Here is a 72089-nt window from a genome sequence, read left to right on the forward strand (position 1 = left end):
TATGTGAAAACCCCTAATTAGGTTTGTGTTATGGTTGAGCCATTTCTTGGACTAACTTGTTGTGGGCCTTCGTGGGCCAATTGGGAACAGGTTTATGGACTAAGGAAATTAAGGGCTTTAGGATAAGGCCCTTTGGAAAATTGGGCCATAGGTGGGCCATAATTGGGCCTTAATGATTATGAGATATTGGACCATCGAAATGCCAAGTGTTTGGACTATAATAAATGGTTGGGCCCTAAGGTAAGACCATGTAGAAGTTTAGGCCGAATTTGGAAAATAGGGTCATATGTTGGGCCTCGTTTGATTATCTGGCTTTTAGGCCTTCAGAGTGTGAGTTTGGGCCTTGGTTCTGAACCAAATTAGGTTAGGGGTAAAATGGTCCTTTTACCCCAAGTGTAGATTTATGGTTATGCATTGAAACCCAAATGGTTAATTGTCTGTTGTTTTGATATGGACAGTTCGGGAGTCTATCATCCAGTAGCTAGAGTTTTATCCATGGAACTTCGACAGTGTGAGGTGAGTCTACTCACCATACCAACGGGTCGAAGGCACCAAGGCCGACCCATTTATCTAGTTGTGATGATTGTTACGAATGTGCTATCGATACATTATTTATTTATGTGAAGACCATGCAAGGGTTCCCTTGTCAATTAGTTATATGTGGTATGCTAGTTGATTTTGTGTTATGTGGTATGTTAGTTGTCTTTGTGATACTTGCATGGAAGACCTCGGGGGGTTCCCGAGGCAAATAGATATAAGACCATGTTGGGGTTCCCATGACATTCCAGTGGGCTAAGACCACGTGGCGGTTCCCATGGCACCCAGTGTAATAACTTTGAGGGTTTCCATGGCATCTGTAGTTCAGACCATGTGGGGGTTCCCATGGCAGTGGGCTAAGACCATGTGGGGGTTCCCATGGCATCCGAAGTAAGACCTGGAGGGTTTCCAGGGTCTCCTTATATGTTTTTATGTATAGTTTATATGGTTTTTATGACATTTCTTCTTATTAGTTAAGACCATGTGGGGTTTCCCATGACAGTGGGCTAAGACCATGTGGGGGTTCCCATGGCACCCGATGTAAGATCTTGGAGCATTTCCATGACATCCCTATATGTTTATATGCATGGCTTATGTGATTGATATGGTTTATTTGGCTATGTGGATTATGTGGGGTATTCTCTGGGGAACTTACTAAGTTTCGTGCTTACAACTTTATTCATGGTTTCAGGTATCATTGGTTTGGAAATGAAGGGCATAGCTTGATCGCAACACACACACCCATGTTTTTCGCATTATGTGAATTTGGGATGTAACTCTGATAAATGTTTTAATTAAGCAATGTTTTTGAATGGTTGGATTAAGTAACATTTGTGTTTGACTATAATGAAAAATGAAAATTTTACCTGGATTTTTGGGTCGTTACAACAAGATATCGTATGGACATGAGACATGAATTATAATAAATCTCTTTGTCCAAGATTTGTTTCCCGATTTCCGATTTATGATGACTGATATCAGACTACTAATTGAACACATTAATTTAGTCCAGGCTTGGCCAAACGCTTTATATGTCATCATCAAATCATCGAGAGCCAACAAATATTGCTTTTTCCTGTTTAGGGTAAAAGGAACAGATAAACTTCGACTTGTATGCTTGTACTATTTACTCGTCTAATCATGCACAACAATACATTTTATAACATCAAGTTACTGATGTGTTTACGTATTATCTGATGGGTTTGAGCAACAAGAACTTTTCTATGTGCACATGCAAACCCTAATTGCTTGGATCTAGGTTTCTCTAATTGAACATGCACTGAATCCAAGACTTACAATACTATATCTAATGTAAACAAGTGATTCTCATCATATGAAATTGGATCTAGAACAATACCTTGGATTACTTGCTTGATACTTCTTCTTCTTGGAGCTTAGAGTCACAATTGTCACACCTCTAATGGCTTACAAACACCAACTAGCAAGAAGATGATTTGAGAGAGAGAGGAGGGTGAGAAATCGGCCCTAGGGTTTCTTGCCTTGCATGAGTTCCGATTTCCCTCACCCTAAGGGTCTATTTATACTATGGGATACTAGGGTTTCACCTTTAACCCTAATTGAATAACTTAGGCCCTAAGCAATCCAAGATCCTCCTAGATACTAGGCTTGGACGATTTTAAGGTTCCCAAACCCTAAATTTTGTCCACCCTCTTATCCATAAGGATACATAGCCCAAAACACAACTATCACACATTTGACAGTTTATGCCCCTTTATTCAATTAACCTCTTTAAGTCACCAAATTAATTCTCAATTAATATATGACTTATTTTAATCAAATAACAATATTATTCCTTTAATATATTATTCTCATAATATATAAACAATAATATCTCTTCTCTCTTAACAAATCATCATGTCAAGTTGCTATGGTGAAGGCAACCCAAAAGGACCATGCACAACCGGGTCAAGTAATTACCAAATATAGTTACAGCCTTAGACACTAATCCAACAGTCTCCCACTTGGATATGTCTAGTAACTATATATGCAAATACAAACCGATTAGCAATCGTAGCTCTCAAAGACGCTGTCAACTATGATCTTATCAATCTTTTGTCCTTTAGATAAGGGATCGTACAGTCCTCTGTTTAGATATTATGCGGACAATCTTATGGAACTTATTGTCCAGCATTTTGGTTTCTCGATCTCATATTCATTTGACATAGAACTTAATTGAACACATCAATTCAGTCCTGACCAGGCCCGGAACATAAGTCAAATCAAATCATCGAGCGGTCATGATATCGCTTTTATTCTCTTAGGATAAAAGTAACAGATAAACTTCGACTTATATGCATTTACTATTTACTAATTAACTATACACAATAATGCGTTTTATGACATCAATTTACTGATGCGGTTTCGCACTATCAATGCACAATCAATTAACAAACAATAAACCATATATCTTGGTTTTAAGACCATATGATATTATCGTCTTGCGATCACTTGTGTCATATTCCAAAAAGTGATTCCAGCAAGCGCGGGTTTATTCCAATGCTCAAAACTTGTTCATAAGCACTCATGAACGTCGTTGCAAACCTTTTCTATGTCATACCCTTTTAGACAATCTACACACCAATTCACAACAATCTTCATTCATACCTACTTCCAACATATGAACGATTGTGGACCATTCGAATAACTCAATTATTCTTAATAACTTAATTATTCAGGAAGTCAAAACATGCAAAGTGAAACAATAGTTAAACAATTAAAATAAGACAATATCTTTACTTATAAATAACACTCCTTTATTTAATCATCAAATGTCAATTACATTTATCTATTAACTGTTTCAAAACTATCTAATCTAAACTAATATCGTCTTTCAGCCCAATGCTCTTAGCGTGCTGCAAATGCTTAACCCTACTCAGTCCCTTCGTAAGCGGATTTGCTGGGTTATCCTCTGACGATACCCTCTGCACTACGAGGTGTCCTTCTTCTACTCGATGTCTAATAACGTGATATTTTCTGTCGATATGTCGAGATCTACCATGATCCCTCGGTTCCTTGGTCAAGGCAACCGCTCCCTCATTATCACATAAAATTTCGATAGGCTCTTTTATAGCAGGCACAACTCTGAGGTCACCAATGAAGTTCTTCAACCACATCACCTCCTTTGACTCTGAGGTTCTTCAACCACAACTCCGAATTTCTTCAACCACAACTCCGAGGTCACCAATGAAGATCTACCATGATCCCTCACTGCAATGTACTCTGATTCGCATGTTGAATCAGCTACTGTTTCTTGTTTGGAACTTTTCCAAGTCACTGCTCCTCTATTCAGGGTAAAGACCCAACCCGACTGCGAACGATAGTTGTCCCTGTCGGTCTGGAAGCTGGCATCACTATACCCTCGCACCTTTAAGTCATCACTCCCTCCGAGGACTAAGAACCATTCTTTGGTCCTCCGAAGGTACTTAAGTATATTCTTGACCGCAATCCAATGAGCTTTGCTCGGGTTCCCTTGATATCTATTGACCATGCTCAAACCAAAGGCTACATCAGGGTGAGTACAAGTCATAGCGTACATGATTGAGCCAACTGCGGAAGCGTAGGGTACTCGGCTCATCTCAGCTATCTCGGCTTCGGTACTCGGACTTTGAGTCTTACTCAATTTGGCATTACTTTGTATCGGTAGTTCTCCCTTCTTCGAGTTTTCCATACTAAAATGTTTTAGTACCTTATCCAAATAAGGATTCTGACTAAGTCCTATTAGTCTCTTACTTCGTTCTCTCACTATCCTTATTCCCAAAATATAGGAAGCCTCTCCGAGGTCCTTCATAGCGAAGCACTTCCCGAGCCAGGACTTAACCTCCTGCAAATTCGGGACGTCGTTTCCTATGAGCAGTATGCCATCGACATACAAAACGAGGAAGCTAACTATACTCCCACTGGCCTTGACATATACACATGATTCATCTTCACTTCATACAAATCCAAACTCTTTGACTTTCTCATCGAAGCAAAGATTCCATCTGCGAGACGCTTGCTTAAGTCCATAAATGGACTTCTCAAGCTTGCACACTCTATTAGGATGCTTCGGATCGACGAAACCTTCTGGCTGAGCCATGTAAACATCCTCAACCAACTTCCCATTAAGGAAAGCGGTCTTGATATCCATCTGCCATATCTCATAATCATGAAATGCAGCAATGGCTAGCATTACTCTGATAGATTTTATCTTAGCAACTGGTGAGAAGGTCTCATCATAGTCAACTCCGGGAGTTTGAGTAAAGCGCTTCACCACTAGTCGTGCTTTATATGTGTGCACATTCCCATCCACATTGGTCTTCTTCTTGAAGATCCATTTGTACCCAACCGTCTTACGTCTGGGCACATTGTCAACCAGATTCCAAACTTGGTTATCATACATGGACTGAATCTCGCTGTCCATCGCCTCTTTCCATTTCACAGACTTTGGGCCTGCCATGACTTCCTTATAGCTATTAGGTTCATCTAGATTTATTAGTGGTACCATCACTAATATACGTATCCCCTTCGGTAGTAATAAGAAAACCATAAAACTGGGGTTGAACTCTAATTCTTTCGGAACGTCTAAGAGGTAAGGACTCGTCAATTGGTTCAACCGGAGTTTCCTCCTCGGGTTGAATGCCAGCGTTAGAGGTTCCTTCATCGCTCGATTCTTGAATCTCTTTAAGATCGATTTGCCTCCCACTGTCTCCTTGGCTTATGAGTTATCGCTCTCGGAAAACCCCTCTCCTCGCAACGAAGACAACATTGTCACTCGGTCTATAAAAGAGATATCCAAAGGATTTCTGCGGGTAGCCAATGAAAATACATCGCTCACTACGAGGTTCGAGCTTGTCGTGAGTTTCTCGTCTTACGAAAACCTCACACCCCCAAACCTTTATATGTGCTAACGAGGGAGCTTTCCCTGTCCACATCTCGTGAGGTGTTTTGGCAACCTTCTTTGTAGGGACTCAATTAAGGATATGGGCGGCAGTCTCTAAGGCATACCCCCAGAACGAGATAGGTAGCGAAGGAAGAATCATCATAGAACGAACCATGTCTAACAGGGTTGGATTACGCCTTTCTGCCACACCATTCAACTGCGGTGTCCTAGGTGGCGTCAATTGCGAAACTATTCCGTATTCCTTGAGATAGTCGTGGAATTCAAGACTTAGGTACTCTCCTCCTCGATCGGATCGAAGCATCTTGATTTTCCATCCCAATTGATTATCCACTTCATGTTTGAATTCTTTGAACTTTTCAAACGTTTCTGACTTGTGTTTGATTAAGTAGATATACCCATATCTACTATAATCATTGGTGAAAGTTACATAGAAGCGGTTCCCATCCTTCATGGTGGATCTAAAGGGCCCGCATACATCGGTATGTATGAGATCCAATAAACCCTCACCCCTCTCACAAGTGTCGGTGAAGGGTGACTTGGTCATCTTTCCAAGTAAACAAGATTCGCACGTGTCATCTTCCCTAAGGTCGAATGACTCCAATACTCCATCCTTTTGGAGTTTGGCTATGCGCTTATTGTTGACATGTCCAAGATGACAATGCCACAAGGATGCCTTATCCATACTATTGGAAGAATCCATACACAACACATCATTTCCTAGGTTATCTACAACCATAACAGTTTCATAAATTCCATTACAAGGCATTGCTTCAAAATATAAAACACTATTTAGATAAGCATAAATCAAACCATTCTCATTATTAAACGAATATCTAAATCCTTGTTTAAACAAACCATGAAAAGAAATGATGTTTCTTGCCATATCTGGTAAGTAGCAACAATTATTTAAATCTAAATTCAATCCATTACCAAGCACTAAAGAATACACTCCAATCTTGGTAACAGGCGACGATCTTCTGTTCCCCATGATTAGATTTATTCTTCCAAGCTCCACATCCCTATTTCTTCCTAGTCCCTGCAAATCAGAACAAATGTGGTAACCACACCCTGTATCAAGAACCCAAGAAATAACATGGGATGAATCATTAGATTTAATTGTGTATATACCTGCAAAAGATGGCTTGATCTTTCCATCCTTGATGGCTTGCAGATATTCCGGGCAACTTCTCTTCTAATGCCCTGTTTTATGGCAATGATGACACTCTGCCTCTTTTGGGTTAGGGTTGGGCTTAGCAGGATCAACCTTAGTCCCACTAGAAGAGGAACCATCTTGGGACTTTCCCTTGCGGTGTTTCTTTGAAGAAGCCTTCCTCTTCTTCCCCCTTCCCTGCCCAATAGCCAAAACAGGAGCAACAGACGGATTGGGAGATGGTGCAACAGACTTGTCCTTAAGGTTGCTCTCAGCAGTCCTTAGGAGACCTTGGAGTTTGCTTAGGGTGACCTCTTCCTTGTTCATGTGATAGGTCATCCTAAATTGATTGTAGCATGAGGGCAAGGAGTGAAGAACAATGTCGATAGCCAAATCTTCCCCAAAGTTGACATTCAACTTGCGAAGACGATCGACATACCTTTGCATCTTTTGCAAGCGCATGGTAAGAGATTCTCCACTTCCCATTTTAACAGTGATCATATTCGTTATGATCTCATAGCGCACTTGCCTCGCACTTTGGTGGTATCGCTCCATCAAGTCTAGATGCATCTCATAAGGATACATGTCCTCATAGGACTTTTGGAATTCAGAGTTCATAGTGGCTATCATGATGCAATGGACTTTCGTTGCATCACGCTCATGTGTTTCAAACACAACCATTTCTTCGGGAGTAGCCGTTTCTGGATTGATCTTTTCGAGCTTATCATCGAGAACATACTCCTTGTCCTCGTAACGAGCGATCGTGCGAATGTATCTTATCCATTCGCTAAAGTTCGATCTATCGAAAGTTACTTTTTGACAAAGGCTCATTAGCGTGAATAAGCTCGCAGCGGCGTTGTTTGCGTTAGACATCTACAAATAGAGAGGAACAAAGTTGATTAGAGTTAAGTCCCTAATTAACACCCAAAATGGAAATTTAGGGCTAGGACCCAACAACATTATTTACACATTAGAAAAGGTATACCGTAATCCAACATGCAAATAATTTGGAGGTAAGTGAATGACGATTCACTAATTCTTCACCACGAAAAACATAATCTTTAAGTTTTAAATGTATTGAGAATTCCTAGATTTTGAGATTCATTGAACTTTTCAACGGCATGTTTAAATCTCAATATGCCCCTCTAGTTTGTGACTGGGATACCGAGGATCACAAAGCGGGTGTGAATAACCATGCAAATCTACATGGTGCCTTCATTGTTACAATCACCTATTCGATGTGCCGGTAAACCACACACGCTCCATCGAACTATGACAAACAATGAATCACCCTTCGCCACCTTTGCTTAGAACCAATTAGTGTGCCGGTTAACCACACACGCTCCACTAATATCCAAACATGGGTGCAAAGTGTAATTTCATGGGATTGCATCAATTCACTTTTCCTAAAGTAACTAAGATTGGGAATTTCTTATAAAATAGTTTAGTTACTTTATATTTTCATTATACTTATTAATGAGAAGAGGTTTGCCCTATCCTACCCGTTCGGCTAACGACCCTCCACCAATCAAGCAAGTAGTGGGTGTGAGTGTACACCCATTAAACGCCATTTTATAGGCAACATCCTTATACCCACCTTATAGACCGGCTTCGTGAATGAGGCCTACTAACGGTAAGACTAGCATCTTTAATCATATATATATATATATATATATATATTAATCTTGTAATAATATATTAGTATAGGTTGAATTTTAAACTTGTAAAATTCTAGGGTTTGAAATTTAAAGGGATAATGTCATAAAAAACCTCAAGTTTTTCAGGAATTTGCGGTTTTACCCTTTGTCAGAATTTAGGTTCGTTTATATCGCAAACTTACAAGTTTTTTTTTCGATTTTACCCTTTTTACAGGTTAAGTCGGTCACCTGCTTATGTGGCAAGCCACGTGTGCGCTGAGTGTGCTGAAACTGCTGATGTGTCAGCCACATATGCGCTGACTGGCTTTATTCATTTAATACAAAAATTCTAATTCATGTGGGTCAATAACGTGGGTGGGATTCGACCACACAACCTCTAAATCAAGAACAAGGACCTTACCACTAAGCTTAACATAATTTCTTGTTTTATAACCTGAAAACGTAATATATAATTATAATGTAAACTAATGAAAAAAATTAAAAACAATTATTATTATTATTATTTTCTTTTTTATAAGTTTATACATATATTTTTAATTACCGTTTAAAGGTATAATTATATATTTATAAAGGTATAAAATACGTTTTAAAGATTAAAAACATATTTAATGGTATATATATATATTTTAAAGCGTATTTGGTTTATTTATACATTTAAAAACGTTTTTTTAAATATATAATTGTATCTTTCACGATTTTAAAAGTATAACATATATAGATACATATCTTTTAAGCTTCCAAAAACATAAGAAAATACATGTTTGGTTTGAACATGGATTTTTTTTTGTATTTTCAATATAAATACAAATTGTTTTGTAATTATTAATACAAATGCATATTTTCGTATTTTTAAAACATAAATACATTTCGAAAGGTATCTATATATTAAAAATTATGTTATAACACTTTAAATTAACTCATAATAATAATAATAATAATAATAATAATAATAATAATAATAATAATAATAATAATAATAATCGTCAAAATCATATTTAAATGTTTCAGTATTCGTAATATATATTATATGTTGAGGTTATGAAAGCAAGAAATAGTTTAGCTTAGTGGTAAGTTTCCTACATTTCGAATGGGAGGTCGCTTGTTCAAAACCTGTGCGCCTCATTTATATTTTTAATATAATAAAGGCAGTAAAATATCCATCAGCGCACAGTGGCTGATACGTCAGCAGAAAAACTGGTAAGTTTGCGGTATAACCGAACTTAAATTCTGACAAAGGTTAAAACCGCAAATTCCTGAAAAACTTAAGGTTTTTTATGACATTATCCCAAATTTAAATTATTTAAACTTTTAATCACAAATCTAAATTTCAAAACTTGAGGAAAAGTTTTAAACTTTTCAAAACATAAGGATCAAATAGCAAATAATGTAAATTAACAATTAGATTGTCTCAATTTGATCTTATTCTATATTACTTGCAAAACAATTCACCAATTCAATTCAAATAATCAATTATTATCACATAAGGAAATTATTATTCAACTAATTGGTAATTATCTTTTTTTTGGTCATGAATATACTCATATATATGGTTAAAATCGGATTTTAATGACCTAAAATAGTTAAGGCAAGTTTCCTCAAGTAAAACAACAAGAAATCCCCAAACTCCCTCTTTCTGACGCTCGAACTCGCCGAGTTCCCACTATGGACTCGCCGAGTTGGAGCTACTCGCCGAGTTCATCAGGCAGAGGACCAAAAATCGAATTTTTCAAGTAACAAGCAATCAATCAATGCATCAATTCAATAGAAATAAATCAAAGATTTGATACCACTGATGGGTTTGAGCAACAAGAACTTTCCTATGTGCACATGCAAACCCTAATTGCTTGGATCTAGGTTTCTCTAATTGAACATGCATTGAATCCAAGACTTACAATACTAGATCTAATGTAAACAAGTGATTCTAATCATATGAAATTGGATCTAGAACAGTACCTTGAATTACTTGCTTGATACTTCTTCTTCTTGGAGCTTAGAGTCACAATTGTCACTCCTGTAATGGCTTACAAACACCAACTAGCAAGAAGATGATTTGAGAGAGAGAGAGGAGGGTGAGAAATCGGCCCTAGGGTTTCCTGCCTTGCATGAGTGCCGATTTCCCTCACCCTAAGGGTCTATTTATACTATGGGATACTAGGGTTTCACCTTTAACCCTAATTGAATAACTTAGGCCCTAAGTAATCCAAGATCCTCCTAGATACTAGGCTTGGACGATTTTAAGGTTCCCAAACCCTAAATTTTGTCCACCCTCTTATCCATAAGGATACATATCCCAAAACACAATTATCACACATTTGACAGTTTATGCCCCTTTATTCAATTAACCTCTTTAAGTCACCAAATTAATTCTCAATTAATATATGACTTATATTAATCAAATAACAATATTATTCCTTTAATATATTATTCTCATAATATATAAACAATAATATCTCTTATCTCTTAACAAATCATTCTGTCAAGTTGCTATGGTGAAGGCAACCCAAAAGGACCATGCACAACCAGGTCAAGTAATTACCAAATATAGTTACAACCTTAGACACTAATCCAACATTAGCAATGCACAACTAACTCATAAACAACAACTCATATATATTTGTTTCATGAATATATGATATTATCGTCTCAAAATTGTTGGATAAGGTGTCTAAGTCCATAACTATTTATGTTATGTACTTGACCCGACCCGGCATGGTCCATTTGGGTTGCATGACATCATGCATTTGGATAGACTAAATGAGAGAACTAACACTTGTGGTTTATTATCATATATTATAAGTTCTAATATATTATTAGTATTGATCAAGAATTAATTTGGAATTAATTAAGTGATCAAAAGATAACTAATTAAATATATGGGTTGATTATGTAAATCATCCATAACTTGTATAGTGGACTAAAATGCTCCATGGATTATCAAGTTGGGTTAAACCCATAAGATGCTCCATGGGAGTAACAAACCCTTGGGTCATGGAAATGAAGAGTCATGACACATTAGGATTTACATGATGTAACCCTAGATGTGACACACTATATAAGCAACATGTTACTCACCAAAATCGGCTACACTAAGTTGCAAGAGGGCTAGGCCGATTTTTAGAGTGTTACATATTCTCTCAAAGTTATTCCAAAGCATTTGGTGTTGTGTGAAGCATTTGAGGCATCACACTTGGGGTGTTAGCATCTCAAGGTTTTCAAGGAATCAAATCAACTACAAGGTATGTAATTGTAGCCATCTTTTAGAACAAAAGTTCCCCATGTATGCTAGATAGGTTTATGAACCTTGGAAATCATATTTTTCATGTATTTTATACAAACATAGATCCAAGGTTTTCTAGGGTTGCATGTATACTTAGGGGTGTTAGAATGCTCAAAACCCATCAGTGGTATTAGAGCCTAGGCTTGTTTGTCAATACTTGATGCAAAATAGTGTTGAAAATCGAATTTTTTGCTGTCTGCACAGGGGACTCGACGAGTCCATGGGGAGGGCTCGACGAGTCCAAGTGAAAATGCAACCAACTCGGAGAGTCAGTTCGTGCACTCGACGAGTTGGCCATGCAGAATGCAAAAATTCGATTTGTGCTGCTGGAAATGGACTAGAAACATTACCCTAAACTGTTTTTGGTGTTATAAAACTTATTTAAGGTGGTGTAATGGTTGTTCGAATCCATTTACAATGGCTAATATCAAAATTACATGATTATATGTGTTCATATGTTCTTGGAATTTTGATATGAATGTTCATGTTCTTATGAGTTCTTAATAGACCATAGGAATTACTTGTTTATATGATTAATTCATGATCTTTATGTGTTTTAATGGAGTCCATAACTGGTCCTCAAGTTATGGATAACCAAAAGTCTCTTTGTGTTAAAAGCCATTAAAAGAACACATAAGTTATAAAATGAAGAGTCTTCATTTTAATAACTCATAAGTTATGAATGTGAAAGGTTTTGTAACGTTACAAAACTTGCCCTCAAGTTTTGGAACGTGTAAAGTCACTTAATAAACTTTAGTTCCAACCCCTAGATTTTTAAAAGTTAAAAATCAACCCTTATACTTTATAATATTATAAGTTTAATAATATTTATATGTATAAGATCAAGTCGTTTTACCGCAAGTAGGCCTCATTCACGAAGCCGGTCCATAAGGGGGTATAAGGTTGTTGCCTATAAAATGGCAGCTTAATGGGTGTCCACTCCCACCCACCGCTTCCTTGATCGGTGGAGGGTCGTTAGCTGAACGGGTAGGACAAGGACTTATAAATTCTCATTTAAAAGTATGATGAATATTATAAAGTAACTAAATGTTTTATTAAATTCCCAATATTAGTTACTTTAGGAAAATGTGAATAAGGTGCTAACCCATGAAATTACACTTTACACTTTGATTAAGTTGTTAGTAGAGCGTGTGTGGTTAACCGGAACACACTAACCTGGACTTAACAAGGTAGGTAAAGGGTGACTTAAAGTTTATCATAGTATCGGTGGAGCGCGTGTGGTTAACCGGCACATCGATTGAGTGATAAACATTAAAGGTATCAAGTGATTTGCATGGTTACTTCACACCTTGTTTTGTGATCCTCGGTATCCCAGTCACAAAACTTGGAGGGCACACTCAAGATTGAAACATGCCTTTGAAAAAGTTCATTGAATCTCAAAAGAATCTAGGAATTTCTAAGAACCAATTGGTGGAAATTGCTGAATCGTCATTCACCTACCTTTCAAATATGTTATAGCTTAGATTACAGCATACCTCTTCTAAGTTATAATATATTGTGATTGGATCCTAGCCTTAATATTACATTTGGGTGTTTTATTAAGGACTATATTTATCTCTAAACTAAACTCGTTCTCTTCTTTTCAGATGTCTTCCAACAACACTGCTTCTGGCTCAAACCCTACCGACTCCTTTTCCCTCATGAACCTATGTGGCAGGGTCATCTTCGATGGTTCCAAATTTATGGATTGGATCTGGAACATCGGGATGGTGACTCGCTACGAGGACAAAGAATATGTCCTCGATAAGGAGCTGAAGGAGATTGATGAGTTCACTGCTACTCCTCAGGAGATCGCTGACTTCCGGACTCATGAAAGAGATGCCACCAAAGTGGCATGCATCATGATGGCCACCATGACAGCTGAACTCCAGAAGTCCTATGAGGACTACTATCCTTTTGAGATGCACCAAGATATGATGGAAAGATACCATCAGAGTGCTCGTCAAGAGCGGTATGAAATAATCTCCTTCATGATAACAACCAGGATGAAGGATGGAGAATCCGTCATGGCCCACATGCAGAAAATGCAATGGTATGTGGTCGTTTGCTGAAGCTTAATGTGAACTTCCCCGATGAGCTTGCAATAGATATCACTTTGCACTCCTTACCCCCGTGCTATGATCAATTCTGCATGACATATCACATGAATAAGGAAGAAGTCACACTCAACAAACTTCAAGGGCTCCTAAAGACTGCAGAAACCGGTCTTAAAGGTAAGTCGGTTGTTAACACTCCTACTCCTACTCTAAACTTTGCCCTTGTCTTGGCAATCAGGAAAGGTAGATGGAAGAAGAGAAAGAGCACTTCAAAGGTTACCAAGGCTAGGACCCTTGATGGCTCTTCTTCAAGTGGAACCAAGAAAGGTTAAATCACTCCTTCTTCTGACCCAAAAGAGGTTGAATGCTTCTATTGTCATGAAAAGTCACACTGGAAGTGGAACTGACCAAAGTACCAGGAAGATGTGAAGGATGGGAAAACCAAACCCAACCATGCAGGTATTTACACTATTCTATCTAATAACTCACCCCATTCTATCTCTTGGGTCCTTGATACCGGTTGCGGTATTCATATCTGTTCTGATTTGCAGGGACTAAGAAGAAGTGAGACTGTGGAGCATGGAAAGATAAATTTGATCACGGGGAATAGGAAAGCTTAACCTGTCACCAAGATTGGAGTTTATTCTTTGTTGCTAAGTAGTGAGTTTATTTTAGATTTGAATAAATGTTGTTATTCGCCTGAAATGGCAAGAAATATTAATTCCTTTCATGCTTTGTACAAACAAGGGTTTACCTTTTCTTTTGATAATGAAAATGGTGAAATAAATGCTTTCTTTAATAATATTCTTTATTTTAAAGCATCACCTTGTGATGGTGTGTATGAAGATGTATCTGTTGTAGATAATCTAGGAAATAATGTGATGTATATTGATTCTTCGAGTAATAATAACTTGGATAAAGCATCATTATGGCATTGTCGTCTTCGACATGTGAGCAAGAAACACATAGGCCAACTCCAAAAAGATGGAGTCTTGGAGTCATTTGACCTAAAGTTAGGTGATAGTTATGAATCATGCTTACTTGGAAAAATGACAAAGTCACCCTTCACTGGTTCTTGTGAAAGGGGTGAAGGTTTGTTGGATCTCGTACATACGGATGTGTGTGGACCCTTCAAAACAGCCACAAGGGATGCTAATCATTATTATTTGACTTTTACTGATGATTATAGTAGATATGGATATGTCTATTTAATCAAGCATAAGTCAGAGACTTTCGAGAGGTTTAAAGAGTTTAAACAGGAAGTCGAGAATCGATTGGGCAGGAACATTAAGATGCTTTGATCTGATCGTGGTGGTGAGTATCTTAGTACGGAGTTCCTCAACTATCTTAAGGGATGTGGGATTATCTCACAATTGACACCTCCCAGGACACCACAGTTGAATGGTGTGGCTGAGAGGCGTAATCGAACCTTGTTGGATATGGTTCGTTCCATGATGAGTCGAGCTTCTCTACCAATATCATTTTGGGGGTATGCCTTAGAGACTGCCGCCCATATCCTTAATCTGGTCCCTACAAAGAAAGTTACCATAACTCCTCATGAGATGTGTACTGGTAAAGTTCCCAAACTAGACCACATCAAGATTTAGGGTTGCAAGGCTTTCGTGAGACACGAGACTCACGATAAGCTCGAACCTCGAAGCGAGAGGTGTATTTTCATCGGCTACCCACATAAATCCTTTGGTTACCTCTTCTACAGACCTAGTGACAATGTGGTCTTTGTAGCAAGGAGGGGTGTCGAGAGAGAGAGAGAGAGAGAGAGAGAGAGAGAGTTCATAAGCCAAGGAAACAGTGGGAGACAAATTGACCTTGAAGAAATTCAAGAGTCAAGTGGTGAAGGAACTTCAAACCCTAGCACTCAACTTGAGGAGGAAACTCTTGTTGAGCCAATTGACAAGTCTGAACCTCTGAGGCGTTCCAAAAGGGTTAGGAATGCACCTGAGCGTCATTATGGTTTCCATATTACTGTGGAAGGTGAGACATTTATCAGTGATGAGACATTGGTAAGTCTGGATAAACCTAACAGTTACGCGGAAGCCATGGCAGGCCCCGAGTCTGCTAAACGGAAAGAGGCAATGGACAGCGAGATACAATCCATGTATGACAATCAAGTTTGGAACTTGGTTGCCAATGTACCAGGTCGTAAGACAGTTGGGTGCAAGTGATCTTCAAGAAGAAGACCGACATGGATGGTAATGTACACACTTATAAGGCACGACTGGTTGCAAAGGGTTATTCTCAAACTCCGGGAGTTGGTTATGATGAGACCTTTTCACCAGTGGCCAAGATTAAGTCTATTAGGGTTCTGTTAGCCGTTGCTGCATTTCATAACTATGAAATATGGCAAATGGATGTCAAAATCGCTTTCCTTAATGGAAAGTTGGCTGAAGATGTTTACATGGTTCAACCAGAGGGTTTTGTCAGTACAGAGTACCCCAATAGAGTGTGTAAGCTCGAGAAATCCATTTATGGATTGAAACAGGCACCTCGCAGATGGAATCTTTGCTTTGATGAGAAAGTCAAAGAATTTGGCTTTTCAAGGAGTGAAGATGAATCGTGTGTCTTTATCAAGGCTAGTGGGAGCATAGTCTGCTTTTTGGTACTGTATGTGGATGACATACTACTCATAGGAAATGACATCCCAACCCTGCAGGAAGTGAAGTCCTGTCTTGGGAAGTGTTTCTCTATGAAAGACCTAGGAGAAGCTGCCTATATTCTAGTGATACGGATTATGAGAGACCGGAGTAAAAGACTAATTGGACTTAGTCATAGTAATTACTTGGAGAAGGTGCTGAAAAGATTCAACATGCAAGACTCCAAGAAAGGAGAGTTACCCATCCAGAGTAACGCCAGACTGAGTAAAACTCATAGCCCGAGTACTGAGGCCGAGATAGCAGAAATGAGTCGAGTACCTTATGCTTCTGTAGTAGGTTCAATCATGTATGCTATGACCTGCACTCGACCTGATGTAGCTCTTGCTTTGAGCATGGTTAGCAGATATCAGGGGAACCCTGGCAAGGCACATTGGATTGCGGTAAAGAATATCCTCAAGTACCTGCGGAGGACTAAGGATTGGGTCCTTACCCTCGGTGGGAGTGATGAATTGAGAGTTGTAGGGTATAGTGATGCTAGCTTTCAGACTGATAGGGATAATTTCCGCTCTCAGTCAGGCTGGGTCTTTACCTTAAACAGAGGAGCAATTTCTTGGAAGAGTTCCAAGCAAGAGACAGTGGCTGATTCAACTTGTGAATCAAAGTATATAGCAGCAAGCGAGGCAGCAAAGGAGGCGATATGGCTGAAGAACTTCATTGGAGACCTTGGAGTTGTACCATCTATAAAGGAGCCAATGGAAATTTTCCGTGATAGTGAAAGTGCAGTTGCCTTAGCCAAGGAACCAAGGGATCATGTGAGATCCAGACACATCGACAGAAAATACCATTTCATTAGACATCGAATATAAGAAGGACTACTCGTGGCAAATAGGGTATCATCAGATGAGAACCCAACAGATCCCCTCACGAAGGGACTGAGTAGGGTTAAGCATCTCCAGCATGCAATCAAGTTTGGATCAATTGTTGGTGATCTTCTTATGGATCGAGATCGGCATCATTTCAAGGTCATCACCATTAGAGTTGAATTAAATGTATCATCTTTAGTAACATAAATCATCATTAAAATTTCATATTTTATTTTTACATTTTTTCTACTTTTCAAGAAATGTTGAATGAAGATGAGAAGATAGCAAGGCTGAAGGCTGAATTTGTATAACTCTAAAAGAGATGAATTAGTACAATCCAAGTGGCATATATCCATTTTCAGATCTTTGGAGCAAAAATGTGAACAAAATGGCAGCATGAAAGATGGTGTTGAATTTATCTTGAAGCAATGGAAATTATACAAGTTGAATAAACAAGGTTCAAGAAAATTACGGCTGGAAAAAGTTGATTACAGGTTAGTTTGGACAATTAACAATCCTAAAATAATGGGTTTATTGATATTTTGTAGCATTATTATGACATCTATTTTACTGTTACTATGAAAATTTTCTAATATCCAAGGTGGTGATCAATTTTCAATGATTTTTAATCATTTAACATGAGATATTCATATTTGACCAAAAACATGTTCATACATACATGTTACTCTCCTAACTATATTGGGTACATAATTTTTGTCCAATTTTAATCAAATAGCTTAACAGATCCCTATTTCAAGTAATAATTAGGCCACCATTGAAAAAACCAGTTATAGTTGGGGAATAAAGTAGCCATTTTACTTAGAAGTTACAATTCTGGCCCTGAATATAGTTGGTTTTTTCAATTTTTGTTCATAGCAAGTCCTCTCAAGATCGCATAAGTTGACAGGGCAACAAATGGTCCTTAAAGACAAGTTATTTTTATATCCCATGACATATAACATTCTAATGACCTTTTGATGCCCTTGTACTTTTTATAGTAAATGATTTTAATACAATTAATTGTATTTTATAGTAATTAATCTTCACATGTTTTATATTTGTAGGTGCTAATCGAGTACTTTCTTTTTTGTATATAAGTGCAATAATAGTTACTATTGGTGGAGTTGTGAAAGAAGTTGTCACAATATTGGTATGGCACTGTCATTTAAGTCAAAAAAGTAATCACTATAAAAATAGTTAGAGTGACAAAATCAATAAAATGGTAAAAGCAATATTGAAAAGGTTTCAGTGTTGAACTAAATACACAAAAAACACAAGGACCATTTTTATTGTAAATTACTCTATGACTTTTAAACAACTGTTAAAGAAACGTCTCCATTAACATAGTTGCAAAATGTAATTAGATTTCAATTTTGTTTAATATTACCAACTATTTTAATGTTTTTTTTATTATTATTCACGTAGTTGTATTTTACTTTCATGGTGAATTTACATGGTCGAAAGGAGTTGCTCTCATTATAATCATGTTTATTGTGAGTTTATTCAACTCGTTCACAACCTACTGATTTTATATGTTCCATCTCTCTTTAATATGTTTCTTGATTTTACATGTCTACTGATTCAAAAATATATCATAAAGAAATAGTTATAAACTACTAACTAATCACAAGGTTATTCTTAATGTGTACACTATTCAAAAAGAGATAGGAGAGTTGGATGAAATTAAAGTTTGACTTGTTTGGTATCTATCAAATAGACACAAATTTGCTCGTTTGCATATCTTCTAGCCATATATAACGGTGTCAAGATCTACTTTGTTTCACCAGAGGTTCTCAAGACGAAGTTATGCAATTAAACATTATATCAGACCTTATAAAGATTTGTGTGGCCTATGACCTTTGTTGTTGAATCCACATGCGCCACAATACAACATCCTTTAACAATGTAGTAATAATGAATCACTTTTGTTTAACTATATAACACATCAATTAGCTATTTGGGGTTAATATTAGAACCAAATATGTTATGACGGATGCAGGAGCTAATAAAAGTTTTTAAAGTTCCAAATCCTTCTAATTCATGCTTAACGTTTTAGGTTATGTAGAACCAAGAAGCAGTGGACATAACATTAAAGATGAAGGGGCCATCAAGGAACAAGTGGCTAAAGTCTTGAATAGAGAAATCAAAGATGGTAGTTCGTGATTCATCCCAATATCCCTAGAGTATTCTACAAATGATGCTGATAGGCTTTAAATAACATGAAAAAATATATTTACATGGACTTTATATAGTTGTTGATTATTCATGTATTTTATATTGAAATTTTACCTATTTATAGCATTATACTTTCATTTTTTTGGTTATTAGCACAATATAATTTAGAGAACGGTACAGGAAATACCCAAACTACCTTCCGGAGACCGTGCTTAACACGGGCCTCAAATATATCTAGTATATATATATATATATATATATATATATATATATATATATATATATATAATATGAAGTGGTGGGTATTTTCTAAAGTTACTGAGGGGGCGTAGTGAAAGTTAATGTGTACATATTTGGAGTAGTCATCTTGTGACAATTCCTTATGGTGTCCTTCAAAAAATATATAGATTTTGTGAAGTGAGTATTTTCTAAAGTTAGTGATGATGTTGTGAAAGTAATGTACCGATTTCAAAGAAAAGAGAAACATCTGTTGTTTGTATGCTAGTCTAAGATTGATATGAGGAGTCGTTCAAATGGAGTAGACGCAAATTGACATTGCTTTTAGTAGAAAAGGAAGAAGGGCACACTAACGATATTGGGGGAGATGTGAGAGAAGCCCCTATCGTCATTTATGTGAAAATTATTAATGTCACCTGTTTTTGTCATAGAAATTGATAATATCAAAATCACACACACTTTCAAAATCAAAGAGCTTAGAGAAAAGCAAAACGGTGGAGAAGGATCTTGATATCAGAAAATAGAAAAAAAAAACAGAGTTTTCTTTGCTTAAAGACAATTAAGACGATGGAACTTCTGTTGTCATCTGATTGGAAGCAGTGGAGGTGAAAGCAGACCAAACGAAGGACTAAACTTGCAAACCCTACAAAATTTTGTAGCAAAACGTTGAACCACATAAATAATACTATGTCTAAGCAGCATAAGAATTAATATAATATATAATGTTTATTAAAATTAAAATTAAAATATATAATTCATCAATAACAACCAACACAGAATGATTTAGTGATAATCATATAAAAGTTAAATTTAAAAAAAAAATCTTAATTTTAAATCTTACAAGCTTAAGCTTTCGAATGAAGTCATAGATATAACACAAATTATTACCATAATTATCAATTTTATTATATAAAGGGTATTTTCGTCCACTCACTGCTAATCATCGACTATACCCCAAATACCATTCACAAATAATATAACAAACGCCTCCCTTCTCTCTCTCAAAATTTCAGATTCCAATCGCATTGTTCCGTCTTCGCCCCTCTGCATCTCTCCGTCGATTTTTCTTCGATCGGATTTAATTGGATTCGCCGCCGACACCCCGAATCCAATTCTTCAGATTCCGGTTATTAGGGTTTTGGCCTGCCATCGACGGGAATACCTACCTAAGTCGATTTCGCGCAGGAAGTTAGGGTTTTGAAATTCGAATTTTGGAGGCGGTTTTTACATTTAGTTATTATGCCGAGAAGTTCGCGGAGCAAATCGCACAAGCAAAGCAAACATAGTTCGAAGGAAGCGGCGGCTGCGTCGACGGTGAGGGAGTACTCGGGTTCCGACGAGGATGTGAAGATGAAAGATAGGAGTAGTAATGGTGGTAAGGAAGATGGGGTTTCGTTTAGGATATCTAAAGATTCTTCAGTATCTGGAGAAAGACGGAAACATGTTAAAGATCTGTTCAGTAGTCATGGGAATGGGGATGTATCAGAGGAGTATACGACGTCTTCGAAGCGGAAGGAAGAGAAGAGTCATGGCGGTAGCGATAGGTGGAATGGTGGGAGTAGTGATGAGAAAGGTGTAGTTGTAAACATAGAGAATAAGGAGTTATTGAAGTCAAAGGATTTGTCGAAAGTTGTGGGTGAGTCGAAGAGCAAGAGTAGCCGGAGGCATGACGCTGAGAGTGCGAGTGTCGTGGTTTTGGAGAAGGATGAAAGCAAGAGCGGCAGTGGAAATAGAGGCGAAAAGAGAAAATCTGAGAAAGAATCTGCGAGAAAAGAGAGTAGTCAGCACAAAGAGAATAAGGAATCGAAGGATAAGGATCGTGGGTCTGACAGGGGAAGGAAAGCCCACACTGATAAACTTGAGGCCGAGGCATCAACGAAGCAAGTTGAAAATCAATCGAGCAAAAGAGGAAAAGAAAGTACTGGTAAGTAACTTTGTTATTTTGGTATGTTTGAGAACTAGTCCGTAGTAGGAAAGGTAAACAAAAGTCTTTTGCTTTTGCATATATATGCGTAATCGGTATGTGCGTTTTGGAACACTCTGTGCTTTACTGTGCATTGTATTTACATTACTCTTGCTGAATTTTCTTGAATTGAATTACCCTTACGTGGTGTATGCATAGCGTTGAGTGATTGGTGCTTCTCTTTTGCAGTAGAATGGGGAAAATATGACATTACTTACCTTCTCCCATGTACCATCATTTTATAATCGTCCCCATTGGCCCATTGTGTGTGCAACATTTTTTTACATTCATCTTTTGGATGTTGTCATTTGTTGCTTAACATCATGCTCTAAAATGTATAGCGGCTCTTCAGCATTAATCTGGATTTTTCCAATCATCACAGGACTCCTTACCTTTGTAGAAGCTATACGGTTCTTGCCTTAAATTCATCAGTGCTGCACTTTCCTTGTTTTATGTCATACATCTCAAAAACAGTGAAAGAATCATTCTGGATATATACACCACATCTTTAGCTTTCTCTGTCAACACTACTTGAGTTGCACTTCATGTCGTCAGTTTAGTTTGGATTACTTCATAACTTGTGGGCTCTTAGGGGTCTCATCACATTTCACATTTAGACACTGCCTAGTTGCATCTATCATTTACATATCATCACATTCAGACTATTTTTTGGATATTCTTCTCACATGCCCACCACATCCTATCATATATGCCTTTTCTAGGTTGATAAACATATTTTGAAAATCCCTTTTCCGTTTCTTATACTCTCCATGAAGATGCTAATAATACTGTAAGACATAATGATAGATGGATCAGTATGGTGTAAACTAACATGTGTATATGCATACTGAAATTTCAATCAATCAACATAAAATTTTGTTCAATTAGAGTTTGCTTTTGGGGACGTTGTACCAACTGTAAACCCTTGTCTCAAGGCTGGAAATATCTAGATCATCTTGTGGGAACTGTTGTTAGTGATTCTTAGATAAGCTTACATTATAGGGTTGTGGCTCTATTTTGTCAAGAGTGTGCTTCAGAATTTATTTGTTGAGGTTCTTAATTCCACATGATTTGCAGAACAGGAAACAAAACACTAATTTTTATCGGCCAGTAGCCTTAATGCCTGATGTCTGACCATTAGTTATTACTTACTTTGAAGGACACCATTACTATTTACTAATGACTGTTGCTCTTTTTTCATCTTTTACCAGATTGGCCTATAGAAGAAGGGTTGAGAAACCCTGAGTTAGAGAAGGAGCTTGAGAAGCGGATGAGAAGAAGAGGAGAAGCTTCTAGTGACAAGGACAAATATCAAGATGACATGAAAGAAGGTGATGATAGGCGGCTGTCTGTTAAAAGACAAAAGGATGAAGGACATGGGGAAGAGGGTGTTAGACAAAAAGACGAAAAACACCGAGGAGAAGATGATAGAAAGAATAGGGATGCGAAGCACCGAGGGGAAAGAGAAAGAGAAAGAGAAAGAGAAAGTGAAAGACATAGCAAACACAGGGATGCAGATAAAGATAAACACCGTGAAGATAAGTACAATGAAGATGGTCATAGAGACAGCAAATACAAAGATGACAAGTATGTTGAAAGTGGTGATAAAGAAGAACGAAGCAAACGCAAGCAAGATGATGAGAGAGAGTATAGACATAAGGAAGATAAGCATCGTGATGCAGATAGAGAGAAGAGATCAAGGGATTCCAAGTACAAAGACACACACACCTCAATTGAACCTGAAGCCAAACGTTTGAAGGATGATAATGTGTATGATGATCGAGCTTCCAGATATAAAGATGATAAAGATAGGAGAAGAGGTAATAATAATAATAATGATAAAGAAGAGGGTAGTGAGTATAGATCACGTAGCATGAAAGAACAATCAGAAAAAAGATCTGGTAGCAAAGTAGACTCAGCCTCTGAAAGGATAAGACCTTCTTCTCGTTATGCTGACATGGAAGTTACAGCCAGCCATAGCCACAGCCACAGCCACAGCCGTCGTAGGAGTTCCCCTTCTAGAGATCATCACAGGTAGTTTGATCATTTCCATCTCTTTATAATTTCTTGTGTTATTATAATATATAATATAATATATATATGTTGCATTTTTCAGGGTTTCAAAGCAGGAAGAAAACAAGCATAGCCATAGGGAGAGTGTGTATGAAGATAGAGGTCGGCATAATCATAATAATAGAGATTTCACTTCTGATAATAAGCTATCTTCCAGGTCAATGGAAAAAGTCAACGCGAAGGATGACGTGGATAAATCCCCTTCATCTAGAAGGAGTGGTGATGAGGAGCCATTGGGGTCCAAGGATGCAAAGGAACATCATCATACTGTTAAGGAGACACATCCTGATAATGATTACTCACAAGTAGATGGAGACAATCTATCTGTTTCATCACCTTACACAAGAAGTTCTTCTCACTTCAGACCAGGATCTGATAGCCCATTTTTTGGTTCAACAGAAGATGATAGGAATAAGTCAAATAATAATAATAGCAATAACAACAATAATAATCGTTACAGGAGAATGGGTGGTGAGTCTAATAACAACATGAACATGAACATGAATATGAACATGAACAGAGGTCAAGGGAACTGGAAAAACGTCCCGAATTGGGGATCACCAATGGCACCTGGTGGCTACCTTCCTTTCCAGCATGTCCCACCTCCCATGTTTCATCCTCTCATGCAGCAGTTCCCACCACCAATATTTGGTAGACCACCACCGATGAAGTTAAACCCTGGTTTGCCTTACCATGTTCCTGACCATGGTCGACCTCTTCAGTGGCGGGATGAATCGGTCCCACCACCATCAGCAGCAGCAGCTTTGCATGGATGGGATGCTGCAAATAATTCGGTGTTTGGTGATGAATCTCATTCTCATTTATATGGGCGGGTTGATTGGGACCGGAGAAACCAAATGGGTAACCGTGGGTGGGAGGTTAGTGGTGGTGGCGGTGACATGTGGAAGAATGCTGGTGGAGTAAATATGGATGTGCAGGTGCAATCTGGTTCTCAGAAAGCAAGTGATGAGATTGAGAATGAGCAGAATCAGAATCAGATGGATGTTCAGACCTCAACCTTTAATGGCAATGCTGTTGTTGTTCCTGAAGCTGAGAAAGTGACTGAAAGCCTTCAGATGTTTGAGGGTGTAAAGGAGGAGGAGGAGGAGGAGGAGGAGAATACAAGTCTTGTTTCGCAAAAAGTTTATCTTTCCAGGGTTGATGTATCTCAAGATCTTACCCAACCTGAGGTTTATCAACAGTGCACAAGTATGATCATGGAACCGTTGTTATCCACCACAGATGATGATGAATTTGACTGCAAGATATTGTTTTTGGAGGTAAATACTAAAATAGTAAAGATGATGGATGGATGGATGGATGGTTATACTTAGCCTTTTCAGTTAAATGTGAATTAAGTTTGTGTTTATGTTGTGTTGCAGGAGGTTGTAGAAGGCAATGTTAGCGATGGTGGTTTGGTGTTTGGTGGCATAATAAATGATTCTGTGTTTGAGGTTGGTGTTGTTGAAGAAGATTAAGTTTTTTTATTTTAAATATGGATTAATGGTGGTTTATTAATTAATTAATATGTTATTGGTGCAGAAAGCCATGTTTGTTTACAAGAAGCAAAAGGAAGAGTTGGATTCATTGAAGATTAAAGTTACAGAGGTAGTTCCAGCATGTGATGATAATGCAGATGATGATGATGGTGGTGGAACTGGAAAGGAGGAAGGTGCTATGGAGATGAGTAAAGAATCTAAAATGGAAAAGGTTGAAGATACAAATCCTAATCCTGATGTGAATGAAGAAGGTAACGAGGCGAAGAACATGGAGGTGGATGATGTAAAGCAGGAAGCAGAGATGAGCATGGCGATGGAGAAAAGAGAAGAGAAGAATGGTTTGGATGTGGATGTGGATGTGGGAGTGGGAGGAGAGTCAATTGAATTTGGGTCAAAAGTAAATCTAAGTCGGATACTTGACAACCATTCTCCTGAAAAAAGTACACATTGATGAGACATTTTTTTTTCTTATATTATTTTGAGCTTTCTAATCCATCTCATCTATCATGGCTGCTTCTCTTTCTTTCATCAATAAAACTTGTTCCCTTCCCTTGTATTTATTTTAGCTTAGCTTATTAGCTTTGTCTGTGTAGTAGTTGTTATTGTTGTTTCCTTTTATCCCCCCTTTCTTGGCAGGTAAATCTTGCAAGAAGCAACCAACTTCTGACTTCTGACCAGGCATCAATTTTGCTGGTAAGCATTCTATTACTTACAAATCATTTCTGCTTATTATACTTACTTTTTCATCCTAAAAATAAATCTTCAGTGGAGTTTTTTTAAAAAAAAAAAATACAAAATGGAAAAAGCTTCTTTAAAACATTAAATTGTTTAAATTACTTAAATAAATTTATAATTTATAAATAATAATAATAATAATAATAATAATACGACAGGCCAAAAGATGACAAGACGTGACATTTGTACATGGGTGACAAGTGTCGAATATCTGAGCCAGAGAAAGGGAAATAACACACAAAACTGATAACTTAAAAGCTTATTATTGTTGGTCCCCAAGACAAGTTATGTGGGGAGATCCTCTTGGTCACACTTACAAGGTTACTTTTACCTATTGCTAAAAACAAAGTACAGTCAGCCAATCAGAACGTGACACATCATAATCATTTTTTTCAATCGAAATGGGACAAGTAATAATTTTATTATACGTATTTCATTAAGTTCCATAATAACCGTTGGCCGTAATATTTAATTATTTATTGGGTTTATATTCCCATCCAGATCCCCCGTAGATGCAAAATTCAGTGGTTGGGTAAGGGTACAACTTGAAAATATATACTCCCTCCGTCTCAAAATTATAGTCCATCTTTCTTTTTTGGTTTGTCTCAAAATAATAGTCTATTTCTAAAAATAAATAACATTTTTACTAAAAAACCACTCATTATTACTTAACCAACTAAGCATTTAATGGAACATTAAATGCAAAGTAAGGACAAAACTGTTATTTTATTATATAAAGTTAGTGGTAATTAATGTTTTTCTTAATCTGTGTGTTTTTTGTCTGTAGACAATAATATTGGGACGGAGGGAGTATTATTTACTGCGAAATATATAATTATAAATATTTTGAAGATGTATATAATAATTTCATCCAGTAAATTACAAGAATGGTCCTTGTGGTTTGGTGTAATTTACGTTTCTATATTTTAACTTGGACCATTCTTGTATTTTGGTTTTGTTTTATTTTTAGTCCCTACCATACTTAAATTGACTATTTTATTATTAATGATATTTTCTTTAATACTCTTAAAACTTTTGTTGTCACATAAATTATTATTATCATATGAAGTAAGTTATTTAAGGGACTACACAAAACAACTCTAATACACCACCATACTTACTCATCCCTATCTAATCCCCCCCCCCCCCACCCCCTCTCTCTCTCTCTCCACCCAAAAGAACACCAATAGAAGATGACATATCAAGCAATCGTTCTTCACTCAAGTCTGTCGAACTCTTCTTTTCCTTTCAGTTTATTTTTGCCATCGGAAACCTTTATTCTCTCCATCTTTGGGAAACCAGTCTTTTCACCAGGGTGAGCAAAAGTGCAGATAGTCTTAGGATTAACGAGTATACTTTTGGAATTGTAAGGGGGGAATCTTTGGGTTTTCTTGACCGAAATTGCAAGGAATCAAAGGGAAAGTCGGTCCAATCATGGGTTCTTAGGGATCAAAGTCATCATCTTGACCGAAGTTGAAAGGAGGAATTTGTAAAGGAGGGTTTCTTTAGGAAGGACTCTAAGGAAGTCATTTTGTTTCTTATGGAGTTGATGATACATATCCATGGATTGTTCAGATGGCAGGGTTGCAAGTTGATGATTGAGAAGCTTGCGAGGTAGGATGTTAAGGTCCTAGAAGGATTTCTTCTGACAAGGTTTTGTTGTCGGACCGAAACTTATTGTCTTGTTCTACATAAACCATGATCCATTTCTCTATTTATTTTTGTGCAAATGGTGTGCATGTTAGGAGAGAGATTGATAGAAGAAGGCAGTGTAATCAAAGAGATGAAACAAATGGTTAAATTATGATCATATATTTTATTATAATCAGTTTTCGATAAATGGGGGAATGAACATGATGGGGTGGTGGAAAATGGTGATGAATTTTCTGGAGGGAAGAGGTAGTGATTTTCTTTTTGGCCTTCTAGGAGCTGAGGATGAATTTTCTGGTGGGCGGAGGTAGTGATATTCTTTTTGGCCTTTGAGGAGCCAAGGTTCCCGTTTGGGACCCGACAAATCCCCAGGCAACTAGTCGCTCCGCGAGTAACCTAAAGTCATCGCCGTTGAACCTCCATGGTTACAAAGGAGATTTTTTGATCTTCCGTGAAATAGCACTTGTGGGGGATGGATAAACGAAAGAGGTAGTGTGCGTTTAGTTAATACTTTACTTTATAGTGTAATTCACATCATTCGTTCCTCGTGCATGTGCCAAAACGCACGTTTAGTTTCCATTTTAAAAAAATTATCTCGGACCGTCCATGGGTTTGTTTTTCTTTGCACGTTTAGTCCCTGTTGACATGAAATGAATATTTTACTCTTAATAATTTCTTTTTCATTTTTTTATTTCTTTACCAATTTTAAATAAATAAAAAAAGAAAATAAAAGAAATATCTCCACCCTCCTTTTTCATTTCCCCAATTCCTGCAAGAAATATTAGACACTACCGCTTATCACCGCCAACACCTCCCTCCAACCAAACCATAATCTAAAAAGTAAAAACCTTGCACCTTCCTTCTTCCTTGTATATGAATCTGAAACCCTGGGTAGCGGTAAGACGCTTCCTCTTCATCTTCGATGACGTTGTATAGGTGAAAATAGAGGCCAAGATTGATCTAAACATCTACCGGAAATCGATATGAAGATATGTAAAAAACCATTGATCTCGAAACCCTAGCCAATGAAGATCGATGGCGACACACATGTGAAGAAGGAAATCGATGACTTCAAGCATCGCTGGAAGTGCATATCACTAGTGGCGTTTAAAACCCTAGGTAACAACTTGAAACCCTAAGCGGTGATGATGATGGTGTTCGTGAAAGCTAGATCTTGCGTGTGTTCTTGGTGGTTGAAGGTGGTCGACCGGACAAGAGTTGTACTCGGTGGTTGAAGGTGGCTCACAGTGAAGATGATGGTTGACTGGTGGAGTAGATTACAAGATAGTGATGTTGATGATTATTGCTGGTTTACGGTGCTACAACAAGTCTGTGTGAAGGCTGTTAGTTTCCGATAAGGTGGAGGAGATCTTAAATATGAGACAATGGAGGTTGATTGGAGAAGAAGGGGTATCCGATTGGAGAAGGAAAGATGAGAGAGAGGTTGTAGTTATAAACAATTAAAATGGTGGTGAGTGGTGGTCCGACGATGGTGGTTGGTAATTCTCCGACGATGGTGGCTCGACGATAGTAGTGTTAGTGATTTTTTTTGGTGAGGGTAAGGTTTTGGTTGTTCATAATGAGTGAAGCAATGAATAAAGGGATGAACCATTTTTTTCTAAATATAATTAATAGCAATAAATAAATCAAAAATAACTAGAAAATAAATAAACAAGGGCATTATGGTCATTTTAGATTTGACATGAACTAAACTCACAACAAAACCGCATATTAGGGACGAAGCGTGCACGTTTTAAACAAACGATGGATGGTTCAAGTTAATTTTTGAAAATAGGGATTGAACGTGCGTTTTAACACTCGCACGGGGGACGATTCGTGTAATTTACCCTTATAATAATCAAAATAAGATTTTTAAAAAGATTAAAAAATATAATAAACGGCAAAAGAGTCGTTTCAACTGGATCGATGACCAAAGTCGAAACAAATACAAGCCATAAGGATGACCCGAGTTAAAAGAAGATGTTCGAGCCTAATCATGCAAAACACCAAAAACAATTGGACTATCCGTGTAATTTACTCTCTCTCTCTCTCTCAATACATAATGCATAATGATATCTCTTTGAATAAACTGATAAATACATAAAGGTTCTTTCTATAAAACAAGTAAGGTAATATTGTCATTCTATTTTTTTTATAGTTATAATGATTGTAAAGTATAAAATATAATCAAAAATTATTTTAAAATGTTTAAAGAAATAGGATATTTGACATTTTAAAAAGGATAGATATAATCTTTAGAAAATAGGTTACACAAACATGATATTTTGACATTTAAAAATGATATATGCGAAATTCTCTTTATAAGCTTGTTGCTTTCATAAATTATTTATAAACGATCCGCAATGTCAATATGTTTAAAAATTTCAATTGACACAAAATCAAAACAAATTTTTTAGTTATTTACAAATAAAATTAACAAGTGGTCCGTATTATATTAAAGATAGAGAAATGGGTATGAGTTATATATATATATATATATATATATATATATATATATATATATATATATATATATATATATATATATATATATATATATATATATATATATATATATATATATATATATAAAAGTTCAAATGAAAACAGTAAATAAAGTGATTATGTGAAAACACTACTTTTATGTTATTTTAGGGTTTTCATTTGAACTCTCTCTCTCTCTCTCTCTCTATATATATATATATATATATATATATATATATATATATATATATATATATAAAGAGAGAGAAAGAGAGAGAGAGAGAGTTCAAATGAGAACCCTAAAAGGTTAAAAACCATTATTATTTTGTCTATTCAACTAATAGTTTTATTTAACCACTTTTTACACAATACTCATTATATTCAAAATCAGATATAGACTTGGATTTGGTCTCTCTGTCTCTCTTTCTCTCTGTCTGTCTGTCTCTCTCTCTCTCTCTCTCTCTCTCCCTCTCTCTCTCTCTCTCTCTCTCTCTCCCTCTCTCTCTCTCTCTCTCCCTCTCTCTCTCATCAAGCTTCAATAACTCAACTGATGTCTCCTTTTGATTTCCATCACTAGTTACCCCTTAACCGTCGCAACCACCACTGGGGACGACGGTGCGACCTCCGACGACCACCACTGTCGATGCTCCAATGACCGTTGCTGCCGACAACGTCAAACCACCATCAGATATGTAACATTGATGTCCGCTACTGCTATTACAGTCGAACCGAAGCTATCATTGTTGGGGACAAGCATCTTAACCTCTGACGACCTCTACTGTTGTTGCTTCGGTTAACCGTCTTCATAACCATCGACGTCAGCCTTGTATACCTTCTGTGAGTTATGCTTCATTTCAGACCACCTTCCGAACCCTGACCTCTCCAAACCACCAGAAAACACCGTGTTTCCTCTCTCAACCTTTCAGATCTGAAGCCAAACACGTCGCAAAAGTCATCAACTGCCATCAATCTTTCAGATCTGAAGCAAAAACATACCGCTTTCTCGGATTTGGTTAGATTTGGACAGATCTGATGTATTTGGTGCAATTTCAAACGTAGATCTTATTAGATATGAAGTCAAAGGCACATCGATTTCTCAGATCTGTTTAGATCTATTCAGATCTATAATATCTGGAGACTCTAAAAACATGCCAATCTCAGATCTATAAATCACATCATATTGAAAACAATATGCACACAAGGTGTTTGATGAAATGCTTCAATGAGATCCGTAAGTTTGTAATTTATGAACAAGTGTTTGAGATTTTGTATTAAGTTGTGAATTGTTATCTGAAGTGTGGATTATACTATGAATTCTGATTTTTTGATGCATTAAGTTGTGAATTTTAATGTTTGAAAAGTTGATTTAAGTTTTGAATCCATATCTGAAATGTTTGATTAAATTGTGAATTATGAATTTTTTGTTATCTATATTAGAATTTTATATATGTAAATGAGTTGTGAATGTAGTGAATTAAACTATGAATTTTGTATATTAAGATGTGAATTTTATTCCTACTTTAATATAATAAATTCACATTTTAATACATATAAATGCCTCTAAATATAAGTTTTAAGTTTAGAATTTGGATCTAAATATATAATTTTATGTATTAAATTGTGAATTTATTGTAATTAATTGTGAATTAACTTTATTAAATTGTGAATATTTTATCTGAAGTTAAGTTAATAATATATAACTTTCATGTGTATTAAATTATGAATTTGTTATATCAAGTTGTGAATTTTGTTTATAAAACCGTGAATTGACTGTATTAAATTGTGAATGTTTATCTAAAATTATAAGTATAAATTTTAAGTTAATAATATATAACATTTATGTGTATTAAATTATGAATTTGTTATATTAAATAGTGAATTTTATGTATTAAATTGTAATTTACTGTATTAAGTTGTGAATTTTTTATATAATCTTGTGTTAAAATAATAATGATTTGTGTATGAATTTTTCTATTAACTTTCTTTTGAATGTATTTTTTTTTTGCTGTATAAGTACGTAAGAATGTATTAGTTTTTAGATACTTATTTTTCATTAAATTCAAATTGAGGCAATTAATATGTTTATTAAATTATGGATATAGTATTTAAGCAGTAAATACATGACTTTATATACATAGTAGGCGAATCCCAGCACGTTGAGCGAGAATAAAATTATATAGTTAAAATAATAACTTTTACCAAATTATTATTTAATATTTCTACTTTGAAACAAAATGTTAGTAGTAAAGCAAACATATAGTTAACATATTAGTTTTATTAAACATTATAGTTTAATTTATATATATATATATATATATATATATATATATATATATATATATAATTATTTGATGATTTTATAACCGTTTAAAATTGTGTAAATTATATATCAAATGAATGATAATATAACGGGTAACAAAATGTATGAATAAAAATATGAACTGCAACTTTTAGTAACATGAAAATAAAAAAAACATCTATTATAATTTATAACATTATTATATATATATATATATATATATATATATATATATATATATATATATATATATATATATTAAAGTTATGAAAGATTTTAACAGTAAACTGCTCCCTTTTTTTGTCAATTTTGGTCCTCCATTGTTTGAATTAATGTTACAACATTGACCCTTCACTTTTATGCTTTTGTTCACAAACAACCCTTTCATTTTCGTTTGAATTTTTCATAACCCTCGCCTTTAATTACATATTATTAGTATTTAGTCATATTAATATATTTTTTTTGGTAGAAATGGTCCCTCAACTATATTTGGGTCATTTTATAGTTGCTTCCTTTTAGTCTTTTTTTGTCCCTCTACTTCCGTTGGTTATTTGTGGCATTGTAGGTTCCTATGTTTTCGTTTAATTGTCACTTTATTAGTTGATATTATTATTATTATTATTATTATTATTATTATTATTATTATTAGACAAAATTACACGATTGGTCCCTGTGGTTTACCAGATTTAACACATTGAGGACAACGATGGAAAACGAAATTACTCTTTTACTCCTAATCCGATTTTTTTTTATTAATTTATATTTCTCTTTTTGGTTTTAAATTAATGTTTTATTTATTAGAAAATGTCCACCCAATACCATAAAGCCACCCACCATCTGCCATCACCACCACCACCGCCGCCAAAATTACATAAATGGTCCATATGGTTTACCCGTGGTCACAAATTCAGTCCCTACTACCTGAAAAGACCAAATTACCCTCACATTAACGGACAAAAACCAACGATCTATATTTTCCAGATTGGTTTTCCGGCCGCTGCCATACATGACAATAAAGTTCAATTTGTAAGACCAATTATTTATTTTCCTCATTTATTGCAAGAAATAATGATTTAAATTTCCTTACTTATGTAATTAGATGACATTGTTTATCTTTCTTTACTAGATTATCTCAATGCAATTCAACATGCAACTTTACTTTACAAAACAATATTTTCCGACCCCGGCAACGTCGGAGAATCCTTTATAGTTTGTATTAAAAAAGATATATATACAACGAATAATAAAAAATATGAAAAATAAACACTATAACTTTTAATAACATAAAAACACTAAAACATCTATTATAACATTTATATTAACTCTTCATATTTAAATCAAAAATCTCTTCAAATACATTAATGTTTTTAATGAGCAAAACTTTACAACCTTATAAAAGAAAGGAAAATAAAAAATTATTAGTGATTACTAATTAATAATCATAAGTTAAACACTATTGAGTTGTAACTAATAAATATATATAAATTAGAAAACTCTTGAGGTGTAGTGTGGGTTTCAAATGAATGCGATTATTATTATTATTATTATTATTATATTCTTCTACATAATTGGTATTGATGCATCATTTTAACCCCTTTAATTATTAAACATAAAGATATTTAATTATAAATTTATAACATATATAGGTGCATATACATGTTAAACAAATCACATATAATATATATATTTTCGTAAATATCATATGTAATTCTTGTCGTAGTAATATAGATAAATTACTTTCATATGATGAACATATCATGATAAGTCTATCATAATTACATATCAAATGTTCAAAATTATGTTATCTTTTAAATATTGTCTTTTAAATATGTTGTGTAGGATAACCCAACAAAAAAATAATAGAAAATAAACATAATCAAAAAAGAAAAACTACAATAAGATAAATAAGAGCATTGGATGGTTGAATATATAAATAAAGATGTTATATAAACATACATTTAAATCAAAAGAAAAAACTAACATTCATCAACTTTGCTCAAACAAAAAAAACCTATATCCATTTTATGAATCTTTTTTCTTCATTTAACACCATTCCACCATAGAAACTTGATGACAATTCTTCAGTAACCTGCAATCAAAATATTTTTCTTGAAAAAGAAGAATCAGAAAGATATTTCAAGCAAAACATTGATGTTTGGAGAGTCATATTTAAGATTGAGTAATACACACAAATGACATATAAAGATTAAATGAGAAACTGAATATAAAGAAAGAATAGAAAAGTTTCATTTGTTTTGGTTGAAAGAAAAAATCATATTACAATTACCATTGATGCGACATAACTCATTTCTTCAAATCATCATATTTGGATCGTGAATGCTTCAACTATATGAAAACTTTTGAACCACAATATCTTCAAACCTTTCTTACATTTAAGATTTTATATAACACAAAAAACACAAAAGATCGACCTTTTTATAGTAAACTTTTCACTAAATGCTAATTAAACATAATATAAATTATAAAACTTTTGAGTGTTAAATCATAATTAAGAAAACTTTTGAGTTGCATTAATTAAAAAAGGAAGTTTCAAATGAATATGGTTTGAGAAAATTAAAAAAGGTTATTTATCTTAGTTAATATTTTATTTTAATATCTGTTTTACTCCTATTTATTAAGTTTACACCTAATATAATATAATGATAACATAAGCACATAAATCACTTACATTCAAATAAATTCCTTTTATTTAATCATCAAATGATTACAACTGTTGACCATCATCGGTTACATATTCAATTAACGCGCAATAAAAAACGCGGACATTACAATTAAACAACGAAGAATGCTCTAATGTTTTTTTTATTAATTCATAAATGAATGAAATGACAACTTACAATTTAATACCATGACTCTATTGTATTTATTCTTTTGAATATAAATACAATTTTTTTTAATGTTTTATTTGAGATTTTTTTTTGTCGAAATATATTCCAACAACAATTACAACGTTTATCTCATACAAAATAAAAAATATAATATTGATTTTTTTGTACTTCGAAAGAAGAACAATGGAAAATAAAATATCATATATACTGATATACATATACATTTTTTTCATGATAATTGATAAAGTGCCAAATAATATTTTTGGAGTATTTATCAAATATTTAAAACGATCCAATTACAGGGCACTGCCATCTCCATCTCCATCTCCATCTCCATTCGTCTGACTTACGGTATTCAGAATCTCATAACTTGTAAGTTTTCTGTATGCTTATACCTGTATAGATTTAAGTCGTTGCTGTGTCTGTATCCTAGGTTTTCGTGCTAGTGCTTTGATCCCTTGTAATTCTTGAATTCTGCACAATTTGTGCTTTTGTATAGATTATCTTGGAATGATCATGGTAATTTGAAGTTTAACTCATCGAATTTATTTTCCCCTTTCTTCCTGTTCGATTTAAACAGTTGATCTGTTGATTTTTTTCAGCTAAATCTTGTAGGGCTTGAGATTACAGCAAACTAAAAAATAAATCTTATTCGATTGTTAAAATTTGTTATCGGTAGCTTATTGATCGGATAACAGAGGGATTTTCTAGCTGATCCGAATAGGCTATAGTTTATCGTTTGTTGTTTTTGTTAAATTAAGCTCTAATTATAATAGTGTTGATGAAATCGTGAGGAATCATGGTATAGTATATTATATGCGTTGAAACTTAAAGTTAAGAGTGGGCTATTTCATCTATTTGGAAGATCATTCAAGCTTCTTGCAGGACATATCTTAGCATCTGTTTCTTTAATGCTTTGTGAAAGTTATTACGCGTGTTGTGAATTGACAGCTTTTTCCAAATTCAGAATACTTAACATAATGAATCTCAGATTGTCCAGAGCCTAGTTTATTGAAGTGGAATCAAGCCATGGGTGATGGTCCTCGAGGGATAGAAGTTTTCCCAGATCATTTTAAGGCTTCAACTTCTGATGTTGATACCCCTCAATCAAGAAGTTCGTCACTCTCTCATACCAAAACTGAATTTGAGGTATGATTCCTGGCATGAATATAATCAGATATCATAAATATCTTCAATAAATTGATTTCATTCAAGCTATTTGATCTGCATTAGCATAGTTCAAGCAGCCGATTGTGGGCTAGCAGAAGATTAATGAGTGCTGCATCTATCTTGAACTTGTGTAGCCTAAGGAGACTATCTTGGGGAAATGACAAAGATGAGCAAGATAAGGTCAATATTAGGAATAATTTTCATATTTTCTTTCCATCCTTTAACTCACATTTGATCTTTCCTGAAGAATGTAGTTGTTGTATTGGGATTTTGGCAGGTTGTGTTATCTGTTAAAGAAGTAAAAAGCCTTCAGTCAGAACTTGCTGAATTGGAGGAAAGAGAAGCTCTTCTGAGAGCTAAGTAAGGGGAACTGATACTTTCTCTTTGTTTTAGCAAAAATATGCTTTTTTATTAATCTTCTGTAATCTCTGTTACTTGATGCAGGTTGGAGCATATTGATGAGATTCTGCGTTCTGCTCATCTTTCTGGCTACTTACACATGCGAAATGTATTTCCTTTGAATCTTTTCCTTTTTTTTTTTTTGGGATTTTGGATTTGGAGTCATTATTTGCAGAACATTTCCTAAAATGATGTTTCGCAGAGATGGGCAGCATTACCTGGCGAACCTCTCCCTCTTGATGACATGGAAATTGATGATTGGCTTCCACGTTTTGTTGTTCTTCTAGGACCCTGCATCTTCTTCTATTTCCTGTCCATGGGTAATTACTAATTATAGCCATTGTTGTTTTATATGTTTCCGGTTTCATTTATATTCATGATTTGATGATTTACATAATGGTTGCGCATTGCAGATTTAAGTCCTCAGGACTCGTGTCTGTTATCTGATGTTGTTGAAGTAGGGCCCATGCCACATATTACTCAAGAAGAAGGGGAAACTCGATATTTATTTTATATAATAACTCGGTATGGATTGAGATACGAGTGTTCAAGCACTTCTAAAATCCAGGTACACACATTCTAATACTGTGTTTTTGTTACATGGGACTACAAAAGCTTTCTAAAGCTATTTTCACTAATGAGGATGAGAAGGGCATTCTCGTCTTTTTCTCATAAGAGAATTTGAGACCGAGTTTATCTCCCACTTTTTTTTTTTTGCTAGGACAAAAAAAAATGCAATTTTTGTTCTGTTGAGTGTTGACACATTGACTAATTATTTGTATTTTGTACATGTAATCACAGTTTCAATTTATTATTTGTTAGGTGGATAATTGGTTGACGGCATTGCAAGACAAATGCAAATTGGGATCACAATCGAGCACCACCATGTGATTCTAAGTTGTTAAATAACTTGATAAGATTTAGAGTGTGTTGCATAGGTAGTCGCATTCATGGTGGATTAGGAAAGCTTTTGTACAAATTAATAGTGTCAAATGCGAGACTAATGGATTTTGCAAAAAAATGTGCCAAAAATTCGATAATTTTGTGACATTTTCAGGTTCTGATTTGCTGTTTTTGATCAATGTGTTATGGGCAGTGCAGTGGAGCGGAGCGGAGATCTTTTTGAAGGAATAACATTTATAACGTTCTTACTTGATTTGGTGTGTTAAGTGATTATTATATTTTTTTTAATGTACAAAAGAATATGCCACTTGCCATGTTCCCTTAATATTTTTGAAAATATAATCGCTAGTTCAAAATAGATTTTTTATAATAAGTGATTTTGAAACTATTAATGTTTAAAAGTAATTAAAGATTAATCAATTGTAAAATATTTTAGTCAAAGTACCAAAATGATTCATTCCATTTTAGAAGTACTATTTCTTGTTATCAATTGTTTCATAATTACTCTGGAAAGAAATTAATTAAGCCAACACATTAGCCACGTGATTCACAACGGATGGCTGGAAAGATCACATCTTGAGCTACGTGGCGCGGATCTAACGGTCAACTTCTTTTGTGGACGTCCCACATAGGGTTTTGAGTTTTGACATCTGATTCGACAAACTCACACGCGGCATATGATTCCATAATTATTTGGTACATTTCACATAAAAACAACCCTCAACTTTTGTTCATTTGACAAACATCACTTTAAATGCAACCCCTTCAAGTTTTGTTCATTGCCAAGTTAAACCATTGCACCATGTTTATAGGTTATTTGATTAAGGGAGGAGCAAGACTACATAAATTTCGATATGAACATGCATCGTTTATGTTAATATATGACGACATCTGATACTCTAAAATCATGAAATTCGAGATTTGATATCGGTGCTTGTACTGAAAACCGATACTATACTCGCTACCAGTACTAATAATGTTAGTTTTGTTCGGTACTCAGAAACATTTTTCACATATTTCGGTACTTGGGATTCTTGGGTCAGTACCGGTACATTAGCTTGCTCAACCCTATTTGATTGCACTTTTCTCATTTTTTTTTTGTTGAAGTTAGGTATTTGATTTTTCAAAATTATTCTAGAGTTAAATGCATTAGTTGGTCACATTTTCTTTGAAACAACTAACAGGTTTATTCATAACTTTATTTCCTCATAAAACCCGTCAAATGATAGAATAGTATTCGTTACTATTTTATTCAAATTAAAAATTTTGTTTTTTCTATCGTTTTCTTAAAAAAAGTATTGATAGTATAAAATATTTGACAAAACATCATTATTATAGAACGTTATCATTAACAGATGGTAGTAGCAAGATATATGTGGTGATATATTATGCTCTTAAAATTACTTTTATGCCTAATTTGAGTACATCAATCAATCAATCTTACATTTCATTGAACTCATTTCATCATTTTTGTCTATTATCTACTTCACATACATGGTGTAACCTTAAAAAGAACCCGTCACTTTGAACTGTTATACCATATAATTTTTATAAATCATTAAAGACATTAAAAATTCATGCTTTTTTACATTGATTGTCCATCAACGTATCAATAGTAACTTACCGAATAATACATAACTACATAAGGCTCTTAAGATGTCCTTTTTCTTAGTTATTAATTTTTTTCTCATATTATCATATTCCATATTGGTTCTGAGCCCCGATATAGGACAATGTTAAAATACTTCTACAATACTCCAAACATTATTTGAGTTTTTATTTAATATTGAAAAGAGCATTAGATGCCAAATGTAGCAATTCTAAACTCCACGGATTTGTTTGCAAACTACGGAAAACCTCAGGGTCTATTTTTTATTTTCTCCTTACTTTCCACCTACATTGGGAACCTCAAATACCCAATCGCCGTCGGTCACTCTTTGAGGTGCTCTAGTCTCACTCTCTCTCCAAACAACAAAAAAACGAAGAGATTTCTTCGTTTTTGTTGTTATTTTCTGACTAATTCTTCGATCAAAGGAGGAGAATGAGTTCTCAGATATTCAGATCCGCTTCTCGAGCAGCTAGGTCTTTTATCTCTTCTGCTTCTAAGCAGAAGCCTCGTCTATTTTCCGGTATAGTTTTCTAACGCTTTACCATTCAAGTTATTTTATTCCATAAACATGTATATATGTTTTGATCTGATTACGATTAAGTTTATTGTTATGAATCTGTTGCTAAACTGTAGATTGTATATTTGTATATTTCGATATATTTTAACTGAGACACATTACTTATGTTACCAGAATGTTGATTATCTAATATCTAATACGTAGTATGTGAAATGAATCATAGATGATGACTCTCGGTTACTTTAATTAGAACAATACTGAATCATTTTTGGCTGAGTTTTCCACTTCGTGTAATGGTTTATTATTATTTTTTTTTGAAAACATAAAATAATATTATGTGGTTGTCATTGCGATTTGGATGACGGAATTTTCCACTTCAGATCTGAATTTACCATTAACATGCTAGTGGAAGCGTCGGATGAATGTAGCAACATGTAACAGAACAATTATAACGATTTCGAGGAACAGTTTATATATAGTAGTATACTTTGTTCACAAGATCTTGATACAATGTAAAATTTACTTATCGATCTCATTCCTACAATTGTAGAAGGACGATCTGCTGCTGCTGCAACAGCAGTTTCGATCAAAGGAGTGCTGCCAGCTGTTGCTTCTTTTGGGCGTTATAAATCTGGGAACACCTCCGGCACATGGATCGCTGGAGCATTAGCACTCCCTGCTGCAGGTTGTAACTTGTATCTGTTATTTGTTACAAGTTTCCTTTGATGTTACTCTATCAAAAGTCAAAACATGTCTACAAGCTGCATCAAGATTTAACTAAAATTCTGTTTTTGTTGTATCAGCTTACATGCTTCAGGAGCAAGAGGCACATGCAGGAGAGGTATTACAATTTGATTGATAGCTCGTCTTTCTTCTTCTTCTTCTTCTTCTTCTTCTTCTTCTTCTTCTTCTTCTTCTTCTTCCCATTAATTTATGTATGAAGCATCATTGATCCCTTGTGTTGCAAATATGTGCAGATGGAGCGAACTTTCATTGCTATCAAGCCAGATGGTGTGCAAAGAGGACTGGTAGTCTAACTATCCATCATTCTTCTACATATTTTCAGATATACCATTTATAAACGGAATATTTCTTATCTTTTTTTTTTGTTCCAGATTTCAGAGATTATAGCTCGGTTTGAACGTAAAGGGTTCAAATTGGTAGCAATTAAACTTGTGACCCCTTCAAAGTCATTCGCCCAGAAGCATTACCATGATCTCAAGGAACGACCATTTTTTGATGGGTTGTGCAACTTCCTTAGCTCTGGCCCTGTTCTTGCCATGGTAACAATACAAGAATCATCTCATTCCCTTCTTTTTATACAATATGAAAACCAATACCTTTTATCACTGCTGATTAATCTTGCTATAGGTTTGGGAAGGAGAAGGTGTGATTAAATATGGGCGTAAACTCATTGGAGCCACAGACCCACAGAAATCAGAGCCTGGAACCATCAGAGGTGATTTGGCTGTTGTTGTTGGAAGGTATTATTTTTATTATTATTATTCTTAACAGCTCTCCTCTATGTTATATATATCATGTCTGGATAAATGATGTGATGAGTTGGCATCTTTTACACTGACTGTTTGGTTATGGATGATTTTGTAGGAATATCATCCATGGAAGTGATGGTCCAGAAACCGCAAAGGATGAAATAAACCTATGGTTCAAACCAGAGGAGGTGTCAAGTTACACAAGCAACCAAGAAAAGTGGGTGTATGGAGACAACTGAAGCCATGGCATTTAATACTTCCTCGCGCGCTAGTCAAAATTACTAGTTTCTTTTCTTGGTGCAAGAATAAGAAGAGCAAAAGAATAAAATTGTTTTCATTTTCTTCTATAGAAATGAGGAAATCAGTGTATCAGTTTTGTTGTTTAAGGAGATATGCATGCTTAAAGATCATGTTTTTAGTTGTTAAAGACGAACGAGTATTTGGTTGAATAGTTTTATATTGAAAGCTACTTTTTGGCCTCATGTTTTATCTCGATTTTTGGTCCTGATTCATTTTTTGTTACTGGAGTTGTACTAATTATTTTTAGATTCCTTTTTTCTTCAAAAAGGATATATATATATATATATATATATATATATATATATATATATATATATATATATATATATATATATATATATATATATATACCTTAATAAGCATTTAGTCTTAAATGCTGAATTTTAAGAGGTACAACTGACTACTTCATTATGTATAACAATTTTTGTGTTGTTTGACTCGGTTCCTTAGACCATCCAGTATACTCTCCACGACAACGGTCGTGGAGAGCTTCCAAGTCAGCCACCTAAGGCCACCATGAACCACCGGTATACTCACCACTACCGGAAAGAAGAGAGAGAAGAGAAAGACAGAAGAGAGATAAGAGGAAGGAGAAGAAGACGACCATTGGTCGTTTACACTCGTGATGCCCACCACGAAAAACCTCAACCACGAACGGCCGGGCTGGTGTGCACGGCCGTTGTTCGTTGCCACCTCAACCACAAATCCGTTCGTGGAGAGTATACCGGTAGGCCTTAAAATCCCCAGTATCTCGGCTTTTGACCTGGCATTCTCATTTGAATTCCGATCAGGTACCAACCCCCCTTATATTTTACGATACTTCACCACTATCACCATCACTCCAAAACCCTAGATCTCATATACAATGCCACAATCGCCGTCCTCATCCACAGTCAACACCAGAACCGTTGCACACCGTCCCCACCATACGCCACCACCATCGCACGCTTCTCTCCACGAATCATAAAAACCTTGAATTTGAACTTTTTCACCCCTGCTTACCACCAAACATATATTCAACGTCTCTCTCTCTCTCTCGGTATTGTTGTTTCTTCTTCTCGATTTCAGGTATAACATCAATGTACCTGGTATGATTTTGTTTTCATTTGTAGGGTTATTGGATCACACTTTAAAGAGTTAGTCTGTCTCTTGTATATATTAGCCATAAAACACACAAAAATACAATGGCAGGTCTCATTGTACTCATACACACAAACATGAACAAATAACGGTTGATTTCTGGTTCTTTTTGTCAGTATTTATGGAACATGAGTCTTTCTAGAAATCCTTGTTGTCGACCTTACAAGGACAAAGCAGTTTAACTAAAGAGGAACAAACTTTGAGTTTTTTGTGTTGAGCTTTTGATAGGTTTAAATGGAGAAGAAAAGGGAACCAGAGATGCCTACTGATTGTAATTAATTTTTCGTTTCCTCTGCAGCAAAACCCAGATCTAAAAGGTGGGTTTTGTTTTGAAAAGGTTACTTTCATCCTCTTATTTCATTTGATTTGGGTTTTATTTTGGTTTTTTAATTTTTAATTGATGAGAAATGATTGTTTTTGCTATTAATGTGCCTTTAACAGCCACATGTTTCTTGCAGGTTTTGGTATGATTAGAAGACATTAATCACAAAAAAAAAGGAAGATGCTTGAGGTAAGTTTTTAAGGACTTAGTAATTTTGATTATTCTTCTCTTTGTTTATTTATTCTGGCATTTTCAAGCTTTTCATTTGTCTTTTTCAAGCTTTTAAGGCCACCTTTGGTACTCAGCTTCTCTAGCTTCTCTGCTAATCGAGGTGTCTTTCTATAGGTATATGTGTTCATTAATAAATCTAGGAAAAAGATCTCGATGTTCAATCTGGTCGGCATCCAACTTAAATTATTTAACTTATTTTTTTGAATTTCCTTTCCCCCTTCCCCTATGTTTCAGGTACATTGATTTATATTTTCCGATTTACTTTTTTAATCGTTTTTTTCCCATTATTGATTTTTGATTTACATGTGGTTTTTTATTCTGATTAAAATAAATACAGTTTGTGGGTCTATGTTTGATTAATTGTATGTATGTATGTGTGTGTTTTTATAGGAACAATGTCTCAGGCCATAAAATGAAGGTACTTAAAGCAAAATGTGTAGGTGCGGTTAATTTCACCTGTTTTACGATCAGACATACACATATTTGTTAAGGATTTGTTTTTAATTTTCCAGGTTTTCGATTTTGACTAACTGTTCAACAATTGTAATACATGTTTGACAATTTTTTTGTTCTTGATTTTCATGTTTTAACTGATTCAGGTACTACAAAGTATCAAAAGGAACCATCACCAATCTTCACTGGAACCTATTCGATCCATAACATTAACATTCCGTAGGTAAGTATCGTACATGAATTTGTGTAGTGTGCTGTTAAAAAAACTCAATAATTTGTCTTTTTGTTTGACATTTTTGAGATTTTTGTTTGGTAAGTCACGATAAAGTATTTATTAGCTTATTAGATGTCATTTTATTTTTAACCTATTGGAAGCTATTGATCTTGAGTTTTTTTTTTTTTTTTTTTTTTTTTTTTTTTTTTGTGTAGCAAAAGGTTAAAATTTGTAGGCAAGGTAGGTATTGAAAGTAACTTTCATGGTGACATTATGCATTTATTTTTATCACATTTTTGTATTTTTCAAGAAAAAAAGTTTCAATTTTGACAAAAACTCTATGTTTTAATTTGGTGGGTTTATAAATAAACCAACAACAAATGGTGTTGCTATGACATCCATCATTCATTTGATCTGCAACATGCTTATTACACTTTTGGTACAATATTAGAAATATTTGGTATAATTATTCTTGACAAGATCATTTAATGATGTTCGAGCTAATCCTTGTCTCCTTGGTACTTCCAGGTATGATTCAAGTTCCCCATATGTTAAGGTTTAATGCAAGAAATTATATACTTTTATTTTATTAAATATAATAATGTACTTCATTTTTTTAGGATTGATTTTCAAGAGTACAAATGTACAATGTCTTATTCAAATGGAAGTGAATTTTTTGATAAGTGGAAATAAGTTGTTTTATCTAGCCATTAACAATTTTTGTACTTGATGCTTTGCATTTAGCCATTTTTGGATCAAATGCCAGAAATAGCTACATTTTTGTCAAATATAACAATTAATATACTTTCATTTTTGTTTTTATAGATTTTCCAAAATTTTCCAAAGTAGAATGTCTGAGGTAAATGAAAGTAATTTTCTTGAGTTGTGTGTGTTGTTGTTGCTATGTGTGTATGTGTACTATATGAGAGTGTGTTTTGTGTGTATGTGGTTGTGTATGATTGATGTCGTAAACATTCAAGTATGATGCCATTTTTTGTTTTCCTTTATCATCACTCGCAACGATTAAAGACTTTACATAATGTCATTTTTTAGTATGGTATATTAGAACATGAACCAAACAAGCAACATTGTCAATTTGTTTGAAACAAAGACAAAATTACATTTTTTATCCATACATTTTGTTTCCTTTATTTTTTTAAAGATGAATAAAAAAATAGCAATTTACAATCGTTTATCTGCGTATGTCAATTACATGTTCTTTGTTTATTTTATTTTAACAGTACAAAAAGCAAGTGTGAGTGTCGCCATATTCTTTGACAGCAGATTCAGAGACTTGCAAACAACCCGATATGTTAAACATTCATGTTTTTTTCTTGATTTAATCAACTAATAATAATGACAACAAGAATGGATTTTTGTGAAAGCATTTGATCTTTATGAAAGTTTGTTTGTTTGGTCGAATGCATGATGCCATTTCTATTCTGTAAACATCTTACTTTAATTTCTATTTTAAACTTATGTTTTCTTATTTAGGCATTGTACTTTGAAACTTAAATTATATTTAACCTTGGAATATACAAAAGAACTCAAGACAAATTGACAATGCTTCAAAATTCTATCACAGGTTGCTAATGCTACTTTTGGCGACACTATGGATGATTCTTCATATGCAAAATGTTTGAAGTTGTCGTATACCTTAGGACAATGTTTGTTTTAAGTTAGTGATTTATGTACATGAAAGTGAAGATTTGGTTTCACTTCATGTTATGACGTTTTTAATTTAGAAATACGAACGTGAGTATTAATGTAATTAAATATTATTGTCTTTTTTAGAGAAATGTATTTTGTTTAACAATTCTATGTATTATAAATTAAAGTAGTTATAACTTTATGGATTTTGAGTTTTGGTTTGAATGTAATTAGAAAAGATTTTGTTATCAAACTAAATATTACAATCATATTACCTATATGGTTTCAAAAGTATAACCAAAAACATATAACTAGAAAACATTTTGTTATCAAACTAAATATTAAGTTTTAATAGTGAGTTTTACTCTCAAATGTTTATATATTTATAAATTATTATTTAATAAGAATTCTATTTTTTTCTTTGGAATTGGCAAGTAATTATATAATACAAAAATAATTTTCATTTTGTTCATCTATATTATCATAAATTAAGTCAAATTAAAATGTTTTTTGATAAGTGAAATAATTGTTTTCAATTCTTAATTTAAAAGTGGATGGGAGAAAAATTTATGATATTTAAAGGCTAAATATTATCATTTTATATAACATAAGATATTGATGGGTTTACTTATAAAAACCTTGCACAATTTAAATTAATCGGCATTTTCTGTTAACGACTATTTGTTTGATTTTTTTTTTTTTCTTATTGATAAAACAATGTTTCCATACATCTAGAAATTGTTGTCTTGGTTGCAAAACGACCAATTTAAATAAATAAAGTAATGGAACCATTACTCATATAACTTAAGATGTTTTATCTAAAAAAACAAGTATACAACTTTTGTGTAAACTCTAACCCTCACCACCGCATCTTACTCTCATTTGCGTAAAAAAAACTAATCTCCTTTGCAAAAATTATTCACACTCGTCGCTTAGCGCGGGTAAACGACTAGTATATATATATATATATATATATATATATATATATATATATATATATATATATATATATATATATATATATATATATATATGAGTTAGTCAATTAAGTAAAATAAAATGGCTATATTGAGCACTTCCCAAATCTGTTTTCTAAATTATTTTACAAAATAACAACAATCATTGGCTTCCTCTCCCAATGGATTCTCTTGAACAACCTATGAGTTGGAATCATTGGAAGTGAGTTGGCATGTTGGCGGCAAATAGCGGTGCTACCTCTCAAACAATTTTGTGGTGTACATTTGAACCATTACTTCTCTTATCAATATGATGCTTATTATGATAAGACCAAGGGGTGTTCTTGTGTTACATCACACTTGTTTGGCAAAGATGAGGTGAGAGCGGCAAAACTTGATACCAAACCCCTTGGTCTAACGATCACTATTTGGCATACTAATTTATAATTATTTAGGTAAAATATAATCTTTTTATTCTTTTTAGAGTGAACATGTTTTGTATTTTAGCTTTCTGTTTTATAGAATATTTACAGAGACGTGAGAAGTCAATTAACAAATTGGGGATGTAGCTCATATGGTAGAGCGCTCGCTTCGCATGCGAGAGGCACGGGGTTCGATTCCCCGCATCTCCATTAATTATTCTTTATTATTATTATTATTTTTACCAATGACGCTCATTATCCTCTGGGCGTATATTTCTATCTTTTCTCCATTTGGGACCCACCCACACTGGACTCCAATCCCTCCCTCCATTCGTACTGCTTCCAACCTCTCGTTCCTCATCTTCTCCACCCCAACACACACTCATTTCACCTCCATTACACACACATACTGAGAACGCATGACGCTCAACTTAACTTCTCCATGGCCAAATCGTCTCTATTTTCACTCCACTCACCATCACCGCTTCCTCTCCACATCCAACGAAGCTGCGGCAAATTCGTCAAAATGGCAGCTTTTTTGCAATTTTCGCACACCAAATCATAATAACTACAATATCAAGGCTTCGTTGAGCGAGAGCTATCATGAAGGTTCTGTAGTAGCTGGTGATGATGCTGGTAATGATGATTATGAGTTGATTATTAGTAGAGTTTCGGCTGCAAAAGACGCGAGTGAAGCACTGGAGGTGTTTGGTGAAATGACTAAGAGAAGCGGTGGTGCCATTAGTACCTCTGATTGCTGTTCGATTATTTCGTCTGCGCTTGATAGGAACAATGCGGATTTGGCACTGTCCGTTTTTAAAGCCATGCGGTCGAGTTTCAATGCAGGTATATACGTATTATTGCCTCCATTCCGAAATTAGAGAGTTACGGAGTACTAAAATTCCATTTTATTAACAACTTTTTATCGATTTTAGATAGCTAATTTCTTGTAACCTTTTTGTATTTAGAGGAGTTTGTTACTGAATTCTAGGATATTTGGTTTAAGTAGGCTGAGAATTAAATTTCAGTAGTACCTGTTATCAACTCGACCATTAGGACTTGTGAACTCCTAATTCCTTTCTGGTAGGAGTTTGCTTGATTTAAGTACCTGTGCTGTAACATTTGCAAGATAGTTTCAAAATTCTACAAGTCAAGTGGTAAAAATTTGTTTTGATTTAGACTTGAAAGTTGAAGCTACCTTAAGCTATCTGATCTTAATACATATGTTGTCAGCTTGTTTAAACCAGAAGGGGCAAACTTGTTTTTTTATTGAAAATGTAATTTAACTTAGAATTCAGTTAGAGTTAGTTACAGAGTGGTTGAGTTAGTTTTCTCGTTACATAGCTTATATTCAGTGTTGCTCTGTAATGTTGGAGTTATCAAGTCAATAATGAAGACGAAAAGCTTGAATCTCTCTCCAAATTCTCTGAAAGATTAACATATGTTTGTAGCTTATAAAGTATTTTAGTCACTGAGACATTAGATGCATTCATATCAATGGCAATATATTATAAATGACTTGTTAGAAGTACCTTTTGAGTGAAAGGAGTACAACTAAACGTGGAGACATGGGTGTTTGTACATGAAGAACATAGTTTCTGATTTTAAGGCAAATAACTGTAGTAGCTAAAGATTGATATGATGATGATTTGGTAATGCGCTAACATTTGATAGAAGAGGTAGGTGTTAGAGATAAAGATGTTGGTGATGTATGGAAGTGGCCGAGACCTGATGTAAATACATACACACTCTTGGTTCGGGGTCTAGCTGCATCATTGAGGGTTTCAGATGCTCTTACCATCATTGCTAATGTTTGCAGAGTCGGAGTATCTCCAGGTGAAGAGGTACACCCACCAACCACTGCAGTTACCTCTTTAAGCAGCTTAACTAAATAAAATATTGCATTTGCATGGAAATTTGGTGTTTATAATTACTGTAATCAATTTCTGTAGCCTCTTATTTTATAAATCCTTGTGCAGGTCCCTTTTGGTAAGATTGTACGATGTCCTACTTGCACGATAGCTGTTGCTGTTGCACAACCCCAAAATGGTATTCAGGCATGCACAAAAACCCCTTAACAGATCTAATTCATTTTCCCCTTTTAACAGTATCAGGAACAAAAAAGAGAATCATATCATATAAATAATATTTCCTCCTTTTTTTGATAAAAGATAAAACTGCCCTGATGCAGATTGTTTCCTGCTCCAAATGTCGTTACCAATACGAGCTTGTTTCAGGCAACATAACTAGTATCGAGTCAGAAGAAATCAGGTTGGTTGGTTGTTTGTTTCTCTTCCTATTTCCTACCAGATTGCCAAAAATAAAATTAATTAATGTGTGCTTAGTACTTTTTAATAATACTTTATAATCTCCACAGTTTTGTCCGAACGCAGCATGGATGTTCCCGCATGGAAAAGAGGGCTGCAGTTGTTGCAGCTACTCAAAGAAACTACTCCTGCTGCTGTTCACTCCATTGTTGTAAGTAATAACTTCCCTCATGCTTCTTCTGATGCATATATATTATATAATCCACCATTCGATTGTTGCTAAATTTATGTCTCTCATGACTCATCTCAGGTACAGACACCATCTGGGATGGGTCGAACACACAGATTTGCTACCAAAACAGTTGATCTCCCTGCAAAAGAAGGGGAACGTGTAACAATTGCTTTAGCAGCTCCATTAAGTGTCTACAGAGAAGTGGGCCCCTTAAAATTTAGCCCCAAAACCCCCAACTATTACCCTGGAGAGCCTATGTCTCTAACAAATCATCAAGACTCCAGAGAATCACCATTACTCAGAGCCCCGACTAAAAACCAACCACTTTCCTTATTTACCCCTACTGTCTTCTTTCCACTTGTCACTGTCTTAGCCACTGGAGATGTGGCCTCGGGCATGATAGACCCTGGATTACCTCAGTTTATTACAGTTGCAGCTGTTTCCTCCTTAGCTGTTGGAGCCACTTTAAACAGTCTGGTTTTTCCACAATTAAATCGAGTAAGTGAAATTAATGTTGCTAAAAACAATCCAAAACTATAATTTAAGTTTGTTCTTTTTTTTCACCAGCTTCCTCAAAGAGTTGTGGAAACAGTTGCTATAAGGCAGCAACTACTGTCTCAGTATGACACGCTTCAATCTCGTATTAAGGATTTAAAAGATGCAGCTGAAAACGAGGTAAATCACCATTTTACCCTTAGTGTATTAGAGGAATGTTTATTTGACAAGTGTTATGATGTTAGGTATGGATGCTGGCTCGTATGTGTCAACTGGAGAACAAAATTGTGGCTGTTGGAGAACCTTCTTACCGGTAACAAGTTATTTAGTGTAATTGTAATTGCTTGATTTCTTCAATCAAATAATAAACGCTTGGATTAAAATGTTTAATTGTTTTTTTTTCCTTAAAAAAAAGTGCAAGGAGAAGTAGAGTGAAAAGGGTGCGTGAAGGTCTAGAAAGTTCCTTGAAATCTCGAATCGAACTAATTGAAAGCTATGCGAGAGTATGTGTCTTCAACACCACAGAATCCAAGAGAGAGACAATAATAGCGCTTCATTTTGTACTGATTTTCTTCATTTTTACAGATTTCTTCAATGATTGAAATCGAGGTAGAAATGGATTCCGATGTTCTTGCTGCTGAAGCAGCCAGCAATGTGGTGCGTTAACATTATTCTGCATAATTCATATGAATTGTTTTCTTTTATCATTTCTGATATATATATATATATATATACATATATATATATATATATATATATATATATATATATATATATATATATTTATTGTTGCTGTGCAGGAGACTATTGCTGAGCAGATACAACAGATAATGGAGCTTGAAAATCTTGAAGAGGTAAATTTTCATCTCATGTATTATGCAGATTACATAACCACATCAATACTTATATCTTTGTTATTTTTTATACAGAAATGGAGAATTCAAGCAGAGGCAAATGATGAGGTGGAGAAACTTCTCAGTACTGAGATTATACCTTAACAAACTGGATCATATTAATTTCTTCATAACTTTTGAAAAAGGATCTTGTATAAAAGATTCAAAGTTCACATTTGTAAATTCAAAAAGACATTGATGCTTAAAAACATTAAACTATATGATAAATCCATTTTGCCTTGCCAAAACTGGTTGGGTGGTTGTGATTTAAGGTATATTGGGACTAAAATATCAAAATTAGTCATAAAACAATGATTAAATAAATACTAGGGGGACTAAAGAAATATCACTTTCTGTTTGGAAACAATGCCTTTTAATTTTTGTTAAAGGTTTCAGTTGTATACATTGTGTAGCTGGCATAATGATTGAATGCATACATTGTGATGTTAGATGGCAAAATTGCTTACCAAAGCCATGTGTTCTCAACCAGTAAAGTGCACTTTCCAATTTCGTTTCTCACAAAAACTTTTCCTTTATATTATTTGAAAATTTTCCATTTTCCTTAACTTTTTATATTTTAATTCAACTTAAAATCAGTTATTGTGTTTAAGATGTGTTGCATAGTCTTCACATAAGCATGTGCGACTTTTTTTTGTTATTGTTATGCCTATCCGATATACGTTATGATAAACATTACTTAACTTAAAAGATAGATAGACGGTTATCCGTTTACCTAAAATTACAACGTTGTCTTTAAAAAATATAATATATGCTTAAAATAATAATTTGTTAATGTAAAACATCATAAATTCAAAGAAAAAAAAAACGGTGGTCATGAGGAAGAGGTCGGCAAGCAAGTTTGAGTTTAAGGAAGTCATGTTGAAATTGTGAAATGCGTCAATTGTTGCCAGTCAATACAGTTGGACAAATTATAAGGTGCCACATTCTTTTTCCTTCTTCTTCTTCGTCAATTAATGAATTAAATATTCTTTACTTTAATAGCTGTCGGTGTTCCGTGTTCCGCATCAACCTACACACAAAATCTTTTACCGACGATTTATATCTAAAATGTTTTTTTTATGAGATTTATATTATACACTTAACTTAAGATAAAATAAGGGATCATTTCATTTGAAATAAAATTTCAGTTATTGATATTTCATCTCAAATTTTATTAGAAATTTATATAATACATGTTTAAATACTAATTTTAAATATATATATATTTCCTATTTTTGTTTTAGTACAAGTATGTTTTTATACATACAGTTTGTCCATAATTTCACGTCTAAACTGAATAATTGCTATTGAATTTTTTTTTTACTCATTTAACATATTCATTTTGTTGAATTTTTTAGCCATTATCATATTCATTTTGTCGATCGTATATATGTGAATTTTTTTTTGTTAATTATATATGTTTAAATGTTTACTTCACCACCGTTTTAGGTCCATACAATCTTTTATTTGTTTGGGAGTTAAATTTAATAATAACAGTTTGTTAATATCTAGACGCAACAAATTTATTTTCATAATTTATCATTCGGTTAAAATAATAAAAAAAGGATATTTAACAGTTTGTTAATATCTAGACACAACAAATTTATTTTCATAATTTATCTTTCGGTTAAAATAATAAAAAAAAGGATATTTAATGTTAATCTTCAAGACACGCGTCATGAGACGTATTGTGCTTTCTAACTTATAAAAGTTAGTCATTTATATTATTTTTTATATATTAGTCGTGAGACTTATGTATTAAATGAGTTGATTTAAAAAATAAATAAATATGAATCTCTAAATATTTGAGAACTTTAGATTTATAAGAAAATAAGAAAAATAATGTATTACTAAAATTAAAATGTTTTTTATCTTTTAAATTTAAAAATAAATAAATAAATAAACAAAAGAAACTAATGAATTTTAATTTAGTAATTTTAAAATCAAAGGTAAGACCATTAATGAACTTGAGATCTATTTATTATTACATTTATTATAATTATTACATTAAAATATTATGTGGAATTTAATAAAATAGGAAAACCCATAAAATGACATGTAGAAAAACAATAATTCAAAACAAATTGAATGAGAGTGTGACATGTAACAAAAAAACCTTCATTTACTATAGTAGATTTGATAATTTATATTATTTTTTTATATATTTGATTATTGAACTTGTTTTGATTGTTCATAAAATATAATTATGGCCGGTCAGTATATGTATATGTTTTCTGGACAATGAGGTTTTGTTTTATACATATATAGTCATTTATAATTTATTTTTTTTTACACATTTAGTCACTTACGTTTTGCTTTTGTACACATTTAACCGCTCATCATTTGTACATGTGTTTGATTTTTCCATAAATTTAATAACAGAGTTCATGTGTTCATCTAATAAAAAAATCCAGAGTTCATGTGTTCATATGAAAAACCAGAGTTACTAAGTTCATATAAAGAAGAAGAATTGCTTAGCTTGAGAGGTAATGGATCCAAGGAGCTTAAAGAATGAGATAAACGATTATGCACTCTACAATGACTTGGGAGATCTTGATTATGACCTAGATGATCTTGAAGGGTCGTATGAGTACCCATATCCTCGTAGGGAAAGAACAGGAAGACCACCAACAAAATCATGTTTAATATATGATTAATTTTTGTAATTAGGGTTTGTTTTTATTGTTCAAATATTATCTAGGAGTTTTTAATAGAGCTTTCGTTTTTTATAGATCCTAGAATTAAGAGTAGACTTGCATTTATCAATATCTTAAAAATATATATTCTAAGAGATGAAACATTTAGGCATACGAAGCTATCTGGCTTTCTTGGTTTTGGATTGAACTTAATTGGTCATTTCATTGACTTTAAGCGTGAGGCTCGACCTGATGGCAATCCTGATGAATTTGATTCTTTTGAAGATGTGTTTAAGGGTAGTGTCAACCTTTTTAGCATCCATCCGGTAAAAGTAAACTCATTTGTCTTAGATATTCATTTCTATGACTAATAATTTTTTATTTGTTTGATTGATAACTGATGAATCCTGCCACTTATTTTTGTAGGATTTTCCTCCAACAAACAAAGCTAGATTCCAAAGTCCATGGTAACCAAAATAGATCCATAAAACCTTAGCACATTAAGACAAAGCTTTATGGATCGGAGGTAGATGAGGTAAATTTCATCCAAAAAACAACATGAACTTTGCTATTTTGGGAAAATATGGAACTCTAAAAAACATGATGGACTATATATGTATAATCAAAACATAAGTAACAACATATATATAAAAACCAAACATAAGTGATTAAATGTGTAAAAAAAATAAAAATATAGTTGGCAAGAAAACATACATATGTCGATCATAATGATATTTTGGGAAGAATCCAAACAAGTTCAATGGCCATATGTGTACAACAAAAACATAAGTGACTAAATATGTACAAAAAAAAACTATGTTACCCTTATAAATAACAAAAAAAATACAACACTCGCATAAGTCATAAATAGATCATAAATATTCTTTTAATGACTAAATTATTATAAAGAAACCTAACCTACCAAATTAATGAACACCTACAAAATGATGGTGATAACTGAAATTTTTAACCAAACAACCAAATTAGAAGAAACTTTTTAATTTATAGTAGTAAACCAATCAAATGAAAATTTATGAATACAATAAAAAATTGTCGCTTTTTCGTACTTCTTAGTTCTTACCACAAAAAACGACATCCTTCGAAAACAACATGTCATCCACCAAGTAGTGAATGTGATAGCTTCCACACCTGCTTTTCATAGCTGTCAATGTCAACGAATCCATCCACATAATCATCTCCAACATCGATCCAAAACCAATAGGTTGCATGTCAATCCATTTGAATACCTCATTCCACATTCTAGCAGCAACTTCACACTTTAAACCAATGTGATCTAGATATTCAAAATATAATATAGAATGAAAAAGAATGAATGAAGCATATATCACTTACTATCCAACTTGTCTAGTTGGAAGTTGGTTCTTCAAGAGTTTCCAAATATGCATATGTTAGCAAATATGTATTTATGTATATTGTATTTGTTCTCTCATTTAGTTAGCCCATGTATGGTTATGCCCATATGTATTGTATTGGCTATTATGGCCTTGTTTTGTACGTATTCATATACTATTTTCTAAGCCCTAGTTGATCCATCCTGTTTACCGACTCTCTCCTTAGTCGACACTTCTTCTTCCTCTCGTGATCTGTCACGTAACACCTGATTCCTGGTATGCATTTAATTCAAGTAATTCTTATATTTTTCTCTGGGACTCGACGAGTTGGGGGCCCAACTCGTCGAGTAGACTTGTGCTCCGCGGGAAGTTTAAGTGATCTACTCGACGAGTCGGGAGACCGACTCGGCGAGTAGACGCTGTTTGAGTGAAACCCTAAATTTGAGGGTTTGCACCATATTTAAACAACTTATCTCTCCCAATCTTAGCCTCCATCGTCCCTTATACTTCCAAAAGACATAAGCCTGAAACCCTAGCCTTGTTTGAGTGTTCTAAGGCCATTTTTATGCATTTTGGTGGATTGTGAAGCTTGAGAAGAGGAAAGGATCTTGGGAGCTCAAGTTGAAGCTAGAAGATCTAGAGATTGTGTTCCATTTCCAGCTCATTTAAGGTAAAAAGCTTCTATTGTGATCTTCCATGTGTTTAATCATCTTTAGGGCTTGGATTTTGGTATATTTAAGGCATTCTAAGCCATTTTCGGGTTGTTGAGTGTAATATGGAGTTATGGCTTCAGATCTTGGTCTTTGGAGGGGTCTCATGGCATAAAGGTGCCAACTCTATGGCCATGAGAGCCCCATGCGTCTTGTAGGTCTCATTTTTGGTCCTTTTGAGCTTAAAGACCCATGCATGGACGTAAAGTTCGTGACTTTACGTGTTATATCGACCCTAAGAGGTAAGATCTACCCTTTGGATGAGATGAGCTTAGCAAAAATCGAGTTTATGGACATGGACCATAGTGGACTCGGCGAGTTGTTCTTGGGACTCGGCGAGTCGGGTAGTGGTTCCCCAACCTTTGCTGCTTTGGGGGTTTGGTTGAGTCTAGAGAAGGATTCAACAAAGTTGGACGAGATTATAGACCTGGAAATCATAGGACTCGACGAGTGTATGAACAAACTCGGTGAGTCCAAGGAAATCTACCAAACCATGAAGATGGACTCAACGAGTTGTTCATACAACTCGGCAAGTCATAGACTGAACACATTCTTATGAGGGAGATGAACTCGACGAGTCGGTTGAAGATGGTCCCTATGGTATGATTGAAGGAGAACCCGTCGAGTTCTTGCTAGACTCGACGAGTAGAGTCGGGAGTTTTAATGAGTTGGAGGAGTATGGACTCGACGAGTTGGTAGACCAACTCGACAAGTCAACTCAACTGGATGTTGACTAAAGTTGACTTTGACCGGATTTAAGTTGACCCTGGATAAGGGTTACAAGTACAAATTGATAACTTATAAGGGTTGTCGTGTAGGGATTAAGGAGTCGAGGAGAGTCGATTTTCACGCCAAGGACAGTTTAGACACTACGCGACATTGATGTGGGTTACTTTCCAGTAGAAGCGTGTCTAAGGCACCAAGGCCGACCCACTAGTAGTTGATTACAGTTGAGATGATTGTCTTTGTGATAATTGTCTGGTTTGCTATTACTTTATATGTTCTATGTGCCGGTATGCAATATTCTATGTGATAATGGTAGTAGGAGGGGAATAGTCCCCCAATCGGTTGTTAGGACCGAATGGTAGGTCGGACACCCCAAATATGTATGACATCATGTTTATGATATGTTATTATGTGATAGTAGTAGGGGTGAAATAGTCCCCGTAACCGGGTGAGAGAGACCGGAGGGTAGGCAGGCACCCCAGAATGGCCTGACATGGGTAGTCAGCACCCCAGAATGGTTGGACACGGGTAGTCGGCACCCCAGAATGGCTTGACATGGGTAGGTCGGGCACCCCAGAATTGCCTGGCAGCATGTATGATTGTATGGTATGTGGTATGACGGGGGAACTCACTAAGCTTTGTGCTTACAGTTTCAGTTTTGGTTTTAGGTACCTCTTCATCCAAGGGGAAGGAGCTGGCGGTGTAGCAGCGCATCACACACACATGATTTCCGCAATGAGTTTCTGGGATTGTACTATGATTTATACTACTGTTCGATGTTTTGATTTTGGAGACATGTTCATGATGGTTTATGGATTGATATGATGTTGAAAATGTTTTCAGTAAACGAATTTATAAATTACTTAATTACAAACAAAATTTTTGGACTCAAAATTTGGGATGTTATAAGTTGGTATCAGAGCCTTGGTTTGAGGGATTCGGACACACCTTCGGGGGTGTATGGACTCAAATCGAGGGCTTGAAGATTTTTTATAAGAAAATAGTTTTCTAAAATATAAGTTAAAGAATTTTGAGAAAGAACGGGGTGTGTGATGTGTGCGACCAGCCGGGCTCGAGTAAGTTTTCTCCAAGATACCCATACTTGTTATGTTATGTTATATGATATGATTATGAGAACTACATGCTAGATCAAGGCTAAGGATCTAGGAGGATGCTTTGTATGCCTGTTATATGATTCTGAGAACTGCATGCTAGAATAGAACTAAGGATCTAGGATGGATGCCTTATATGCCTGATGTATGAGCTTATTGAAACCGTATGCTAGGGCTGTCTAGTCAGTATTAGGACAACCTGATTGGGTTATGTTTGATTTGGTTACTTAATACACGAATGTTGCTTGCTTTGTGCTTATAGGGGTTCTGGCTAGCCTTAGCTAACTAGTAAGTGGATATGTAATAGTATTCGCAAACTAGTTAGGGAAGGAGGGTAGGGACTCCTTGTGCAGCTGATGGCGGAGAGTAGGTCGAAGAAGGGCCCTAGGTCAAACCTAGAAAGAGATTAGCTTGGAGAGCAGAATTGGTAGAAGGAATTTGGTGAAGTCAAGGCAGTCCTTGAGGAAAGTATGGATAGATGTGGAAGGTAGTATGGGCCTGTACTACTGGAAGCAGGAATTTGGTGAAGTCAAGGGAGGATGAGATGGAACCAAGGACCTGGAGAGCGTGCGAGACCTCTTGAGAGTATGCATGACCTTGACATTTACATGTTTTATTTCAAAATGGTGGTTACGCATCATGGAGCGGGAGGTTCAGGGTCTGGATCCGGTTCTGGATTAGGCTCGGGTGCGAGATTCGAGCAGGTTGATGACGGGCTACGCAAGTTCATCACGTCTGAGATGACGAGAGGTATCCTTGAGGCGACCCCGGTTATTTCCGGTCGATCAAGGAGGGGATTGTTGAGCTGATGGAGGATCGCTTCCGAGCATTCAGGAGTGACTTGGTGTCCAGCCAGTCGGGTACGTGCAGACTGTCCTTCAAGGACTTCTGAGGGAGTGGTGCGCCAGAATTTCATGGGGGAAAAGGACCCCATTGCAGCCAGGAGATGGATCGCGGACATCGAGTATGCGCAGTTGACGAGCTTCTGCCCGAACGGGTCGAAGGTCCGCTTTGTTGTAGGTTGTTTGAGGGACAGAGCTAGGGACTGGTGGGAGTCAGTTGGTGACTCGCTGGGAGCCCCAGCCGTTGAGGCTATTGTTGGATTAGTGTCTAAGTCCATAACTATTTTGGTATGTACTTGACCCGATTATGAGCATGGTCCTTTTGGGTTGCCTTCACCATAGCAACTTGTAGGATGAATTAAGGAGAGAAAGGATTAATTATGATTTATTAATATATTATAAGATTAATATATTAAAGGAGAAAACATAATGTGGATGCCTCAAATGGAAGTCACAAATCAACACAAACTTTGGAAACTTGAGAGAGTAGTAGCACACTTCTAGAAATCGGCCACACCTTAGATCTCACACAGTAGTGCCATTTCAAGTGCCAATAACCCTTTTATATAGTGTGGTGGATTAGGGTTACATCCATGTAAACCCTAATACCCATGACCTTTCATTTCCACAAGATCCATGGGTTAAAGCTCCATGGACTATCCATGCAAGCCTAGCCCATTCTAAATAAGCATTAGCACACACTATATAAATACAAGAGCGCATATTTAATTAGTTACCTTTTTTATCACCAAATTAATTCTAAATTAGTTTTAGATCAATACTAATTAAATAATATGATTTCATATTAATATATTATAACTTATAATATATTAACAAATCATAACTTATACTATTCTCAAAAGATTATCCATATAAATTGTTCGGGTGAAGTGCAACCCAAATGGACCATGTCGGTTTAGGTCAAGTACATCTCAAATATAGTTATGGACTTAGACATCTTATCCAACAAAATCACAACGTCGTGGCAGCCTAAAGGCCATGTCGTGGGAATTGGGTTGAACAACTTAATCGAGTTAAGCTGTTTTCTTCTAATTCCAAGGGCTCTAAAGTTTAGATATGGTCCTTTTAAAGGTCTTAATGGATAAAGTTTTCATCTTTATCCATTAAGAAATTCCATTAAGACAAGAACTCTAAACCTAGGTCCTTAAATACATTAAGAAGCATGACTTAACCAATAAGCTCTTAATCATCAAGGTCACTCGCCCATGTTTTATAGAAAGCTTTCTTACACCAAAAGGAACATAAAGGTTGGTGCTTTATGGACATGCATGGCACAAAAAGAACTTAAACTCACATAGGACTAATAACTACCAATAAACAACAGATCTACAACATATGTCCATAAAGGGACCTCAAACATCCATAAAGTTGCTGACTTTATGGAATCCTTTCACTCTAACTAGCTCATCTAAGAAGAAAATGGGACAAAATCTTAGATATATAAATATAAAAGCATAAAGTTTGGATCTTGGCACATACCAAAGGTCCAAAGAATCCTCAAGTGAAGTCCTAAAGCTAGCCAACATGCTAAAAAGACCTCCAAAGCCTTCTTCTTCCTTTACAAGCAACAACAAGCACCAAGTTGAGCTCAATAATCATCAAGAGGCGTTAGGGTTAGGGTTTATGATGTTTTAGAGTGATGGAGGCTAAGGGTAAACAACCCTAGCCCATACTTTCCTTTAAATACACAAAAAATTAGGGTTTTTGCCATAAGGTGGTTGCCACATTGTGGCCTACATACAGCCACGTTGTGGCGACCAAGAATCGATGTTCGCGATCCTTCCAGCCTTTCCACGTAGTGGTGGTACCTCCATCACGTTGTGGCAATCTAAAATCAACAATTTAATAAAAATAAAAATACCTCAACAATCCGGGTGTTACATGTATTAAAGACCAGGATCTGCCCCTGACACTTGTATGTAAGACCATGATTTGGCTCATGGAAAGAGGTGATTTCAAGGGTATGATTTGGCTTATAGCATTCACTTGGGGTTGAAAGATACCCATTTTATTAAGTATGGTATATGTTATTTTGGGGATAGACCCGTTTTATTATGTAAAATGGGTTGAAATAGACCCCTTTTACGATTTTATGTTTAAATGTTTCAGGTACTTTTGGTTCCAAAGGGAAGGGCCCAGCTTGATCGCACTACATTCTCTGGAGTTTTCACACTATCTTTTATGAATCATTTATGATGTTTTGAGAATACATCATACTATGATTTTCTTTTATAATGAATGAATGAATGGTCTGTTTGTTTTAAAAATAAAATTTTTATTTAGTATTTTTGGGACGTCACAACAAGAAAATGGAACAAGGAGATCATCTACAAGCATAAGAATGTAGACGTGCTCCAATCTACCCAACTAATTGTCCCCTTACACCCTCTACATTTAACCAAAGGAAAGTAGAGGATTTAATGTTATTAACAACGATATGATGGGGGTGAGATGTTGATTGAAGGTCCAATAGTTACGACCTTTCCATGTGCACCAAATCATACCATAGAAAATTATATTGAGAATCCTTATCTTCTTTAGGCACTGACCCTATAAAGTGACATGGTTGAATAGATCAGTAATGCTAGAGATCGTTGTTAATGTAACTCCACACCATCTTAAAATATCCTTCCTTATATTGCTTGTAAAATGGGCACCCGATCAGTACGTGATCTGCACTCCCTGCCTCTCGTCTATAGTAACTACAATTTAATGGAGATATATTGATACCCCTGCGATCCAAAGCTTCAACCGTGGGAATTCTTCCAATTTTAGCCCTCTGGATGAAACATGACGCCTTTAATGGTATTTCTTTCAGCCACTTGATACAATCGTCCTCATTACCTAAAAACGAGCTGTCTAGTTTTCTCCTGACAATCTCCACTGAGAATTCCCCAGTATCTGACAAATCACACTTCCACGAGTCATCTGGCCTGTTAGGAACAAATGAGCATAAAGTTGTTTCTAACTGATTATATTCTCAAATTAGTTCTGGAGATGTGGGTTCCGATCTCCAATCCCATGTAAAGCATGTTGCCACCACACGATTTGCAACAAAACATTTTTTAGTTTTCTCTAATTGACATAGGCTGGGGAATTACAATCTTAATTTTCCAACACTAATCCACTCATCACACTAGAACATAGTGGTTTTTCCCTAGCCAACAAATTTTTTCATAATGTCACTGTGACATATCCCATCTTTCAATATTTTACTATTCACCCCTACAATGTTCTTCCATACCCCATATATTGCTTTTTTGCTAAGTAATCCGAGGGTTTAAGAGATAGATTATGAAGACCAATAATAGCACATCTCTACAATGTTGGTTTATCCTAAGCTGCCACCACCATTTTTACAGGTAAGGATATGTTTAATGCCCTCGGTGATCCAACACCAATCCCACCTATTTCTTTTGGAGCAACTACCTTATCCCATGACACCCAATGTATCTTTGATTTACTATCCATACCACCCCTTAAAAAAATCCCATGTATCTTTTTTAAACTTTCTAATACGCCATTTGGATCCTTAAACAATAGGAGGTAGTATGTAGGTAGATTGCCTAAGACCACCTTTGTGAGAGTTAATCTTCTACTAGAAGAGAATGTTTTGGATTTCCAAGATGAGAGTTTTGAATCGAAACGACCAATCACAGGTTTTCAATTCTTAATGAGGTTCATGTTGGCACCAACCGGAACGTCGAGCTACTTGAATGTTAAGGAATCTAATTCGCATCCAAAGATGTGTTCCCTGCATATTGTTTCATGTAATAGAGCACTTGTGAAAAATCACTTTTAACCTGGATGAAATGTGAAAACATCTAAGTATACGCACAAGATTTTTAATATTTATTGAGACCATTCCCCCACGAACAATGCATCATTGGCATAAAATAAAAGGTATATAGTAGGCCCATTATGTGCAATATTAATACCTAAATACAATTTTTTTCTCTCTTTCCAATTTCAAGGCCACATAAGCCCTCTATAGTTATAATGAAAAGAAAATATGAGAGGGGAACACCTTGACACACCCCTCTCAAGATGTCAAACTCCTTTGTTAGTGAGTCATTTACAATTACCGGGCTCGGAAAGACACAAGACATCCTCGCATCCAAGTTCTCCACCTGCCACCAAATCCTATTTGCATAAGAATAGAGTCGAGATACTACCAATTTATTGAGTCGAATGTCTTGTCGGAGTCAACTTTGAAGAATAGTATTTTCTTGTTTCACGAAATTTAATCTATCATTTTTGCATATAATCACAAATGCAAACCAGATCCACTCAATTCACATTAATATAAACAAAATACTCAACTTTTTTTGAGTGATGAATATGTTGTTTTTTGTATCAAAAACTTCAATGTCAAGCGATTATAACATAACAACTTATATATTATGTATTAAAAGGAATATCCAATGAAATATATGATGATTAAGGCAGGGGGGAATATAAGCATATGAGGGGGTGTGTTAGTTTATTAAGGAAATGAGTTGGGTTGACAACTATCGTGACCTACGTAAAGTTAAAAGGTGACGGACGCCACCCAATTGTTTGCCGTCACGTAAAATCCAACTACTCCATCACTTTTTTCACTCTTTTATTTATTTTCCATATGATTCTTGTGAATCTCAATTACATCATTTACTTCAAATAATCAAATTGTAAGAAAAAAAAATCAATTATTTTAATAGGATTGGTTTTAGACTTCATTTATTTATTTATTTTTATTTTTTGGAAACCGGCGGAAATATATAAATTGCTTTTAGTAGGATTGGTTTTAGTCTTTTAGACTTTTAGTATATAAATTGCTTGGTTTTGGTTAAACTTTTCAAGCTCACTAATCGAGACTCGTATTTAATACTTTATTTTCCTATTATTTAAATAATGATAATATAAGATTACCTATTAAAGAATAAATCGTTCATTCATATGTGTGGTTAATGATTGGAGGTGTATTAAAATATCGAATATTTATAAAACTAACTATTTATGTATATACAGTATTATTTAAGAGAAAAACCCTTATATTTTTTTTTAAAGTAACAAACAGTGGTTTGGATCCTACTTCATATTCTTGACAGTTTTAAGAAGTATTTCTTAAACATTCTTTTATGGTAAGAGTTGTTTGAATTATGATACATGGTTAATCATAGTTTTTCTTGTTTGAATGCTTCGGTTGCTTAATTGTTTTATGAAATTTGAAAATATATGCTATGATCCACCAACGGTATTAGAGATATTGATGCATGTTAATAACACCTAAAAGCATTTTTGGAAAACATAATGGGTATGATCTTCTACATAGTGATTGAGAAAGTGTGTACGAAACGGTTTTGAAGTTTATAGTGAGAACTCTATAGTAATTATGGTAAAAGTGATTTTTGTTTTTTATTTAAAGTGTATGAATTTGTTTTCCTTTTTATTTTTATTCTCTAATGATTTTGGTTGTATGTTTTGACATGAACTCATACAACAAAAATCACGAAGTGTGTTTATATGTTTATGTCTTTAAAATAGTTTTATTGATATTGTAAAATATAAACAATGATTTTGTGTAATTTTTTGCTTATAATCCTTATAAAAAATAATGTTATTTTTCATTGTATAGATCGGGTAACAAATTACCTCATTTGGACTTATGTTTGTGATGCATTGGGTTGTTTAGATTATAAAAATTTGTTTAAATATGATATGCATGTCGTTTATTTATTTATTTGTAAGGTGCTTTTCATTTTATAATTGTAAGTTAGTTAGAAAAATATATTAGATAACAAATTGTAAATAAATGAATACATTGAGAAATGACCATATAAATTGGAGTCCCATTCGAGCATCATGTGTGGATGACGGAGCAAGTCGAAGCCATACATCATTGTGGTTGTTTGCCCCTAAAATGACCTACGGGGCAAACACATAGAAATAAGGCAGCGATGATTACCTTTACTTGCATGTGTTTGTGTTGTTTAATGTTGTGTTTGTGATTGTATGACTTGAAAACCTATTTTAAATTGACAAAATTGCAAGTTTGGTTCCTGTGATATGTCAAAAATTGGATGTTTGGTCCCAAAACTTTTGGGGTTGCACTGTCGGTCCAAAATGTTTGATTTGTTGTGGAATTGGTCCAAAGACTTAACAGCCGTTTGTGCCCTCCGTTAGTCTGAGAGTATTTCTGTCAATTCACACCCCTTCTTTTAATATCTTATTAAATTGGGACATGCTTTGAAAAGATTTATGCCAAGTGGCAAATTTTAATTTAAAGCTACGACTAGAGGGACTGGTTTTGCCAATTTGATACAAAATTTGGGTAAAAGGACCAACACGGTCATCATCTTAACAAATCGGGGGAAAAGACTTTGTCTTCATCAGATTAAGAAGAGAAGGCACGAACGGAAGCAATCAAAAATCGATGATTGTTTTGGTCCTGCAACACAAACGATGGAGGAGGGGTTCTTCACCTTCGTGTCAGATCGGAGTAGAAAAGGGAATGAAAGCAGCAGCAGTTGTCGATCCCATGGAGGGCACCACCTGTGCCTGGCTTGTTTGGACAAGGAAAATGTAAACGAAAGTAGAAGAGTGGTTTAGTGGTGGTTGTTTGTGACATCCATAAATTCACAACCAAAAAAGACCGGTTTCATTTATGCTTTTAAAATAATTTCAGAGTAAATCCATTGATTTAAAAGAGTTGCGAAATTTGTCCCCAAAACAGTACATGATAAAATAAGGTTTATCAAAGCATTTCTTAAAGAAATGTATTTTCATTATATATCAGAACTCGGGATGTCATGTTCCGATACAGACACAAAAACATAAACAATAAAACATAGACCTTACACAATTATATACAACTACTGGTCTATAAACATAAACATCTTCACAAATAATATATAAACATAACCCTTACACAATTATATACAACGTAAAACGCGTATAAAACATTCATTCAACATTTTATCTCAAATAAACAAATAATATATAAACACATAGCACGTATTTTATAGAGACTACTTCGTATCTATGTGGTAGAAGAAAATGAATATACACTCACTTGATAAGACAATGCTCGGACAACAATGCGGCTCTTCAAGTAGAAATTCTCCGATAAATCCGGGATATCTTCACACACTGGGCTTCTCGCGGGCAGAGCTTCGACTCGAAAACTCTTTTTCCCAGGATCTTCGGGGCTTCGGGTGTCGGGATGATATCGGGGCTTTGGGGGTATTTCTCGCAAAGTAGAAGAAAGAAAAAGGGGTGAAGAAGTGGAAATTAGCAATAAAACCTGGAGGTCTCACTTTCTATTTATAGGGGTTGAACCCCTGATTTACGATGGGTGTAACTTCATTGTACGTGGGGTGTACTACTTCGTCGACATGTACGTTAGACGTACGCCTAGTACGCCGGGCGTACTGAGTGGATTGCATCGGATGCGTCACGGCTTCGGACCCGAGACGCTTGAGTGGTGGAGTAGGGCGGCGTGACCCAACCCAGACCAAGAACCATGAGTACGATGGGCGTACTCCGCATTTCCAAACTTCTAAAATTCGTATCTTTCGCATACGAGCTCCGTTTTTGACATTCTTTATATGCACATGTAGGTGAGATTATGCTCTACAACTCTCGTTTAGACTCGGTCGGCTAATTTTGAATTTAACTTTTAATATATTATTTTTAGTAGGCCGGGACAGGAAAACTCTGTTAGAAATTCATAACTTCTTCATCCGACGTCCATTTTCGTCTGTCTTTTCACCGTTGGACTAATATCGATGAGATCTTTGATTCTCGTTTAAATTGTTTTGGCCAAATATCACTCTATCTCAATTTCGAGATATGGGTTGTATATCGCTAAGGCGAAACTTCGAAAAATCATAACTTCCTCATACGAAGCCATATTTATACGTTCTTTTTATGTATGCTCTCAGTTTAACGTATTCTACGACTTTCGTTTAGATCACTAAGGCTAAATATTGCTCTATCGTAAATTCACTATTTACATCACGCAGTGTCGTATCGGTTCTATCGCGAAACTTCGATATGTCATAACTTCTTCGTTATAACTCGGATTTCGGCATTCTTTATATATCCGGAACCCTTGTCACGACCACTACAACTTCCTTCATAGATATCGGGTTTATCTAATATTTTATTATTACGCTTAATCTTGTTCTTAACTCATTTAAATCACACAATTAAGCATAATACACATAATACTCAAATAATACATTTCTATTATTTCAAAATGAGTTACAAAGGTTAACCTAGACTATTACATCAATATTAATTCCTAGCCTAGAAACACAGGCATTACAATTCTCTCCCCCTTAGGATGATTCCGTCCCTGGAATCACACATCAACAAACAAATGCGGATAACGACTCATCATGTCACTCTCCGTTTCACAGGTGAGATTTGGCCCATTCGAATGTTTCCAACGGACAAGCACTAATTCGACCATCTTGCGTCGCAACTTCTTAGTCTTACGGTCAACGATTGCCTATGGTTCTTCAATTAACCTCTTATTTTCTTCAATTCTTAATTCCGAAAGTGGAATCATGTCTGGAACTTCTCCCGTGAACTTCCTCAGATAACACACATGGAAAGGGTTATGAATTCCCTTCAGTTCTTCGGGTAATTCAAGCTTGTAAGCTTAGTTCCCAATCCTTTGAAGAACTTTAAACGGTCCAATAAACTTTGGACTTATCTTTCCCCTTTTACCAAATCTTATAAGTCCCTTCCACGGTGAGACTTTAAGCAAAACCGAATCTCCAACTTCAAAATTCATCGGTCTTCGTTTGTTGTCAGCATAGCTCTTCTGACGATCCTGAGTTGCTAACATTCTCTCCCTAATTATATTCAACTTTTCAGCAGTTTGATGGACTATCTCGGGTCCCATAAACTGCTTTTCCCCAGCCTCAAGCCAAAAAGAAGGCGTTCGACATTTTTGTCCGTACATAGTTTGATAAGGTGCCATCTTTATGCTCGAGTGGAAACTATTATTGTAGGAGAGTTCTACCAAAGGTAAATGTTCATCCCATTTACCTTGGAATTCTAGGGTACATGCTCTTAGCATATCTTCAAGCGTTTGTATCGTTCGTTCGCTCTGACCATCAGTCTGTGGATGGTAAGCTGTACTCAAACACAACTTGGTACCCAAATCCTCTTGTAGACTTTTCCAAAACCTTGAGGTGAAACGGCTATCACGATCTGATACAATCGTTAATGAAACACCATGAAGCCTCACAATTTCCTTCACGTAAGAATTCACAAGCTTATTCATAGACCATTTCTCATTGGCTGCTATGAAATGCGTACTCTAAGTGAAGCGATCAACGAACACCTAAATTATGTCGTGACCATTCTTTGTTCTGGGCAGTTTAGTGACAAAATCCATAACAATGTCTTCCCATTTACCCATAGGAACATGTAAAGGTTCTATACTCCTGTATGGTTTTTGATGTTGTGCCTTAACTCTTGCAGAAGTCACACACTTGGCCACATACTTTGCTACATCAAGCTTCATCGTCGGCCACCAGTAATAGGGTTTCAGGTCCTTATACATTCTGGTGCTGCCAGGATGAATCGAGTACATGGTTTTGTGAGCTTCTTCCATCAGAAGATCTCTTATTCCTCTGGACTTATGTACCCAAATCCGATCTTGGAACACCTTCATTCTGTGACTGTTTACACTGAACACTAACGTTTTACCCAAATGTTCCTCCTTTTGGTCATTCTTATCTAAAGCTTCTTCTTGAGCTTTCTTTATACTCTCCATAATTATCGAGACAACTTCTATTCTCAACGCTCTTGGCCTCTTTTTCTCAAGATTGACTTTCCGACTGAGAGCATCAGCGACAACATTTACTTTATCGGGGTGGTAAATTATCTCACAGTCGTAGTCCTTAAGTAACTCTAACCAGTGTCTTTGCCTCATGTTCAATTCTTTCTGATTAAAGAGATATTGGAGACTCTTATGATCAGTGAAAAGTTTGCACTTCGTGCCATAGAGGTAATGCCTCCATATCCTTAGAGCAAATACTACCACTGCCAACTCCAAAGCATGAGTGGGGTAGTTCTTTTCATGCTCCTTCAGCTGTCGAGATGCATACGCGATCACCTTTTCTCTTTGGGTCAAAACACAACCCAACCCAACACCAGACGCATCACTATAGACAGCAAAGTCTTCGACTCCATCGGGTAGAGAAAGAATCGGTGTTTCACATATCTTCTTCTTTAGCAACTCGAATGCTTCTTTGTGCTTATCACTCCAAGTATAAGTAGCTCCTTTGTAGGTCAAAGTTGTTAGTGGAGTAGCGATCAAAGAAAAGCCTTGGATAAACCTTCGGTAATATCCGACTAATCCCAAAAAAACTCCGGATCTCCGTTGGACTTTTCCGTTGTTCCCACTTTATCAAAGCTACAATCTTCGCTGGATCAACCATTATCCCTTCTTGGTTGACCACGTGACCCAATAATTGGACTTCTCTAATCCAAAAATCACATTTGGAGAACTTTTCATACAACTTCTCCTTCCTCAAGATTTCCAACACTTCTTGCAAGTGTCTACCATGCTCTTCTTGGCTTTTTGAGTAAATCAGAATGTCATCTATGAACACTATCACAGATTTATCAAGTAACGCTTTACAAACTTTGTTCATTAAATCCATGAATGCTGCTGGAGCATTGGTTAATCCAAATGACATAACCAAAAACTCGTAGTGTCCATATCATGTTTTGAATGTAGTCTTTTTGATATCCTGCTCTCTCACCTTCAGCTGATGATATCCTGAACTTAGGTCGATCTTTGAAAAATAACTTGAACCTTGTAGTTGATCGAACAGGTCATCAATCCTCAACAACGGATATCTATTGTTTATTGTTGCCTTGTTCATCTCTTTGTAATTGATGCACATTCTCATACTTCCATATTTCTTCTTCACGAATAACACTGGAGCTCCCCAGGGTGATGAACTAGGTCTAATGAAACCGTTGTCATCATCAGCTCCTTCATCTCCGTCAATGTTAGTTTGCAAGGTGCTTTTGCTATCGGTTTGATTCCTGGTAACAAGTCTATTTCGAACTCCACTTATCTATCAGACGGTAATCCAGGAAGATCTTTGGGAAATACTTCCGGATAATCACACACCATAGGAATGTTTTGCATCTCCTTTTTCTCCTTCTTTGCATCAATTACAAATGCCAAATATGATGTGCATCCTTTGGCCAGACACTTTCTGGATTTCATTAGCGAAATGATTCCAGAATTTACTTTGCGTTTGTCCCCATACACCATAATTGACTCTTTCCCTAGGCGAGTTTACTTTTACTATCTTCTTCTTGCATAATATCTCGACATCATTAGCGCTAAGCCAATCCATTCCCAGCATAATGTCGAATTATTAAGTTCAATAGTCAATAATTCATTGTGGAACTTATTCCCATTCAAATCAATGAAGATGTTTTTCATGCGATGGCTAACAGGTATAAACTTGCCACTAGCAACTTCGACTAATAAAGCATTATCTAGTCTATCGACATGCAAAGCTAGTTTTCTACCAAATTCATGCGAAATAAAGGAGTAGTTGGCTCCATAATCAAATAAAATTTGGGCAGGCAATTTTTTTACGAGAAAGGTACCTGAAGTGACATCAGCTTCATCTTTCGTAACCTCAAGTGTCATCTTAAAGGCTCTCGCCTTCGGCTTTGGCAGAATATTGGGTTTTGCTGCCTCCTTCTTTTTAGGACAGTCTTTCAACATGTTCCCCTCTTTTTTACATCTAAAGCACATTCTCTTGTTGGATGGACACTCATTGGCATAATGCCCAATTTTTCCACATTTGTAGCAGGTCACCTCCTCACTACACTTCCCATAGTGCTTTTTCTTGCACTTGTCACACCATTTCACTTCGAATTAGACTTCGAAAATTTGTTTTTCTTGTTGGAACCCGAAGTTCCTTCAAACTTTCTCTTTTCGCCAACCTCAACCTTGCTGGCGGTTCTCCCCTTGATCATATCCTCAACAGACTTGGCAGCCCAAATAGCCACCTCTAGAGTAGGTGCCTGACGTACTGGCACCGCGTACTCCCATGGGAATCCCTTTGCATATCGATCAACTTTCGTCAATTCGTATGGAACGATGCGCAAAGAAAAGTACATTTTTTCTGTAAAGGCATTGGTGTAATCGTCGACTGACATGCTGCCTTTTGTCAACGTCAAAAACTTGTTCTCCAACTCCAGTAGGTTTTGGGCCGAGCATAACTTGCGCTTGAACTGCACCAAGAACTCTGCCCAAGTCAGTTGTAGTGGCTCATTAGGGTTTAGGGTCTTCCCCAGAGTGTTCCAACAACAAACAGCTCCACCCCTGAACTGATGCACTGTGAACGTGGTTTGCAACTTGCCTCTGTAACCACACGTCATGAAGGCTAGCTCCTTTTCTGAGATCCAATCCATAACTCCGATCGGATCCTCCTTTCCAGTGAAGGTCGATGGTTTGCAAGTCAAAAAGTCTTTGTACTTGCATCCAAGTCCCTCAATTCCTCCATCGTGGTTATTTTGTCTACCTATCGGTGGGTTGGCTTGACCAACAATCCTACTGAAGTTACCTCCTTCCGAATGCCTTTCATTCAACTCGGGCTGTTCGATCGACATTGAAAGTTCTTCACGATTATGCCGAAGCAGACGTCTAGTTTCATCCATTTGGCGATCCAACATTGTTTGAATCATCAGTTGTACACCAACCATTGTTATTGGCTCAGGTGCTGCTGCTACAACATGTACTCGCTCAATCACAGGTGGTTGATTCCTGTCTTCGTTCACGTTTCCAACTCCACTTCTGGTTCTTACCATTTTTGATCTACACACCGAATAAGGTTAATTTAAATCCTTAATCACGATAGATAATTAAATCATCCTTATCATTCCAAAACGTTTACATGCTAGTTCTAATACCGTAATCATACGCTTAGAATCCTAAACACATAAGGTCTCCAGATCCGGTTGGCAACAAACCATAGATCTGAACAAATAATATCATATATGGAAAACATATAACATTTAGCACATAAAAACATTTTAGGCAACTTTCCTAAAATAAACTAGTGCTCGTGTCTGAAATATGACAGACACTCATCTCACAATTTCACTTAGCATTCTAAGTTTAAGTCTAGAAATCCTACAAATTTCTAGTTCGCTTAAACTAATGCTCTTATACCAACCGTGACATCCCCAAATTCATGGCCAGAAAAGACCGGTTTCATTTATGCTTTTAAATTAATTTCAGAGAAAATCCATTGATTTAAAAGAGTTGCATAATTTGTCCCCAAAACAGTACATGATAAAATAAGGTTTATTAAAGCATTTCTTAAATAAATGTATTTTCATTACATATCAAAACTCGGAATGTCATGTTCCGATACAGACACAAAAGCATAAACAATAAAACATAGACCTTACAAAGTTATATACAACTACTGGTCTATAAACAAAAACATCTTCACAAGTTCTCCAACTTATGCTCTCGCGCCACTACCTGTAATACAAAGAAATTGAGTGGGTCAGGCTTGGGAGCTTGGTGAGCATATAGGGTTTTCAACCCACAATAAATAGTTAAATTTAATTTCACCAACCAACAATAACCCGATTACACATTCCCGTTATCCCCGCTTTACGTCCCTAAAACAACTATCACAAGGGACATATCCTAAGGATTTTCATCGGGGTGACAACACATGCTTCGGGGGTTCCTTAGCAATATATGTGGGGGATGGAGTACAACAAATAAACACCCAAGTTCATTAACACCTACAGGTGGCGAGCCTGTCGGCGTTCCACTAGACTATCTAGAAAAGTCTGTGGTCGTCATCTAAACTCCGCTAGATGACTGAATCAACAACAACATCGAGGCCTCTCATTATTTTATTTAATCACACATCAACTATCTACCCATGTTTCACCCAATATATTTGTAGATAAAAATACATATACAACGTAAAACGTGTATAAAACAT

The 72089-nt window shown here is 35.3% G+C and overlaps 3 protein-coding genes and 1 non-coding gene across 9 annotated transcripts; all 4 read left to right on the forward strand.

Annotated features, from left to right (window-relative positions):
• The first annotated feature begins 20437 nt into the window (after window positions 1-20437).
• On the forward strand, window positions 20438-25557 carry LOC145091549 (LOW protein: zinc finger CCCH domain protein). Its single transcript, XM_079029291.1, has 5 exons — window positions 20438-21390; window positions 22641-23463; window positions 23546-24782; window positions 24885-24956; window positions 25045-25557. Exons 1-5 carry the CDS (start codon window positions 20706-20708, stop codon window positions 25450-25452), a joined length of 3225 nt encoding a protein of 1074 aa, XP_078885417.1. The 5' UTR covers window positions 20438-20705; the 3' UTR covers window positions 25453-25557.
• A 9705-nt stretch (window positions 25558-35262) lies between these two features.
• Window positions 35263-41591, forward strand: LOC145095050 (uncharacterized). Its single transcript, XM_079032992.1, has 15 exons — window positions 35263-35390; window positions 36010-36167; window positions 36252-36368; window positions 36466-36548; window positions 36633-36696; window positions 36790-36907; window positions 37001-37155; window positions 37410-37474; window positions 39510-39619; window positions 40167-40301; window positions 40420-40457; window positions 40594-40644; window positions 40732-40899; window positions 40988-41100; window positions 41225-41591. Exons 2-15 carry the CDS (start codon window positions 36048-36050, stop codon window positions 41346-41348), a joined length of 1461 nt encoding a protein of 486 aa, XP_078889118.1. The 5' UTR covers window positions 35263-35390; window positions 36010-36047; the 3' UTR covers window positions 41349-41591.
• A 5343-nt stretch (window positions 41592-46934) lies between these two features.
• Window positions 46935-47007, forward strand: TRNAA-CGC (transfer RNA alanine (anticodon CGC)). Its single transcript has one exon. It is a non-coding gene; the product is annotated as a tRNA-Ala (tRNA).
• Window positions 47008-47076: 69 nt separating this feature from the next.
• LOC145091550 (Pentatricopeptide repeat (PPR) superfamily protein) lies at window positions 47077-50959 on the forward strand. 6 transcript variants are annotated; one of them, XM_079029294.1, is made up of 12 exons: window positions 47077-47643; window positions 48472-48641; window positions 48777-48854; window positions 48989-49068; window positions 49191-49275; window positions 49381-49794; window positions 49843-49971; window positions 50037-50104; window positions 50207-50294; window positions 50377-50448; window positions 50592-50645; window positions 50721-50959. In XM_079029294.1, exons 1-12 carry the CDS (start codon window positions 47217-47219, stop codon window positions 50787-50789), a joined length of 1734 nt encoding a protein of 577 aa, XP_078885420.1. In that variant the 5' UTR covers window positions 47077-47216; the 3' UTR covers window positions 50790-50959. The 6 variants fall into 6 exon arrangements, with proteins under 6 accessions (XP_078885420.1, XP_078885418.1, XP_078885419.1 ...); XM_079029292.1 differs by having other exon boundaries at window positions 47078-47643; window positions 49375-49794; XM_079029293.1 differs by having other exon boundaries at window positions 47078-47643; window positions 48475-48641; window positions 49375-49794.
• Window positions 50960-72089: the final 21130 nt, after the last annotated feature.

Source organism: Lactuca serriola, chromosome 3 (genome assembly GCF_051521515.1).
Source record: "Lactuca serriola cultivar US96UC23 chromosome 3, Lser_US96UC23_V15, whole genome shotgun sequence".
Taxonomy (NCBI): Eukaryota; Viridiplantae; Streptophyta; class Magnoliopsida; order Asterales; family Asteraceae; genus Lactuca; species Lactuca serriola.

Coding starts and splice junctions, on each gene's coding strand:
- LOC145091550 (XM_079029292.1), top strand. CDS start 47,217: ATGACGCTCAACTTAACTTCTCCATGGCCAAATCGTCTCTATTTTCAC. Junction 47,644..48,471: donor GCGGTCGAGTTTCAATGCAG/GTATATACGTAT, acceptor AACATTTGATAG/AAGAGGTAGGTGTTAGAGAT. Junction 48,855..48,988: donor AACCCCAAAATGGTATTCAG/GCATGCACAAAA, acceptor GCCCTGATGCAG/ATTGTTTCCTGCTCCAAATG.
- LOC145095050 (XM_079032992.1), top strand. CDS start 36,048: ATGGGTGATGGTCCTCGAGGGATAGAAGTTTTCCCAGATCATTTTAAG. Junction 36,549..36,632: donor GAAGCTCTTCTGAGAGCTAA/GTAAGGGGAACT, acceptor TACTTGATGCAG/GTTGGAGCATATTGATGAGA. Junction 40,458..40,593: donor AAGAGGCACATGCAGGAGAG/GTATTACAATTT, acceptor AAATATGTGCAG/ATGGAGCGAACTTTCATTGC.
- LOC145091549 (XM_079029291.1), top strand. CDS start 20,706: ATGCCGAGAAGTTCGCGGAGCAAATCGCACAAGCAAAGCAAACATAGT. Junction 21,391..22,640: donor AAGAGGAAAAGAAAGTACTG/GTAAGTAACTTT, acceptor ATCTTTTACCAG/ATTGGCCTATAGAAGAAGGG. Junction 24,957..25,044: donor TAAATGATTCTGTGTTTGAG/GTTGGTGTTGTT, acceptor TTATTGGTGCAG/AAAGCCATGTTTGTTTACAA.